Below are 72,089 nucleotides of genomic sequence, written 5' to 3' on the forward strand. Positions count from 1 at the left end.
GTTATTATTTTCTCCTTAGGGATAAATCGACTAAGGAGTCTATAAATTCGACATGAAAGTCTGAAATTTCGAGGTGTCGAATGATATAGAATGACACCACGCACCATTTTCAGCTTTAACAGGATCATAGTCAATGAGAGATTCTGCCACAGCATTGTACGGCGGTTGCAATGGGCGTGGACATATTGCCCTGCAAACCACTTATGTTGTATTCTCTCCGTTGGGGTAGGAAAATATAAATCCGCGAAATGGCGCGCGAGTCTTGCTCGGCTTGTTTGAGTTGAAGCGGAAGAGATGAGATGCTCGAAGGCAAATGCAATCATATCTTGAGACTGGGTGAGGTCGGGAATACCAGATAAATGTGGAACTTCCATCTATAAAAACAATTTCTTTGATTAAAATTTCTTCATTAAAGAAGCTTACGGGATGAAAATACATTATGAAAATGCTGTTTCTGAATTCTTATTACCAATTTCAGATAAGAATTTAATTATCTTTATTAGCTTTCAAAATCTGCTCTGATACCAACTGTGAGATCCCTGTTCCCACCGAGCAACAGATTCGGGATACTAGCAGCGGAAGTAGCACTTCTCGCGCGGGACAGGGGTCCCACACTCGGGGCTTCACCCACGGATATCCGGATAAGAGACTAATCCGTCGTTCGGTTGTTCCAAAACCGAACCCGGAAAAACTTCCTTTACCGGAAAGCACGTGCGATCCCACCAGGATAACTTTTTACTCTAACGTAGCCAAGATCATTTCTGATCGAGCTGATCCAATTACATCTATAAGATACTTGGTCAGATCAAGGGAGAAACTTGCACTTGGATCATTGGGATCAACGCTTTTTTCCCCATTCAAGAGGCACAGCCGTTGATTCCTATCCATAGAACAGTTACTGCCCGGGATTTATTTTATCTATCGTAAAAACAAAAGTTTGAGTCTCGATTTACGGATCCATCAGTCCAGCCTAACCCCATCCAATCCCATGGGTTAGCCAACCGCCCAACCACTGTAGTGATGGGATCCAATTTGGAATTTGGTTAGGCTTTGTCCCGGGTACCAAGGAAAAGAGTTCCAAGGCCCCCTAGCCGAAAGTTCATGCAAACATAAAACTAGCCACACCACTTACACACCCAATATGAAATTGCCTTTTCCTTAGCATCAGCTAACTTTAAAACAATCCTTTAATGAAACCATAGTACCACTAATCACAATCTTCCAATTTATCCAGTTGATTCATAATTTCCCATCATTCCTTCATCAGAGTATCTATGGCATCATTGGCAACTAGAACGCTCACCACCTGTCCACACAGGGGCCTTTTCAATAGTTCCTAGCCCATAATACTCGAAAATATAATCATTTATAAAAATCAAGATGGACTCTCGTTGAAGATCAGCAAGATCAACCAACACATCCATATAAAGAGCCATGGACTCATCCATTGAAGACCAGCAAGGTCAATCAACCAGATCCATGCCCGGTTTCACAAAACAACTCTTACTCCTTGTTCCAATATCTTCCACGACGCACGTGTGGGTATCTTCGGCGACCCAGAGCCCGAGTACCGTATGGTCAGCACCCTCTAGGATCCTTCGCAGGTGACCTAGCGCTTCACTCATAGGCCGCTTCCTTGGTCCCTCATCCACCGTACCGGAAGCTCACCATTTAAATCGAACCGAGGCTGGTCAAGACCTCGGTCGACCTTGCTACGCGAGACGTCCTCCATTGACTCTACGTCAGCAGTTGCAACTTTAACAGTTAGGTCTTCATGACCTTAATCCACAAGACGGTCAAAATGCTTCCCCAGCATTCTTGACATAAAACAGTCATTTACAAACAGTCACAAATACAGTTTCTATAACGAACTCTTGTCTTTCCATATTATCCACTCTCGGACCACATTACTTATTCCACATTCCATTCACTCGTTCTCATCCATTCACTCATATAGACTACATTATCTCACATACATCTTCATATTCATTATTCTATATACATATCCATGTTCGTACGTCCACATCATACATCCAATTTCACATTCATACATACGCATCTACATGCATACATCCACATCTACATTCATACATCCATACCTCCATTTCCACATCCACACATCCACATTCATATTCATACATCCACATTCACATGCATACATCCATTTTCACATCCTCATTCATACATCCACATTCACATATATACATCCACATCCGTATCTACATCCATACATTCACATCCACCTCTTCATTCACAATCACATCCATACATCCACATCTACATACATACATCCACATTTGTATCTACATCCATACATTCACATCCACCTCTTCATTCACAATCACATCCATACATCCACATCTACATACATACATCCATACATCCACATCTATATACATACGTCCATTTTTACATCCTCATTCATACATACACATCCACATACATACATACACATCCGTATCTACATCCATACATCCACATCCACATCAACATTCACATTCATACATATACATCTACATGTATACATCCACATCACATTCATACAACCATATTACATCCATTCTCGTCCTAACACATCCCATATACATCTTAACACATCCTAACTCATCTTTACACATTCTATCACATCTCATACACATCTTATCACATCTTTTTACATCTCATACACCTCTTATCACATCCTATCACTTTCCATACGCATCTTATCAAATCTTATCACATCTCATACACATCTTATCACATCTTTTTACATCTCATACACCTCTTATCACATCCTATCACTTTCCATACGCATCTTATCAATTCTTATCACATCTCATACACCTCTTATCACATCCTATCACTTTCCATACGCATCTTATCAATTCTTATCACATCTCATACACCTCTTATCACATCCTATCACTTTCCATACGCATCTTATCAATTCTTATCACATCTCATACACCTCTTATCACATCTTATCACATTTCATATCTTTTTTTTAAAAGAGAATTCTTATATTTGATATAAGATTTCTCTACACATTTATTTATACATAAATTCCATTTAAGGAGACTAACACTTTTGAAATTAAAATCAATCTTTTATGCATCTTCTTATGCATAATTTCAATTTGGTAGGGAATTATACTTTTAGAATAAAAGAATTTCTCTTATGCATCTAAGTTAAGCATAAAATCCATTTATGAGGAAAATCACACTTTTAGTATAAAAAGAATATCTTTTATGCATACCTATATGCATGAAATCCAATATGATAAAAGTAACACTTTTGGTATAAAATTTTTTCCTTTATGCATACTTCTATGCATGAAAATTAAAAATGATAAAAGTAACACTTTTGATATAAAATTTTTCTTTTATGCATACTTTTATGCATGAAAATTAAAAATGATAAAAGTAACACTTTTGATATAAAAAAAATTTCTTTTATGCATACTTCTATGCATGAAAATTAAAAATGATAAAAGTAACACTTTTGATATAAAAAATTTTCTTTTATGCATACTTCTATGCATGAAAATTAAAAATGATAAAAGTAACACTTTTGATATAAAAATTTTCTTTTATGCATACTTCTATGCATGAAAATTAAAAATGATAAAAGTAACACTTTTGATATAAAATTTTTTCCTTTATGCATACTTCTATGCATGAAAATTAAAAATGATAAAAGTAACACTTTTGATATAAAAATTTTTCCTTTATGCATACTTCTATGCATGAAAATTAAAAATAATAAAAGTAACACTTTTGATATAAAAAATTTTCCTTTATGCATACTTCTATGCATGAAAATTAAAAATGATAAAAATAACACTTTTGATATAAAAATTTATCCACTATGCATACTTCTATGCATGAAATAAAAATGGTAAAAATAACACTTTTGATATAAAAATTTATCCATTATGCATACTTCTATGCATGAAATAAAAATGGTAAAAATAACACTTTTGATATAAAAATTTATCCATTATGCATACTTCTATGCATGAAATAAAAATGGTAAAAATAACACTTTTGATATAAAAACTTATCCTTTATGCATGATATTAAAATTCAATTTCTCCATGATTGTAATGAAATTCTTTCAATTAATCTAGGATGATAATTCCTAGAATATGGTAGGAAGTCCTCTTTTTATGCTTTGAATGAAATTATTTTATGCATATTTTTTATAAAAATTTTACCATAGCTCCGCTGCTATGACTGATAAATCTCAATTTTTCTAAGGGATAATGCTTATCATTAAGGAAATAATTAAAATGATCTCTAATTGGTTCATTAATCCATAATGGATTGAATCATCAATATACATAAACTAAAAGCATAGAAAAAAGCCATTAATTTGGCCTCAAGCATAGCTTAATCTTGGGTTAAGGAAAAGCTTTATGAAAAGCTTCATTTGGATTGAGAATGGGTCATGAGTATGACCATTTCTTGAGTGAGAGAGAGAAATTACATAAAAACCATTAGAATTTAAACATAAATGGAAATTAACTTCAATAGCATTTATTAAATTATGTACTCTTCACTACTATTCATAGCATTTAGAAAATCATACCAATTAAGCTTCTCAAGCTTGAGAGGGGTTGAGAAGAGAGAAACATTGAGAAATCATAGAAAAGATCAATATTCACTAATTACCTTACAAATTGCTTGATTCTTTGTTCACGGTAGAGGCCCCCAACCAATCAATTGGTTAAGTATGTTGATGGAGCCACTAATGGGGATTGAAAAAAAGAGGGAAGCTCCAAAAACTAGTGAATTATTAAATGAATTCACAGTTCTTGGCTTAGGTGGAGTAGAGTAACGATGCATAAACACTATCTATTTTTCAACAAGGGGGAGGATTCTATTTATAGGAAAAATTGAGCTCCTAACCAAACAAACTGATTCTAGAATTTTCTAAATCAGTTTGGTCAATATTTGACCATTTTTAGGTCAGTTAAGCTAACTTTTTGGAACTAGACTTGAATGAGGAGAGAGGAGAGATGAAATATCTCAATTTTTATGAGTTTAAAACTCATTCAAGCATGTGAAATATGCACCTCCTTTAAAGAACTCCCCTTCCTTACATATGTGTCATAATGGAATCATTTTAATATTGCTCATAGTTTTTTTTACTAATAAACCTTGTACATTTTCAACTCTTCATCTTATGTGAAATATGCACCTCCTTTAAAGAATTCCCCTTCCTTACATATGTGTCATAATGGAATCATTTTAATATTGCTCATAGTTTTTTACTAATAAACCTTGTACATTTTCAACTCTTCATCTTATGTGAAATATGCACCTCCTTTAAAGAATTCCCCTTCCTTACATATGTGTCATAATGGAATCGTTTTAATATTGCTCATAGTTTTTTACTAATAAACCTTGTACATTTTCAACTCTTCATCTTATGTGAAATATGCACCTCCTTTAAAGAATTCCCCTTCCTTACATATGTGTCATAATGGAATCATTTTAATATTGCTCATAGTTTTTTAACTAATAAACCTTGTACATTTTCAACTCTTCACCTTATGTGAGCATTTACTCATTTTTGGGTATCTTCTTTTTACAAATTTGGATTTATCTCTTCCCTACACATGGATTGATGCTATTGGCCCATAGGAACCTTAATTGGACCATAGTCTAAAGATTTCTGAAAATCTAGACCCTTAGACTAAGGTTCTTTATACCTATTTCCAATTAATTCCAATTGCACATTGGAAAAATCTTTTTGAATTTCTGTTTCAGGGGAACTCATCTGAATTATAAGAGATATTTTTCTATCCAAAAATATTCAAAATCTGAATACTCTCTCTCTAGAATAATTTTCCTCTCTCTAGGCTAAAATAGTTAGCAACAGGGTCTTTATATTTCTGAAGAGGGTTGATTACAGGGGAAGATACTAGACATCAAAAAGGGGTTGGGGGAGGAATCTTACACCTTAGGTGTCCTGGCACTTCACTCAGGGACTGCTTCCTCGGCCCTCGTCCATCGTACCAGAAGCGCACCATTTTAACCATACCGAGGCTGGTCAAGACCTCGGCATGCTTTGCCGCGTGAGCTGTCCCTTGAACACTCCCCGCCACCTGTTGCAACCGAACTTCCCTTAGATAAACATATATGCCAAATGTTCCCTCCAGCATTCTGGCATAAGACAGTCTTTTAAGAAGGCAAGGTTTCTATGCAAGTTTAAAGTTTTGATTTTGTTTGAATACCCTGAGTATATCTTAATCCGTATCTCAATACTTCTAGATCCAGGTTTCAAATCCCCGAATTCTGTAAACTTGATCCTCAGATCAAAATCAAAAGTCAACTTAGTTTCAGATTCGATGGGTGATTTGAGTACATTTTCCCTGAACTGGGCACATCGTCATTGATTGAAACTGACGAAGGAATTAGGTTTTGGTTAATAGTCTGAATCAGAGTTTAGGTCTAGAAAGGTTCTTCCTAAAATTATCTTTCTCGAAAGGTACTATCTCGATTTCTCTTTTTCTAAATTTTTTTCGACGAGTACTACAAATTTCAAAAACATGGATTTTTTGAGGAGTATTCATTTACCTCGATCTCCGATAAAAAAATTATCTTTTATGGATACTTCTATGCATGAAAATCAAATATGATAAAAGTAACAGTTTTATAATAAAAATTATCTTTTATGCATACTTCTATGTATGAAAATTAATTATGATAAAAGTAACACTTTTATAATTAAAAATTTATCTTTTATGCATACTTCTATGCATGAAAATCAATTATGATAAAAGTAATACTTTTATAATAAAAATTTATCTTTTATGCATACTTCTATGCATGAAAATCAATTATGATAAAAGTAACACTTTTAAAATTAAAAAAATTATCTTTTATGCATACTTCTATGCATGAAAATCAATTATGATAAAAGTAATACTTTTATAATTAAAAAAATTTATCTTTTATGCATACTTCTATGCATGAAAATCAATTATGATAAAAGTAACACTTTTATAATAAAAAAATTATCTTTTATGCATACTTCTATGCATGAAATGATACTTTAGAATATAGAAACCATAAGGATTACTCTTTTAGAATAATAAAAGATGAATTTTATTTCACTAATTTCTAAAAATTTTGCCATAACCTGCTTTGTATAGCCGACCATTTTTTAAATTTTTAAGTCTTTAAAACTAATTAAAAGTGCACTAAGAGTATTGAAATTAACCTAGAGTAAATATTTTTCCATTTAATTAAGACAAACATTATGAAAACTCGACTTTAATCATTAACCATTCACCTAGGATAGAGAATGGTTGGTTTTGCTAGAGAAGAGAGGGGAATGCCTTTTGTAATGAGGCATAACATTATTTGCAACTTTAGAGAAGACATAAAGCATAAGAACCATTTAAATCCATAAAATAAGTGTAAAAAGATAAGAATCACCAACTTACTAGTGATTTTGAGAGCTTTCCTTTGGCTTGATGTGGTTTGAGGGTTCAACTCTTGTTTGTAACAAGAGTGGCCACTAATCTTTGGAAGAGGGAAATGTCAAAAACTAGTGAATTATTAATAAATTCACAGCTCTTGGCTTGGGAGGAGTAGAGTAACAGTGCATAAAACACTATTGAGTTTCAACAAAGAGGAAGGCTTCTATTTATAGGAAAAAGTGAGCTCCTAACTAAACAAACTGATTCTAGAATTTTCCAATTCAGTTTGGTTAATTTTTGACCATTTTTAGGTCAGTTGAGCTAACTTTTTGGAACTAGACTTGAATTAGGAGAGAGGAGAGATGAAATATCTCAATTTTTGAAGATTTAAAACTCAATTGCACATGTGAAGTAGGCGCCTCATTCATGAGGGAAAAATCCCCATGCAGAGGTGTCAAAAATGCATCATTACTTCTAAATATCTCCCCTTTTTAACTATTAGCCTTGTCCTTAGTCAACTCTTCATCTTATGTGAGTATTTACTCATTTTTGGGAAAATTTTTCTTTTATTTCTTCATTTATCTCTTCCTTACATTTGGATGAATCTTATTGGTCCATAGGAACCTTAATTTAAATTTTTGAAAAAATCTTCACCCTTAGGATAATGCCTCTTGAACAGATTATACTTAATTTCTAATGCACCTTCTGAAAATCTTTTTGAACTTCTGTTTCAGGGGAACTTATTTTAATAAGATGAGATATTTTTATCCAAAAATATTAAAAATCTGAATATTCTCTCTCTAGAATTTATTCTCTCTCTAGGTTAAAACAGTTAGAAACAAGATCTTTTATATTTTTGAAGAGGGATTTAATTATTGATGGCTGTTTTTGGTATATCTGGATCATTGATCTTGATCTGGTAATACCCGAATTTGAGATCTATTTTTGTGAAGATCTGGCTCCATTTAGCCTGTCCAAAAGCTCATCAATTCTTGGGATAGGATACTTATTCTTAACTGTCAGCTGATTTAGACCTCTGTAGTCCACGCAGAGTCTAAGCGTTCCATCTTTCTTTTTCTGAAAGAGAACTAGTGCACCCCAAGGTGAAACACTGGGTCTTACAAACCCTTGTTCTAACAGCTGCCTAAGCTGTTCCTTGAGTTCGATGGCTTCAAGAACTGGCATTTTATACGAGCGTAGGGCTACTGGTTGAGCTCCGGGGGTCAATTCAATCACATGATCTACTTCCCGAATTGGAGGCATTTTAGTTAGCTCTGCTGGGAATAGATCATCAAATTCACTTAACCATTCTGGTTCTTTAGCTTTAAGCTTTGAGTCTACTGGGTTCATTTTGACAACATAAATTTACTGCTTCTTCCTAAGTCCTTTCAGTAACCTAGAAGCTTTTACTAAACTGAAGGTCTGGAGATCCGAAAACTCCAGTTCCTTGGACTTTGTTCCCGTGAAGGTTATGGAAGGAAATGGTTCCATTGTGACAGTGTATGTCAGCTTGATTTTTGTGGAGCCAATCCATTCCAAGGATCCCGTCAAAAACTCCTAGAGGTAAGACTTTGAACTGACAGTCGGTTACATTACCATCTAGATTGAACTGGATAAGATCTGTCTCATGGTGAGTGAAAAGAGTCTTCCCACTGGCCAATTCAACTTGCATAGGTTTCCCTGATTTCTGTTCTAAGACTAGCTTACGCAAGCATCCAGGGGAAATGAATGAATGAGAACTGCCTGAATCAATCAAAAGCTTAAAAGGCTTACCCTGATATTCTGCTGGAGCATGGATGACAGAGAACTGCTGGTTAGGCCTTTGATTTTCAAGTGCAGCATAGATCTGCCCTTTTTCCTCTTCTACTACATCTGAAATTGTGACTGCTCTGGCTGCTGCAGTCTGAGGTGGAACTCTTTCTCTTTGGTTGCCCCAATTTTGGGAAGGAGTTCTGAGATTACTCTGGATAGAGGCAGATGGCTGAGCTGGAGTTCTTCTGGGGTTTCCCTAGCTTGGGTGAGACGGACCTTGATTAGATTGGTATGAAGGGGTTGGTCTCGGAATTCGGGGTCCTTGACTTCCCTGTCCTCTTGACATGGCAGGAGTCGGCGGGCAGTCTTTTAACTGGTGACCAAAACCCTGGCATCCAAAACATCGGTTTTCAGTTCTAATTTCATCCTTCTGATTTCTTGAAAGAGGTGGGGTTTCCTGAGAAAGTACTCTGGGGGAAGGGTCTTCCTTCACTTCTGAATCTTCCTGCATCCTGATTCTTGTTGAAAATACAAGTGAATAGGGTGTGTGTGGGAATAAGCTCTTGGATAGAGGCTGTAAAAGAGAAGATGTAATTGTGAAAGAACCTGTGAAAAGGTGAGAAGAATCTACTGGGAGAGAATAAAGGGTAGCATGAGAGAATTTAGGAGTGTGGAGATATTCTGGGAGATATTCAGGGAAAAGAGAAGAGGTAGAGAGAATCAGGCAAAAGGTGGAGATATTCTCGGAGTGAATCATGGAGAAATCAATGGGATTTGATGCTTGATGTAAACTCTATAAATTGAGGCATAGCCCTAATGAGAATTTGCTGGTTTTTGAGTATCCATGCCTACATTAATCTATTTGCTAATTATTCACTAATTACGTCTTAATCATTTGTTAATCACTTTGTTAATGATGTTGATTCTAGTGTTTGATCCACCATAGCTCATCATTTTGCTCAAATTTCAACATGGTATCAGAGCCATGCCTAGAATCAATTAGGTTTATGAGCCCATTAGTTAATTAATTAGGATTAGTAGAAAATTAGCAAAAAATCAAATTTTTAGTGAGTTTTTCACTTCCCCCTTCACCCCCAGCCAGTGGAGGATCTCTAGCACCTTGCACACATAAAATTAGGGCACAAACTTCTAACACAAGCTAGCCAACATCCTTGGCTACAAGCTCAGCAAGACGGCGTAGCAAACCGCCAAGTAACGAAGGAGATTTCGCGTTTTTCACCGGTGCCTTTTTTCTCTGTAGTTTTTGTCATTGCTACTTCATCAAGTCAAATCCTTCTAATTCCTCTTAGCCCAAGGGGTAATCAAGTATGCTCTACAAGCTGGTGAAGACAAAATTCAATTTCATCAAGTCTACAGTGAGATCCAAGCTCTTAATCAAATCTACAGGTGACTGGTGAAGACAGAATTCAATTTCATCAAGTCTACAGTGAGATCCAAGCTCTTAATCAAATCTACAGGTGACTGGTAAAACAGAGATTAAGCTTTCAATATTTGGTCAAATCTTGTGTTTCTTAGCTTAATCCTCTACTAGACTCATTGCTATTGATGCCTTTGAAAGCATTTGAGCTCATTTGAAGTGGAAGGCACCAGATCTGGACTCCTCACATACTCTATTTTTTGCACACAAACCAGAGCATTAATTTGCTAATCAGTGCTAATCACTGTATTTTGGTGCAATTGAGGGTTCAAATTAACCATTAGGTATTTGATACAGATCCCTAAAGCTTCAGATTGCAAATCGGAGTTGGTTTGATACTCCAACCATCCCGTACAAATTGGTTACCCTTAATTTAGTGTAATTTCTGGTGATTTTATGCTGATAAAATTGTTGTAATCTATTAAACACCAGATTGAGTTGAAAAAGGGTAAACACTACCCTTGAATCTTGAAATTGGATCAAGAGGTAAGAACCCCTTCACATCACCATGAGTTCAGCACAGGAAATAGCCAAATTTAATGGGGAACAGTTTTATACATGGCAGACAAAAACCATGTATTTGCTGATGAGGAAAAATCTGTGGGGATTAGTTGAAGGGAGAGATGAATGCCCAGAGAAAGGAGAAAATGAGTGGAAGAGTAGGAATGAAAAAGCATTGGGACTTATTGCACTCAGCTTAAATGATGAAATCATTCATCACATCACAGGGATACAGTGGGCAAAAGATGCATGGGATGAACTCAATAAATTATTTGGTACACAAGCAAGAAATTCAAAGATAAATCTGTAATGCAATTCTACAAATTGGACATGAAGGAAAGTGAACCTTTAATCACACACTTGAACAAATATAAAAGCATTAAGCAACAGCTGGTGGCAGCTATTGGCAAAAAGTTAGAAGATGATGAAGCATTAGCTGTACTTCTGAAGAGTGTGGACAAAGGAGATTATGAAAACATTGTAGCAACACTAAAGAATGTACCTGAATTGAAGATACACGAGATAGAAGCAGCTCTACTAGGGCAAGAGAGCAGAGGCAAAGAGAAGAAAGGGCTGGACTCAACAGCAGGAGAGGAAAAAGCATTCTTCACACGAGGAGGATTCTCTCGAGGACGAGGACGAGGACGAGGACGAGGAAGAGGCAGAGTAGGAGGGAGGACCTTCACTTGCAACAACTGTGGAAAGCCAGGACACATGGCAAGAGACTGCTACAGCAAACCCAGTGGAGAAGGAATGACATCAACAAACTTCATGGAGGCTCCAAAGGAAGTGGAGTCAGATCATCTTTTCTGAGAGAGAGAGAGAGAGAGAGAGAGAGAGAGAGAGAGAGACCCCACAACCCAATGTAACCTGCCCCAATAAAGTAAAACCACCTCTGAGCCACCGATGATGTAGGCCAAGTGGTAGATGTATGTGTGAGCACTTTAGTCAAGGTCGTGGGCACTTATAGTAGCCTTGGACACATAGAGAGAGAGAGTGTCAAGGACTATGGAGTTTAGGGACTTGAGGCACTGGTCGCGGGCTATCAAGTAAGAGGGAAACTTGATACAGGGTCCAGGTGTGCTAGGATTATTCACTTGAGGGGAGGTGTTGAAAATACAAGTGAATAGGGTGTGTGTGGGAACAAGCTCTTGGATAGAGGCTGTAAAAGAGAAGATGTAATTGTGAAAGAACCTGTGAAAAGGTGAGAAGAATCTACTGGGAGAGAATAAAGGGTAGCATGAGAGAATTTAGGAGTGTGGAGATATTCTGGGAGATATTCTGGGAAAAGAGAAGAGGTGGAGAGAATCAGGCAAAAGGTGGAGATATTCTGGGAGTGAATCATGGAGAAATCAATGGGATTTGATGCTTGATGTAAACTCTATAAATTGAGGCATAGCCCTAATGAGAATTTGCTGGTTTTTGAGTATCCATGCCTACATTAATCTATTTGCTAATTATTCACTAATTACATCTTAATCATTTACTAATCACTTTGTTAATGATGTTGATTCTAGTGTTTGATCCACCATAGCTCATCATTATGCTCAAATTTCAACAATTCTGATTCGGGCCTTGCTGCCTCTTTGGGGGTGGAAAGTTTGAAGTACTTCCCTGGGCTTGGAATCTTTTAAAGTTAGAGGGTGCAGGTTTTGGTGGGACCTTTACTACAAAGGCTTTGGCAAAATCTTTTGCCATTCTTACTGCTTCAGCCATGGACACTGGCTTGGCATTTTTGACCAGTGTGTCTAAGGGTTCGTTCATTCCCCGAATGAACCTGGCCATGAGTTGCTCTTCATCTAGAGGTGGTGAATATTTGAGTAGAAGAGCAAAGGCCTGGTGGTATTCCTCGATGGTTTTGCTCTCCTGCTTTAGCTCTAGGAATTCGTTCATTTTGGTTTCCAAAAATCCAGGAGGACAAAATCTCTTTCTTAGATAGTTTTTTAGATCACTCCAGGATTGAGTATTTCTGTCCAGACGGTTGGTGTCACAGTGGTTCCTCCATGCTACCCTGGCTGTTTCCACTATTTTCAGCCGAGCAAGAGCCATTTTGCTCCACTCATTGTAGCCTGTGACGTCAAAATACTCTTCCATGGCTTCTACCCATTTTTCCACAGCCTCGCCCAGGTTCTCCCCTTCTCCTTTGAAGGGTCCTGGCTGAGTCCTATGAAGGGCCTTGCGAACATCAGGATCAAGCTCGTCATCTTCAAAGACAGGGTCTGGCTGACGGCCACGGTTTCCTCGTCTCATGATTCTGCCAAAATTTTAAATATAATTAAATATTTATTTTGATATTATCCACGAGATCCTAAGACTTAAGAGGTTCGGAAAGCAATTTCTTAAACAAGACAATGATCTTATTGGAGATCTATGATATATATCCGATAACAGATTTTTCTTTATCAGATCGTTTATAAACAATCACTTATACGACAGGGAATTTTTCTCCAGAAAACATTTCTATATTTATATAAAAGTTACAATATGTACATAGAGCAGCTCGGCTCCAGAATTCAAAATCTCCTCGGGAGACGTATATGACGACGGTACTGGGTCATAGCCATGCCCTGATACAAACGTCCACTTACTAAGACAAGGGAGCTATTATCTTCCATTTAGGGATAAAACAACTAAGGAGTCTGTAGACTTGGCATGAAAGTCTGAAATTCCGAGGCGTCGAATGATATAGAATGACGCCATGCACCATTTTTAGCTTTAACAAGATCATGGCCAATGAGAGGTTCTGCCACAGCATTGCACGGCGGTCGCAAGAGGCGTGGACATATTGCCCTGTAAACCACTTATGTTGTATTCTCTCCGCTGGGTTAGGAAAATATAAATCCTCGAAATGGCGTGCAAGTCTTGCTCGGCTTGTTCGAGTTAAAGCGGAAGAGATGAGATGCTCGAAGGCAAACGCAATCATATCTTGAGACTGGGTGAGGTCGGGAATACCAGATAAATAGGGAACTTCCATCTATAAAAATAATTTCTTTGATTAAAATTTCTTCATTAAAGAAGCTTACGGAATGAAAATACATTATGAAAATGCTTTTTCTGAGTTCTTATTATCAATTTCCGATACGAATTTATTTATCCTTATTAGCTTTGAACCTGGCTCTGATACCAACTGTGAGATCCCTCTACCCCCTCCGCGCACCGACGAACTCCCGGTAGCTGGCAGCGGAAGCAACCCCCTCATGTGCGGGGTAGGGTTTCTCACTCGGGGCCTCGCCCACGAATGTCCGGGCACGAGACTAGGCTGGTGGTCACTCCAAAAACCGAAACCGGGAAAATTTCCATGCCCGGAAAGCGGGACGATTCCACCTTTTTGAATTTTCTTACAAATTTTTCTAAAGTGATCAATTCTAAGCTATCCTTCAACTGAATAAACCAGATAGAAGGAAACTGTCACTGATATAATTTGATCATTTTAGTAAATTCAATGCTTTTTTCCTGATCAAGATCAGGCACAGTCGTTGATCCACTTATTTGAAAAATTTATCAGGGAATTGACTAACTACTCGAATCTTAGCGTAATCCTAAGATTTTTCAGTTTGATTATTAAAACTCCATTGATTCCAGCCTAACCCCATCCGGCCCATGGGTTAGCCACCACCCTGCCACTAGAATCGGTAGATCCAAACAAGTACTCACTTACCCATAATTGAAATGCCATTCTTAACTTTAGCTTTAGAAACCAGAAACACACACACTCCTCTTTAAAACTTTAATCTATAAAACAATCCATTAACATTCAATTTACGGGTTACACATGTCATACTTCAAAATTTCTATTGAGTCTTTGTTTCTCACAAAACAGTATCACTCCGGACTCTAGTTGAGAGACTAGCGAGCCGACAACAAGATCCAGTGTGATAGATTATAATAAACATAGATCCATCATATAATATCTTCCTCGATATACGCATGGATGTCCTCGGCACCGCGAGCCCGTGCATCGCCTGGTCAAAACCCTCCAGGATCCTCCTTAGGTGTCCTGGCACTTCACTCAAGGACCGCTTCGTCGACCCTCGTCCATCGTACCGGAAGCACACCATTTTAACCATACCGAGGCTAATCAAGACCTCGGCAAGCTTTGCCGTGTGAGCTGTCCCTCGAACACTCCCCACCACCTATTGCAACCGAACTTTCCTTAGATAAACATATATGCCAAATGTTCCCTCCAGCATTCTGGCGTAAGACAGTCTTTTAAGAAGGCAAGGTTTCTATGCAAGTTTACAGTTTTGATTTTGTTTGAATACCCTGAGTATATCTTAATCCGTATCTCAATACTTCTAGATCGAGGTTTCAATTCCTCGAATTCTGTTAACTTGATCCTCAGATCAAAATCAAAAGTCTTAACTTAGTTTCAGATTCGATGGATGATTTGAGTACATTTTTCTTGAACTGGGCACATCATCATTGATTGAAACTGACGAAGGAATTAGGTCTTGGTCAATAGTCTGAATCAGAGTTTAGGTCTGGAAAGGTTCTTCCTAAAATTATCTTTCTCGAAAGGTACTATCTCAATTTCTCTTTTTCTAAATTTCTTTCGACGAATACTTGTTTACAAATTTCAAAAACATGGATTTCTTGTGAGGAGTATTCATTTACCTCGATCTCTGATTAAAAAAATTATCTTTTATACATACTTCTATGCATGAAAATCAAATATGATAAAAGTATCAATTTATAATAAAAATTATCTTTTATGCATACTTCTATGCATGAAAATTAATTATGATAAAAGTAACACTTTTATTAAAAAAAATTATCTTTTATGCATACTTCTATGCATGAAAATCAATTATGATAAAAGTAACACTTTTATAATAAAAATTTATCTTTTATGCATACTCCTATGCATGAAAATCAATTATGATAAAAGTAACACTTTTATAATTAAAAAAATTATCTTTTATGCATACTTCTATGCGTGAAAATCAATTATGATAAAAGTAACACTTTTATAATTAAAAAATTTATCTTTTATGCATACTTCTATGCATGAAAATTAATTATGATAAAAGTAACACTTTTATAATAAAAAAATTATCTTTTATGCATACTTCTATGCATGAAATGATACTTTCGAATATAGAAGCCATAAGGATTACTCTTTTAGAATAATAAAAGATGAATTTTATTTCACTAATTTCTAAAAATTTTGCCATAACCTCCTTTGTATGGCTGACCATTTTTCAAATTTTAAAGTCTTTAAAACTAATTAAAAGTGCACTAAGAGTATTGAAATTAACCGAAAGTAAATATTTTTCCACTTAATTAAGACAAACATTATAAAAACTTGACTTTAATCATTAAGCATTCACCTAGGATAGAGAATGGTTGGTTTTGCTAGAGAAGAGAGGGGAATGCCTTTTTGTAATGAGGCATAACATTATTTGCAACTTTAGAGAAGACATAAAGCATAAAAACCATTTAAACCCATAAAATAAGTGTAAAAAGAGAAGAATCACCAACTTACTAGTGATTTTGAGAGCTTTCCTTTGACTTGATGGTTTGAGGGTTCAACTCTTGTTTGTAACAAGAGTGGCTACCAATCTTTGGAAGAGGGAAATGTCAAAAACTAGTGAATTATTAATAAATTCACAGTTCTTGGCTTGGGAGGAGTAGAGTAACAGAACACTATTGAGTTTCAACAAAGGGGAAGGCTTCTATTTATAGGAAAAAGTGAGCTCCTAACCAAACAAACTGATTCTAGAATTTTCCAATTCAGTTTGGTCAATTTTTGACCATTTTTAGGTCAGTTGAGCTAACTTTTTGGAACTAGACTTGAATTAGGAGAGAGGAGAGATCAAATATCTCAATTTTTGAAGATTTAAAACTCAATTGCACATGTGAAGTAGGCGTCTCATTCATGAGGGAAAAATCCCCATGCAGAGGTGTCAAAATTACATCATTACTTCTAAATATCTCCCCTTTTAACTATTAGCCTTGTCCTTAGTCAACTCTTCATCTTATGTGAGTATTTACTCATTTTTGGGAGAATTTTTCTTTTATTTCTTCATTTATCTCTTCCTTACATTTGGATGAATCTTATTGGTCCATAGGAACCTTAATTTAAATTTTCGAAAAAATCTTCACCCTTAGGATAATGCCTCTTGAACAAATTATACTTAATTTCTAATGCACCTTCTGAAAATTTTTTGAACTTCTGTTTCAGGAAAACTTATTTTAATAAGATGAGATATTTTTTTATCCAAAAATATTAAAAATCTGAATATTCTCTCTCTAGAATTTTCTCTCTCTCTAGGTTAAAACAGTTAGAAACAAGATCTTTTATATTTCTAAAGAGGGATTTAATTATACGGGAAGATGCTAGACATCTTGAGAGGCTGGGGAGGAATCTTACACTAGCTTAGATGTAATTGGCTAAAACAAGCTGTTTGTGAAAATCAACCTCTGATCCTCCAACTTTCTTCTTCGGAGCATTTGAAACTTGATGCCAAACATCAAGTTTTGTGGTAAAGTTAATGTTTTGCATCACTTTTGATTAAAAACATAAAGTTGTGTGGAAAAGTTGATGTTTTGCATCAACTTTTAGCCTAAAAGTTGATGTTTTGCACGAGTTGATGCAAAACATAAACTTTTCCACAAAACTTGATGTTTTGCATCAAAGTTCATGCAAAACATCAAGTTTTATGGAAAAGTTGATGTTTTGTATCAAGGTGATGTAAAACATCAACTTTTCCATAAAATTTGATGTTTTGCATCAATGATGCAAAACATCATCTTTTGTGAGAAAGTTGATCTTTTGCATAGCGTTAATATATGCAAAACATCAAGTTTTGTAAAAAAGTTGGATCTTTTGCGTAAAAAGTTGATGTTTTGCATCAACTTGATGCAAAATATTAATTTTTCATAAAAGTTGATGTTTTGTATGTAAAACATCAACTCTTAGCTGAGAAGTTGTTACTCTACATTCAGTTGGCCGCAAAAGTGGTAGCTAAAAAATCCTTACCATGTGTAGTAACCAATAGGATTCGAACCCAAGTCCCTGCTTGATATTTTACAAAAAAAAGAATTTTGGAAAGTATAAACTTTTATTTCTTAAAGTGAGCTTTTTCATGCTTTCTAAACTCATTTAATAACTAAAATTACCATTTTATTCCCTTTTTGTCACATCAGGACACATCTTCTTTAAAATTGAGCGTGACTGTAATTGTTTTTCAAAATTAGATAGCTTTTAAATACCTTATTCATGATATTTTAAAATTCATCCATACGTAATGAACTCTTTTTAAAAAAGTATATATTATCAATTAAGAAATTGCGATACTCAAGAGCTTCAAAATGGATTTTAATACTACTCTCATCATCAAGAGCCAAAATAGGGTCTTATAATTAAGATAATAGCTATACAAGATAAGACTTTTTTAATATATTTATATAAATAGATAGTTTTTATAGTTGCACTCTATAGTACATCCTTAATCATGCTAACATGGTAGATGACCCAAGGAGTTGAAGCTTCAAGTGTACACACAGAAAAAAAATGTATTTGTGGAGTGAATAAGAGGATGCATAGTCTACCTTCTCAAGGAAAGGCACATCAACTAGTAATGGTGTTGGCATAGATAGCAATGATTATGAGGAACTATAACTATGTCAGTCATAAGCTATATATTTAGAAAATAGCTTCTTTTTACAATTGTATCAATTTTTTTCTGGATTGAAGATGGCAATAATAAACATTGTCTCTATTTTGGCATGTTTTTTAAAAACTTATTGTTAGACTTTCAATTATAATCTCAAAAAGTAAGCAAAACGAAGTCTTTTTTTTCATGTCAATTTTTGTAAGAAACGGGTAAAGTGCCCAAAATATTATCATTTTTTGGCAGTGTTGTACGCATGCGTAGACCACTTTTCAAAAAGAGGTAAAAAGTGAACCTTTTTTATGGAATCTTTGAAAGATGCCAAATGTTTTTCATTTTTAGGAAATATTACCTATTTGTCCACAACAGTGTTCATGCACAATGTGGTTGAAAGAATGGTCCTAGAGCCATTTTAAAGGACATCATAGATGGTAGAATGGACCTAGGTCCAATCTCTTAAGCATATTATGCATAGTATAATGGGCCTAGGGCCATTTTAAAGCACATTGTGGATGGTAGAATGGCCCTAGGGCCATTCTAAAGCACATCCTGGATGGTAAAATGGCCCTAGGGCCATTCTTTTAAGCACATTGTGTAGGTATAATGGCAATCAAACCATTCTATAATTCACCATCATTTGACATAAGGGAGTAGAGAATGGCCCTAGGGATTGGCATTCACATCTAGAGATTGGCCCAAGGACCATTCTAAAATTTACCAGTAGTTCACACAAAGGAGTGGAGAATAGAGATAGGACCATTCTTGCTAGTCTTTATATTTTAATATTTTATGCATGCACATGTAGAGATTGGCCCAAGGACCATTCTAAAATTTGCCAATAGTTGACACAAGGGAGTGGAGAATGTCCTAGGGCCATTCTAAAGCATATTGTGCTTGTAACAAGGGCCATTCTACCATGCATAATCTTGATATTTTATGTATGCATATGTAGAGATTGGCCTTAGGGCCATCCTAAAGTTTGCCTTCATGGATGGTAGAAAGGATCTAGGTCCAATCTTTCAAACGCATTATGCATGGTAGCATGGCCATAGGGCCATTCTCAAGCACATTGACAAGGTGTCAAAACTACCATTAGACATCCAGTTGTACTCGGATAGACTTGATTTTCATGTCATGAGCTTGGGTCATGTAGATATCATTTTAGGGATGGAATGGTTTCATCGAAAAAAAAAAGATTTTTATGTTGATTGGGTCAAACATTTGATGTCTTTCCATCACAATGGAAACCTTGTTACTCTTAAGGGAAACATTATTTTACCCAAGGAAACTTTTATTAATGAGCTTGAGTTAATGGAAAATCTTTTTAACTATGAACTTTTCCAATTGGTTATGGATCCAGTGTCTTCATGTGTTTATTTTGATGTAAACACTGTTTCTTTGGATATCTAAAAAAGTAAAGAGTGAATTTCAGGATGTATTTCCTGATGAGTTACCTCACGGATTACCTCATAAACAAGAGGTGGACCATAAAATTGAGCTAGTGCCGGGTGTAGAACCTGTTAGTATTTCTCCATATCGGCTTAGACAGACTGAGGAAGATGAGGTAGCAAACCAACTAGTTTAATACTTGAGGATGGGTCAAATTAGACCAAGTAAGTCTCCTTGGGGTGCACCAATTCTCTTGGTTAAGAAAAAAGATCAAGGTACCTGGCAGATGTGTATTGATTACAAATGTCTTAAGAAAAAAGATCAAGGTACCTGGTAGATGTGTATTGATTACAAACGTCTTAACAAGGTTACAATTAAGACAAACCTTGGGAATAGACAAGGGTTGAAGCAAACCTCCCAGCTTATGTGTTGGATCCTTGTTTAATTGACATGGCAAACACCTTGTGACATATGCGTGCATATCTTTCCACATATGCATGGCAAACACCTTGTGAAATATGCATGCACATCTCTCCACATCCCTTTCCAAAAGAAATTCTTCCTTATCTTGTCAAAGGTTTTGTAGAGACCCAAATGAACCCCCATAGGGGTTGCATGCATTTCCTCCATCAACTTGCTCTTGTATTATGAACTAGGTATAGTGCAAGAGGCCATTCTTGAGCTCATAAAATGAGGAAAATCTTTATGGGTACCTTTCTATAGTTTATGCACCACTTGTGACACTTCTTCATCCAAAAGATATTCCTCTTAAATGTCCATGACCCAATCTTATATGTAGCTCCGATATCGCATTCAATGAACAAGCCCACATACATGAAAGAGCATCGGCAACTACATTATCATTTCCCTTTATTCAATTGATCTCAAAGTCATTTGCAAAATAGCCAACCATCTTCTTTGCTTTGGAGATAGAGTCGATTGTGATAGAAAGTATTTGAGCACCCAATATGATCACTTATCACACAGAAATGATTCCCATAGAGATAATGGAGCCACTTCTCGATTGCATGTAAGATGGAAATCATCTCTTGATCATAGACATGTAATTCCATCTCCTTTGCATCCAATTTGTGGCTCTCATATGCAATTGCCTCTTCCAAATGCATCCGCTCTTATTGTTAATGGCTTTGAAAAGTTGGGACATACTAAAATAGGGTCTGATGTAAGCATTCTTTTGAGCTCTTCAAAACTCTCTTTTTTATTGCAACCTAAAAGAATAATTCCTTCTTGATCTTGTCCGTGCAGCTATGTGCACATACTTCTCAATGAATCTCCTATAGAATGAAGAGAGTCCCAAGAAACCCCTTAATTGTGTTGTATTGGTTGGAATATGCCACTTTTGCACACACTCCACCTTCTTGGAATCCACTTTTATGCCATCTTTGCCAACTATATGACCAAGGTACTCCACTTCACATCTCTGCTCACCAAAATCTGCTTTGTAGCCAAATTGTAGAGTCTATTCCCTTTGCTTTTTGAGATGAATTGAATTCCTAATAAAGACAACATCTCTACTCACCAAAATCTTCTTTGTGGTTGGATGGTAGAATCTATACCCTTTTCTTTCTATGTTATATCCCACAAAAACACATCTCTACTCACCAAAATCTACTTTTGTGGTTGGATGGTGGTTGGATGGTAGAGTCTATACCCTTTTCTTTCTATGTTATATCCCATAAAAATACATTTTACTGCCTTTTCATCTAGCTTATTTCAACATCTCCACTCACCAAAATCCGCTTTGTGGGTGGCTGGATGGTAGAGTCCATATCATTTGCTTTATAAGTTGTATCTGTTGGCCTTCTTGCCCTAACAGAGAAAACAACACAAAAGAAAGGGGAAAACACACAGAGAAAACCCAAAAAAAGTATAGCTCTTCCAAATCCATAATCATGGATGCTCATATACAACACACACACACACACACACACACACACACACACACAACCTCTCATAGTAGTGAATGATCCCAATTCCCAACCATATAAGGTAGGTGGGTACACCTAACTCTGGCACACCGGCTCTATAAGAAAGTGTGCCATTCCATTGGCTCTCTGACATCCAGTGACGCTGATCTGGCTGTGGCTGTCCGGCTGCGAACACTTGACACACCTGGTGGGTTGGATTCCCAGTCTGACGACTCAAACCCACAATCAAGGTCATGCTAGTGTCGTGCACATAATGAATCTAGTGCAAGTACAATGCAACCATTTCAAGGGCTGGGAACCCATCAGATACAAGGCCATCCAGCCATGATCATACAAAATGAAAATATAAAACCATGTTGTCACACAAGGGTGTCAACACTCCACTGGCACGGGGTAGGGCTGACACTGCCTATCAAAAGGATAGGTCGATGAAGCTCCAGCATCTGCTACATGCCAACATACCCCAATTGGCACAACACCTTGAGCTCGACTCGATGAACATGGCAGATTATCTCTAAAGAATTCTACTAAATAGCACAAGAGTGTGTGCATAAGTAACCAAGTAAGCACTCTATCCACATCATGCTTTGTAGCTCGTCACTCACAGGAACACTCAAACCATGCTCTACTGCATCCGGCATACAAGCAAAATCTACATGATTCACATCCTCTTCCAACAAGGTTTCAAACCAACCTGCATCAACCTCCAACAAGGTTTCAAACCAACCTGCATCAACCTCTGCAAGGCTATCACCATGGATAGGTACACCATCATCGGCAAGCAACATGTCAAACCAGTCTATGTCATCATCTTGATCGAAACTGGAAACCAGATTTTTCGGACTATCTGCACCATGAGGGAAACCTAATGCAAGGTTAGAGACATCCAAGGGCATCACCTGGCTCTTCCGGCCTTCATGCTCCTTCCATGATCTCTCAACCTTCAGCATAACCATCCCATCATCATGGCTAGAACTACCATCTGGAGGATCATCTGAATCTTCTTTGCTCTTCATCCAAGCATAAACTGCATACTTGTAGTCCACCTGCTTATCCATCCAAGGGATCTTGGTGTGTGAGGGCTTCTTCGGGCTTTTGCAGCCACTCTGCTCCTCCCCAACCTCACCCTTGTTCTGATGCATCAAAGCATCCTAGAGATTGTCCTCCATGCTCTCCGACATATGTGTCTAAGGAGTCTCGTCATGTGAGTGCATTTCGGGGCTCTCTCGGCCACACAGCTCCTCCATTGCCTCACCCTCTTGCTCATCCATGGGGGCATGCTACAACCTGCCCTGTTCATCCATCCAAGCATTCTCAAAGCAAACATTTAGCTCATTCTTGCAAGCATCCATCATGTATGTATCCTGATCTTTCATTTGAGCATGCATCCAGTAACCAAGCTACTCATCGTCGAGCTTCATCTTTGATGTCATGGGGTTGTCTAGACACCTTTGCTCATCTAGATCCTCATCATCTTTGAAATCAAAAAGATCTTCCTGATCCTCAACAAGTTTAAGATTACATACAAGCAATTCAGCCCTATCATGATGCGCCAAGGTAGCCATAGCATCTCGGAAATCTCCCTGCCGGTTGTCTTTGTCCATTGCTCTTCCTTCCGCCATCATGGCTCATTACTCTTGTTGCAAGCAATCCAATGCTTTCTTACTGAGCCATTTATCAACATATCTAGAGATCAAAGCATTCCGAGAGAATGCATCTTGGACTAACAGTGTATCAACAAACACCTCTTGTGCTTTTGCAAAAGAAACCCACATTTGATGAGAACCTTCTCATCACTCTTGGAACTAGATCATCTTGATCCACTACAGCAGCCCGAACATGAGAATGTGAGGGTTAAAGGCAATGCACATTCAAGGAAGTGGCATGGACATCTCCGTCCTCCCCCTTCCATGTATCTAATGACCATGACTATGGAATGCATATCACATAGAGCTTGCCACTTGGCAAGGATATAGGCAAGATCCCTAACATATCCACCAAGATCCCTAACATATCCACCAAGATTCTGAGCAACTTGCACTACATATTCAGATTTTGATCGACTCTTGTGGGTAACCTCTACTGATTCCGCTTCGTTGTGGCATCATTATCATACGGCGTCCGATGGTGGTGAAACTTTCAGAGTGGGTTTGTGGGCTGCTACCCCACCACTCGCAAAGTTTCATCACCATCGGACGTCGGATGGGCGGGACAATGTGTTGCCATCCGCTATTTTTCACATAGTGCCCAAAGGGTCCCCTATGTGAAAAATAGCGGTTTTGGTGGGGTATCATTATTATATGGTGTGTCCGATGCTGGTGAAACTTTGCAAGCAGGTCCACGGGGCTGCTACCCCACCACTCGCAAAGTTTCATCATCACCATCGGATGCCGGATGCACGGGATGGTGTGTTGCCATCCACTATTTTTTAACATTATGCCCAAAGGGTCCCCTATGCAAAAAATAGCATGGCACCTTACATGTAAAAAATTTATAGAAATTAAAAGTCACAAAAGACATAGTCCAATATATAAAACTTTATAGAAATACAAAATCACAAAAGACATAGTCCAATATATAAATCAAAATGGGATACAACTCGTGGATGTCATACATAGAAACATGAGGTCATAAATACAAATGGCATGTAGACTGGTCAATACAAAAGCATGATGTGATATACATGTACATGATGTCTAATCCTCATCTGAGAGGACGTAATAAGCTCCAAGATGACGTGCCTCCTCCTCGGCTGCTGCTATACAACCTGCTCTCCAATGGTCCTCTGGGTAAGATGCTCCTCTGCCATGGCTGAGGACTCACCACCACGTGTAGCAGTAGCAACATCACTAAGATTCTCATCAATCACCTGGCCTCTATGCTCATGTCTCATCTCCCATAAGTGGAGGTGAGCATACACGTGAGTAGCAAAACGACCACGTGTAGATTGCTCCACCGACCTAATATGTGCATTGAGATGCCGGTCCACCAAACTCCCTGATCCAATTGGGGTGCGTAAAGCAACATGCCGAGCCTATAAGATGAACTCATTAATGCGGGTCCATCGTACTCTCTATGCCTCCTCCTCCTCTGGTGATAAATCCCTCTCTACAGGAATCTCAAAATCCTCAAGCATATCCTCAGGAACATATCCATCATCTGCCATGATGTCTAGGATAGCTTGCCAATGATCATCAGTGCTACCAATCGGCCTCCGTGAGACAAGATCCACTGTCACTCTCCTGACCCTGGGTACAAGTCGTCTATCCCCCAAAGGAGATATAGGCCAAACTTGACACTGTATTATCGGCAAGTTAGACACCTAGCAGTCATCGCCAATGAGCGGACAAGGTAATAAAGATAAAACTAGTGGTGGCACCCTGATGTGTACCCAAGTGTCAAACTCGCCGAGGCAAACTCCACAAACTACAGTGCTGGTGTCCGCATGTGGTCTTGTAACCAAAGAGTCTGGTGGAAGGGGATAGATAGCAATGCTTGGCATCACACGATGGTGAGTTGCATCTCTACCAAGTCTCATCCACTCCCTCATGTAGTGCTCTGCGCAATAGTATGCGATCCGTCTCTCGATGTCCACCTCACGAACTAACTATCTCTAGCACTCAATCTCTTGGTGGTGTGACTCATGTAACTCCAGAGTGAGTTGTGACACCTATCACAATGAAGCTCAGCTAGCTCGGTATCTTGAAAAGTGAAAGTGATCAATATTAACACAAATACAACAAAGCATACTTGAGTAATGGGAAAATAATTTAAACAATGTTCTTACATGGCTAGGGGGTGCTGGTAAAGGTGATGCTGTCCCAACTCTCTGTCTGCGAAGCTAAGTGCATGAAGCCTCTAAGAGTGTGACCATCTCGAGGATGGTCTCTTGACATGACTCCTCACGAGCCATGATAAAAAGTGCATGATGCCACGTAACCGAAAGGTCCTCTCTCTCTCTCTCTCTCTCTCTCTCTCTCTCTCTCTCTCTCTCTCTCTCTCTCTCTCTCTCTCTCTCTCATCCTCAATATTATTGTATCACCCAAGTGAGATGACTAATTGCTATGTAAGCATTGTTTAGGGTATCTATGGGCTCTTTTATGTGCCTCAAAGGAAAAATAGGCCTCTTGGGGGCCACATGTAGGCTTGAACCAATTTTAGAAATGCTATTGTGGGTCATTCTAGTCTACATGGGGCAAGAGGGTCTTTTGTTAATTATGTACAAAATAACCTCTTTGCTTTAGGATCAATGATAGGTTGTAGGGTCGGTGATACATGCATATGTGCCAAGGGGTGTGAGTGGTTGGTTGGACACTTCGCTAGTATTATAACATGTAAGGTTATTAGGGGAGTACTACAGAGTTATTAATGATGAGAATACTAGCTTAGGGGGAGCATAATATGTCCCCGAAATGTTGTTTTCATCATTAATTAATTAAACAAAGATGGTGAAAACACACAAAGACTGAGGCATCTAGGTCACCACCCAACCATAAAGCCATTCAGGCTCACCCCCAAGCACAGGGGGATAGTAAAATTATGGCAAGTGGGAGACGTGGTGAACATAAGGCCTTATGCTTAAGCCTTTATACATAAGGCCTTATGCATAAAGCCTCTATCCATAAGCCTTAAGCATAAAGCCTGCACCGCTTAAGCATAAAGCCTCTATGCATAAAGCCCTATGATTAAGTCTTTATGCATAAAGGCCTTATGCTTAAGCCTTCATGCATATGGCCTCTATGCATAAAGATTTGAAGCTTAATCATAAAGCCTCTATGCATAAAGGCTTCATGCATGAAGCCATAATGCATCTTGCGCAGGCTTCATGCAATAAGCCCTTATGCATAAAGGCTTCATACATGAAGCCATAGTTCATGTTGCATAGGGCTTCATGCATTAAGACCTTATGCATAGAGGCTTCATGCATGTGAGATGGTTAATTGAGAAAAGGAGATGGTCAATTGAGAAAAGGAGATGCATGTGCTCTATCATAGGACAACGCATCAAATATACATGTGCTCTATTAGAGGACAACTATAAAGGCATCAGATGTATACATCATAATGCATGGGACATGTGTATATTTCAAACACCTAAAACCTGTAAAAACTAATGTAGCTTCGTGCAATAATTTGCTAAATGGATTTGGATGGGTTTTGAGACATGGTTTTACATCCATAACTACCAAAATCTGAGGAGCTTCTATGTTTTGATCATTTAATCAAACTGCTTATGGTTTCGTTAATTACTGCTGCAGACCCTATTTTGATCATTTAATTAAACTGCTTAATGGTAAGGTTAATTACTGGTGCAAACCCTGGTTTTGAATGTAGAGCTTTCGTTAATTACAGTTTTCTCACGCATAAATTAATGCAGAACCGCCCATAGACGAATGCATGCTAGTTTTCTTAATTATGCTTTGTAATAATCAATTTACATTAATTAAGGTGTTAATGAAAATGAATTGCTCAAAGCTTTAAAAAATAAATACTCAATAAACTAGGACGCCTACCTGGGCAAAACTTTGGGTTCGACGGCAGAGATGTGGGGCAGCTCGGGTGAGATCGACAGTGACGAGATCCAGCAACGGTGATAGACGATGACAAGTGCTCCCGCGACGGCGACAGCGACAGCGATAGGTGCTCGTGAAAAGCTCCAAAAAAACAAAGAAAAGGACGGCAGATAATGAAAAGCAAGAAAAGTTTGGGGATTTTTAGGGTACACATATCTCAGGGGCGAGATACGTGTGGCACTGACCATTCGTTTTTGATATCTCGCCCGAGATATCATAAATATACAAATTAATAACTCGATTTACTTATCTCACCCGAGATAAGATAGATATATAATTTGATTTACGTATCTCACCCGAGATACGATAAATATATAATTTATTCGATTTAAGTCTCTTGCCCGAGATACGATAAATATATAATTTGTTCGATTTATGTATCTCGCCAAAGAAACGATAAATATATAATTTATTCAATTTATGTCTCTCGCTTGAGATACGATAAATATATAATTTATTCAATTTACGTATCTTGCCTGAGAAATGATAAATATATAATTATCTGGCCCGAGAAACCTTTTATTAATTTTCATATCTCACCCGATATATAAATATACATATTCATATCTCGCCCGAGATATAAATATACATGCTACATTGGCACGCCACCATGACTGTGCAATCTAGTTAGCATCTTCAACTATCTCGACTGAGATACGTTGGGATGATGACTAGATTGCCTGGTCATGTTGCCATGTATCTTGCTCGAGATAATGCATGGCTACCTTTACCAAACCTACGTGGGCGACACATATCTCGACCGAGATACGTGACAGAAGCAACTGATTGGTCATTCCGAACTCGCCCGAGATACCCCGGACACGGATTCAGGAGACTCAAAAATGTCCCACTTCTTGCCAAACTGCTGTAAAGCAGCCATATTATCATGCTACCGCCCTAATGTCTCTCACTCATCCTTCTTTACATTTATTTTCTCTATTCTTTAACTCACTTTTTTATTTTTTTTAAAAAAAATTAGTTCACATATACGGGAGCCTAAATCTTTTCAAAAATCGTTTTTCATACATGTGAGCTCTTACAACCTCATTTATTCAAAGGTCTAATGTTCTAAGGCCTCCAAAAGATTTATTACAAGCTGCTCCTCCAAAGCATAAAAACACCACATTAGATAATATGAAAAAATCTCGCATTTTGGGAATTTCAAAATTGAGAGGTTTCATATAATTTGGGAATTTCCCACTTAATGTGGGAAAACATACATAGGTATAGAGATTCATATTTGCAAGGTGATTGATAAATCATGTAGGAAGGTGTGTGTTGAAAAACACCGTAACAAGGAAGTGATATTTGTCTCTTGCATAGACCTGCATCAATTAGATTTAACATTGAAAAAAGTTAAACTTACAAATTTAAAAGGAAACTTTATAGACAATGGCACAAATTTTATGAAACAATCTAATAAATATTAACACTGCCAAGACAAAAGAACATCATAGGCACAAAAGATGGTTTGTATTGAGTGCAAAGAAAGATACAAAAAGCATAACTACAACACCACAAAATTGAGTCAAGATTCTACTACTGCTCAATGGGGGAACCATCAAGTTCATCCCCATTTGGTTCATGCACGCTAGTGAGGTGGAAGCCTTCTTATGCTTTTTTGACTTCCCTAACTGGTATCTTGATTCTTGTATATAGCCCTAGTTTTTCGGGTCTCCATGACCAAACAATTACATCATCCATTTCCCACACTCGTGGATCTTCTCCATCCAAAACCCCTTTCAACAATCAGTGCAAAGGCCTCTACATTTGTCATACCATTCTTCCTTGCACAAGGTCCCCAATAATGTATTAAAAGCTTCTTGTAGTTTGGTGATGTTCTCTCCATATCAATCTCTAGATCAACCATAGCAAGCCAAATGGGATATATGTCTCTATTATCTAGGTGCACAACAATATAAAGTCCCCTTGCTGAACATCATGCATTGGGTTGAATTCTTCCCTTGGTTTTTTCCATTGAGGCCCATACTAATAATCATAGTGCTCTTTGTAACCTAAGAATATTTTAGCATCCACATTATCTAGATGTTGAGAAGATTTTGGCCAAAACTTTGTGTACAATCTAGCCTCTGATGCTATTGGTTTCTCAAGCTCTTGGATTACATTATTCCAATAATCTATCTCACATGCCTATAATTTCTTGGCACACATGAACCATTTCTAAGATTTTTCCAAAATTTTATGTAAGATTTTATTCCTGATATCACATCTTCGTGCCCCTTTACATACTCTTCCATTGGCAATAGAGGTTAAGTCCCCAGTGGTAGCATTGGTTTACCTTCACTGTCTTTCTTCTCCATAGTGGGTACCTCCATCACTAGGTCTCCAATCAACTGTCTCTAGATGCACTTTATATTGCATTACTAGCGTGCCCCCCTTCATGAGGAACTAAAATTGAAGCGGTTTCAAGTGACCTATAAGTGCTTCTTGTCCATCACAAAGGTATCCATCGCAATATCTCTTGAAGTCAAGGACTTCAATAAAAGCAAGAAGGGCACTGGAAAGGAAGTTGAGCTAGTCCTTAAGGTATCCATCAAATGTGGTAAAGTGAAGGTCTGGTCAACTCTCAATTTCTCCAAAAACCTACTAAACATCGTATCTATGTCCTCGTGTGTGCCAAACCATTAAAAATCCCAATTGGACAACCTTGAAAACACCCCTAGCAACAAGAAGAGACAAAATTTATGCAAACAAGTACCGATTTTTGTTTTCACCCACATAGTTATCTAGCCATAAGAGCAAGTTCTCTAGTAACTTATGGAATGATGAAGCCCCACTAGCACCCTCATTTGCAGATGGTTGGTCATCTAGAACAAGCATTGCATCCGAAAACAGATGGGCAAACGGAGAGAGTCAATAAGTGGGTGGAGACCTATTTGAGACACTTTTGCCATGATACTCAACATCCATGGGATGAGTGGTTACATTTGGTAGAATTTACTTATGATAGCACAAATCATGTAAGCATTGGCATGCCACCTTTTGAGGCTACTTATGGTGGATACAAAGTGAATGTGCCAATGGTGATCAATAAAGAGGAGATTTCATATCAAAATGTAAAGGATGAGGTAGAAAGAATGCAAACCCTCATACAACAATGCAAGGATAATTTGAAGAATGATCAAAGGAGTATGAAGCAATATGCTGATGCCCATAGGAGATTTGTGGAATTCAATGTGGGTGATTGGGTGCTTTTACGCATACCAAAATCTAGATATACATCTCTCAAGGGCTCTTAATCTTGTGTGAACCATAGTACTGGCAACCACGCACATACATGATGTGTTTCATGTCTCTCAATTTTGAAAGCATATATGGGACCTATAATGGAAGCATTGACCAAATCCCAAAATTACATCTTTCAAAAAGGGTCTACAAAAATTTATACATTCAGGTCAGAGTATAAAATATCTATTTAGACCATACATAGTGGATTGATGCAATGTTGATGGTTGAATAAAATACTCCAATAGCAATCCATTCAAATCCAACACCACAATCAACATTGATTTCTTAGACATGTCTTGTATTGTACAACTCTTATTAACACCTGTGAAACTGACTCCTCCTCCACAACTTCAATAGCATTTTCATTTGTAAGAATATCGTTGAAGCTTCTTAGCAATCATATTTCATCGCGTGAATATTAGATGTTCCTATTCAATTCAAATCTTTAAAATGTTCATATACCACCAGTGATACTTCATTATCATAAAACAAGTCTAAACGCCACATAAAACATCAAGATGAATGATCCCAGGGCCATTCTCTATATGAGCATGCATAAAACATTAAGAATGTGCATGATAGAATGGCCCTAGGGCCATTATACCATGCACAATGTGCTTGAAAGAATGGTCCTAAGGCCACCCTACCATCTATGATGTTCTTTAGAATGGCCTTAGGTTCAGGGAAATCTCCCTGTCGGTTGTCTTTGTCCATTGCCCTTCCTTCCGCCATCATGGCACATTACTCTTGTTGCAAGCAATCCAATGCTTTCTTACTGAGCCATTTATCAATATATCTAGAGATCAAAGCATTCCGAGAGAATGCATCTCGGACTAACAATGTATCAAACACCTCTTGTGCTTTTGCAAAAGAAACCCACATTTGATGAGAACCTTCTCATCACTTGGAACTAGATCATCTTGATCCACTACAGCTCGAACATGAGAATGTGAGGGTTAAAGGCAATGCACATTCAAGGAAGCGGCATGGACATCTCCGTCCTTCTCCCCCTTCCATGTATCTAATGACCATGACTATGGAATGCATATCACATAGAGCTTTCCACTTGGCAAGGATGTAGGCAAGATCCCTAACATATCCACCAGGATTCTAAGCAACTTGCACTACATATTCAGATTTTGATCGGCTCTTGCACGGTAACCTCTACTGATTCCGCTTCGTTGTGTCTAGGCACCACATCTTCTGTATGAACCATCAGGTCAGCAAAATCACCATGAACTGCATCATGAGCATTTCGCACTTCTACTTGCAATCGGGGCATCTCCGTGTGGGCTACCAATGACTTCAGGATATCATCAACCAAATTGAAAATATCCCAGGTCAAGCCTTTCCCATATACATCATATGCAGCAAAAGCCTCCTCTTCCGGATCATCCAGGAATTCTGTCATCAACTGTACATATGATGGAGACTCATCAAAAGTTGGCTTAACCGGATTGTTGGGCAGAGGATGGGCATCCTCATTTACATGATTGTCCTCCGACACATTGGAACATTTCCCATCCAGCCACACTTGGCCAAAACCCAATCCGGATTGATCATGAGGATGTTGATATGTAGGAGGTACAAAACTGGAATTTGGAAACATTTCAACCCAAGTGTTCATGACCTCTATTGCCCCGCTTGGCGAGAATATGTGCCATACATCTGGTTCATCATGGGTATGGGCTACTTTCGGAACTGATATACGACATCATCCTCATCAGGAAGAGAGACAGGCTGCTCATTCAGCTTATGCCATGCACCATCACTCACATGGGGGATATAATCAATGTGCCGTTGATCACCACCATGCTCTTCAAGGACATTCCGGGCAGTCAAAAGCTCCTCATTTGGATGGTCAATCGTCGCAGCCATATCCGCTCCATTATCATGGTAACCATTGTCAACATCCGGATTAGCATCAGAAGCTTCAGAGTCATTCTTCGGACTGCTGTCCAAACTACTATCCTCATCCTCAAGGTTTGCAATTGCATGCTTGACATTATAGACAAGAAGTTTCAGGTTGCAATTGCTATCCACACCATATTCTGCAACAACAAGGAGTCTCCGCTTCAAGGGTGTTGAGAATGCCATTCCAGAGCTGAGGAAACATCTTTGAGAAACTACTTTAGCTCCTTTTTACTCTTCAAAAGGCGGTCAATATCGCGGGCATTCTTCCGCTTGAGCCATCCTGTCAAACTGCTCCAACAATGCATTTGGGCACACCCAAGAGCTGTGACCCTAGAATCCACATTAGCCACATACATGGTACAAGCAATCATTGTTCTATGGCCATGTTGACCACACTGCCTCTGCAGGTCACACAGTCACTAGACCGATGCTTCTGACTGTCACAGTGCTTGCATGCTCTCCGGCCCATTACTGCAGGCTATTCGGCTTTACAGCACATACTTGCATCCGGATCTGGTTGAATTCGGTTGTCCACTTTGTGTTGTAGTGTAGCCAATCTGGACTGCTTCGGTCCGCTATATGGGATGGCAACTTACATTCCCATGGCGGAGGACTCGGCTGGGTCTGGACACCAGCATGATGAAGTGTTATCCGCCTGGCTGATTTAGCAGACGGACGACCTGATCTTCCTCCGAGTCAAGCGGACTACCTGATCGGCTTCCCATTTAAGCAAACAGACTTTTTGATCCGCTTCTGGATTGAGCAAGCGGATAACTTATCCACTTTCTGGATTAGGAAGCGAATGGCTGCCGGAGATTGAGTTGGGTGACTCCCGGATTTAACACGCCGGATGGTCGTTCGCGCTATTTGTTTCTTGCTACACGGCTATGACAGTCAAGCCGGAAAGTCACACCTCTGAATCATTGGGCTCGCAACAACTGCAGCTTAGCAACGGAGTCCCCTCCTACCCTGATGATCATCATCAAGAGAAGAGTGATCTTCATCCCCCTTGGCTATGCAGGAGTGACAACAGCAGCAGGAAGAAGAAGTTGCGCGTTCTTTGCTTGGACTGCTTCCGCAGTAGGCCTGCTACTACGAGGGCTGTTAATAAGCTGGGCAACACAGATCTCATGCCATAGCTGCCGATTGATTCGCTCTCGCAAAGAGCTAAAGAGGACTGCCAACTCCAACTCCCCAGGCACTGCACTGCTAAACGTGCTGGATTCCGCACCACACTCTGCAGACTTCCGCTCCATTGACACCAGGCTTCCGCAATCCGCATCCGCCACCCTGACTCCGGAAGTCACACGGATTTGATTCCGCATTCCGCATTCCCAGATTCCGCACTCCGCATGCTTCCTTAATTGAAGGCTAATCCAGTGTACTCAGTGAAGATTATGTTCTATGGCAACCACTCGCAGTAGGACAAGGATAGATCTCAAGCTCCCATGCTTGTCTTATTCTAATTTGGAGGGCCTCACTATTTTCAACCCTCATTTTCCAGTTAGTCAAACCCCTTTTCTAACACTGGATTATGTTCTCTCTCTCACACACTCTTACACATTCTCTCTCTAACACACACACACACATAGTACGCACTACTACATATTCTCTCTCTAATACACACACACTATTTTACATTCTCTCTCTAACACAGACACACACACACATACACACTATAACACATGAACACACCCTTGTGGGCAACAAAAAAATCGCAAATGCATTGGTAGGATTTGAACTATGTACCTCGTGCTTTAAACTCATAAACGTTTCCATTACACTACACCAATTGATATGATAGACATTGCAAGAAAACATAATATAATATTATTTAAAAACCTAATTGCATAAAAATGGGCGCCAGAACCCACCGAGGCCCAAAAAGTGACTGGGCTGACGGGCCCCACGCCCTTTTCACCGTGTCAATACAACAACGGGGGGGAGCTTGAGATCTATCCTCAGCTTGGCCAATAAACCTCTTCGCCCTTTGCGCCCACTAGCTGCTCATAGTGAATGATCCCAATGTCTAACCATATAAGGTAAGTGAGTACACCTAACTTTGGTATGCCGGCTCTATAATAAAGTGCACCGTTCCGCCGGCTCTGACAACCAACGGCGCTGATCCGACTATGGCTATTCGGCCACCACCAACAGTATCCCATAAAAATACATTTTACTACCTTATCATCCATCATTGCATTGTTGCTCAAGCACAAGCGCATAAGCAAGATAACCAAAAATACACAAATGAGCCACAAAGGACTTCCTACCATTCCAAGCTTCATAAGGGATAATTAAGTCCAGCAAGGCCTTGGTGGGGCATCTGTTTAGCACATAAGTAGCATATATAAGTGCCTCAAACCAAAAAATCCTGGCTTTTAACCATGCAACATGCCATCTCCATGGAGAGATTTGTTCTTTCTCTCTTATTGGAAGGGGCGGCTACAAGGCTTCAAGCATACTAAGAAGGAAGGAGTGGTTGCCATAGTGCAACATGTGTATACCCTTGGAGACCTGTACATTCAAGGCCAACGACCAAGGTTTTCTTCAAATTGTTAGTGTAACATAAACACAGCTTTAACAACATGCTAATATTAGATTTTTTTATTCAAATTTTCTTATAATCCTCCATTTTCTTATGTCTCTCTGCAGATATTTTTCCCTCTAATTATATTGAGGAACAACCACTCCAAAGCCTCACTAGAGTTTTCTATGCTATGCATGCATCCATTGGAGAGGCAATGTTTGTATCTCAAAGCCCAAGTGATCTTGTACAGAACAATATTTTTTTCTTTTCTCACTCATATTTTGTAGATAAAAAACCACGTTTATTTGGCAAGCTAGAAGAGATCCCCAACCCCTCTCTTAACAATCCCGAATGGCCCAAACCATATGCTTGGACCATCTTATGCTTAAAGTTTAAGATGGTAAGTGATATCAAGACATCACTCGAGTTTTCAAAGGCATCTAGGTCAATAGGGCTGAATTAGTTTTGTCCTTTACATGTTTTTGTGCACATGTTCAATTCCATGCCAATGCACCAAACAAAAACAATGTATATTTGTAAGGAGGTATGGTCTGACCTCATTCAAGGATTACTAGGAGAGGGTTGAGAGGTTAATGAGGGGTCACATCAAGGTGATGTGTACAAGTGCAATGTAGTAGATTCTACAGTGTCTTTCAAGTTCTTGAATGCACGCTCTATTTTGTACATGCATCTGCACTACCATGGGACATGGATCCCACTTCAAGCCTCAGAAGAAGAAATGTTGAAAGTACCTCTAGACCTTTTTTTAAAAAAAAACCAACAAGCGCAAGAATTAATTAAGAGAGACAAAATTACAAAAACTGGCTGGAAAACAGCACTGGGATCCAGAGATCACAAACATAGCATTTACATATCTCAATAATCATTAGCATAGAGCTTCAATTCTAGTTTGCAGCAAAGCCACACAACGGTTGGACTCATCAGCCTTCCTTTGGAGCTCTTACTGCTGATTCTGGGTGAAGTGAACCAAGTTGCTTGGTTGAATTGGAGATTCTCGAAGTATTCCAGCTTGCGTGGTGTACAGTCTCATCTGCACCATGTGGAGGTCATAAATCTACACATGAAAATCAACAAAAAGCCTTTTCAGATTTGGAATCTAGTAAGCAATCTCTTCCTTGGCAGATATGGTAATCCTCTTTGCATGTATTGCAAGGAGGTTGGTGTCTTCAAAAATCCCAACAAGGTAAGCCTCGGAGGCTTCTTGCAATGCTTCAAGGGCAATCCCCTGCACACAGAACTCTGTTCTATATCATTGGAGAATCTCCTTCAATCACTGTGCGAGCGAAAGGGGCTCTTCTATCAGCAACTCAATGTTCCTCTGATAAAACTTGATTTCTTGATTTATTGTGATGCTTGCAATTGAGATTGGAGAATATGGGTTTGCCAAGCTCCACGTGTAGTCAATCTTCTGCAATATCCTAACAAGCCAAGCTCTCCTTCACCAACAAATTGCATAAAAGATGATAAATTGCGGAAAGGAGGGTTTGCTCTTAATGGAGGGTCAATTGGATAGAGATGCCCATCAACCCAAAGATCTACATTTTTCTCCTTAGCTATCCTACGAGCTTGGCAGATTGTGCATCAGTAGGATGGGTTTTTTTAGAGCTACCATACTCTTCAGGAATACGAATGTGTAAATCAACCTTCCGTTTTCTAGCTTCACAAGGGGCTACACACACAGCTTGCAAAGGCTCCATAGCTAAGCAGAGGAAGAAGCTAAAGCAGAGATATCCTCAGAGGGAGAGAGAGAGAGAGAGAGAGAGAGAGAGAGAGAGAGAGAGAGTGTGTGAGTGAGTGAGAGAGAGTGAGTGAGAGAGATTGTTAAAACTTTGTTGTTGGAAGTTTAACACTAATCTATTTTTTTAAGTAGAAAATGATATTTTTGATATACAAATATACTAACATTCATCAATAAATTATATTTATGAGAAAAATTAAAAAATATTAATTTTTGGGGTCCCACAATTTTGGGATCTCATGGATGTAGTGGTTCCGGATAGTTAGTTATGTTTATGGGGTTGTGGGGTCCTGACAGTTAGTTATGGATGTACTGGCTCCTTACAAGCTTCTGATGTGACCCTTGAATTATAAGCTTTTTGGAGAAAAATATTTATTTTCATCATACATAATGGTTGGGTGGTGTTTTTTCCACCTCAAAATGTAAAAAAAATAAAAAATAAAAAATATTCATTTTTTGGGGCCCACCTAAATACGAGAATGTTTTGCTAATGTGGGAGGGAGATATGGTAGGAGTTAATGAGAAAGGAGATTTCAAACTGACAAGAAAGATTCAATTTGTAGAGAGTGAAGATAAAAAATTTATACATATTGGTTGGGTGGTGTTTTTTCCACCTCAAAATGTAAAAAAATAAAAAAAAAATAAAAAATTTTCACTTTTTGGGACCCACCTAAATACGAGAATGTTTTGCTGATGTGGAAGGGAGATATAGTGGGAGTTAATGAGAAAGGAGATTTCAAACTGACAAGAAAGATTCAATTTGTAGAGAGTGAAGATAAAAAAATCAAAAAGTAAGAGAGAGTATGAGAAAAGTCAAAAAGTAAGAGAGAGAGAGTATGAGAATATTCCCTTTAAAAAGTAAAACTAGGGGGTATGGCTGATGTGGCAAGGCAAAAAAATAGGGGTCATCATAGCCTTTGTCTCCCTCAAGCCTAGCTTTTTAAGCTCTAATCCCTTAAAATTAGGAATCCTTAGGAGGCCCTTTTTGGGTCCAAAAAAATCCTAATGACTAATCCATCTTTTGATAAAAATGATGCCCGTTGCATCTTGTCCAAAATTCACCCCTCGCATACATGTTTGATGGGGACCTTAATCTTTAGTAACTTTAACACCATGTCTTTCCTTTTAAGGTGCAATAAACTAACAAAATTTAAGTGACCAAAGCAAGAATGCCATAGCTCTACATCAATCATCATAGCATGTGTGGTAGTATAATTGAACAAGAATCGTGTACTAATATCTCATACGTGTCTAACATGTAAAGCCCATGGCTTAGAGTACCAGATACCATAGTGATGTCTTCATCACTTTGGTCATATATTGTATACCTATCATCAACAAATCCGACCACTAGGCTTGGCCTAGCAATAGCAAAAATTGACAACAAGTCCTTTTTATGCATGGCTAGCACAAACAAGACTTCTGAGAGAGAGATTGTCCCACCATTTATAGCGCGGTGATAAAAGCCTTACCAACTCCTTTAATTAGAAATGAGGAGTTTTTTGCACATGTGATTGCTTCTCCATAAGGATCAAACTCAAGTGAGGAAAATAAATCATGTTGAGAAGTAACATGCTTGCTAGCACCATTATCAAATTATAAAATGTGTTGATCTTCTATAATTGACACACATACATCATGGATAGAAGGATCATAACTGTAGTGCACAATGAATGCCCAATTATCCTATACATAGTTCGCTGACTCCTTCTTTTCAGCACTTGGTGTTGATGCATCACCACAACCATGTTGCCTGACTCTTTCTTCTTCTCCTTCTCCAGTCTTTTTCTACATTCATTGATGTAATGATAGTAGTTGAATTTACCTTTCTTTTTAGGCTTATCACCCCCCTTCCCGATATCCTTTCTAGAAGACTAGACTAATTATGCCTTCGGTTTATAGCCATCCTGAGAAAAGGCTTTACCTTTACCTTTTTAACTGGTAGCAAAAATATATGATCACCCATATGCATACTAGTTTGGTTTTGTCAACATTGCTCTTCTTGCAAGAGCAATGTAACTGAATCATCAAAATCGAGTATGAATCCGGTAGAGCTATGAGAATAGTAGATACCAAAGAACTGTCTGGATAGGCCTCATCAATACATGCCAATTTCTCCCTCAGATCTTTAATCTCGTGAGGAACTCGTCCCATTAAATCTCCCTCATTCATCATAATCTTGGGCACTAACAACTTGCGTTCGTTTATGAACATGGTAAAGCACATAAGCACATCCCAAGCATGTTTCATAGCTTTACATGAGCGAATATGAGGAATAATGCTCCTTTTCACTGAAAGTGCCATTAATGCATGTGCTTATGCATCCCTACCATCCCACCTGGCTTGTTCTTCTATGGGAGGTGTGGAGGTGGATGCCATAGTTACATTATAACTCATATCACCATCCAAAGTACATATACTATGTTGTTGTGTGAACAAGATAGGGCATGCCTCAATGCCAAAAACAACATTCTAAAGCCCTTTGTGGCACATTATTAAGGACCACACAATAGGTAGTTAGTCTCGTCAATCTTATCCTCAATGAAGCATCCCAAATACATCATTATCTGCCATCTAGCTTGCAAATGACTAATCTCTGCAAACACATAATGCAAATATACCAAGTACTTATAGGTACTATTAATGCCCACTAAATGTAACCGAAATGGTTGCCATTAGATCACCGATGACAATGGAAACCTGCAAAGTGTATGAAAAATTACAAAGTGTAGATTGTGGGAATGATACTTAGCAGGAATCCAAAGTGTAGAGTGTGGGAATGATACTTAGCAGGAATCCAGAGTGTAGAGTGTGGGAATGATACTTAGCAAGAATCTAGAGTGTAGAGTGTGGGAATGATACTTAGTAGGAATGTAAAATTTGATGATAATGTTGACGATGTTGTTGAAGTAGTTGAAGAGGAGCTCGAAGATGTGGTGTCGAAGATGACGACGTCACTTTCTACACACTAAATGTTATTGTTGTTGTTGTGAAAAAAACCCAAAATTGGAAGGAAAAAAAACAATTTGAATTGACACTTCCTTGATATGCCTCTTTAGAAACCTTACAGCATATAAACGAGCCTCGAAATGTGCCCGAAATGCTTTGAAACACGAAAAATGTTGTTAACATAGTTAACAACTCACTGTATGGTATACCTTCTCCAGCTAAGAGGATAGCTCAATTTGAGACAATCAAAAGAACGAATCAAGAAGAAGATAACAAGGGGGTGAGAGCCAAGAGAACCTACTATAATACCAATTATTAAAGTGGACATCAATGTAGCAACACACACATAGATGCAGTAAGCAAGGAGAGATAGATAGAAGTATAACACTTAAAAGTAGATTAATTAGAATGAGTGAAGTGTTGAGAAATATGGTTCCATGGAGCACAAGGAAGTTAGGGAATGAATGAAAGAGCAAGCTAGAGTTATCCCACATGAGCTAGCAAAGTTAAGATATAAAGGGGGTCACTTTCAAACAATCAAATCAAGCAAGCTCTCAAGTCTTTCTATGAGTACAAGTCTCAATCTTGTAACCTAACTAAACTTGAGTCTAAAGCTTAATTAGTTTAGCTTCTCATCATTATGTGTGTACTTAAGAAGCATCTACCTTAGTTTAGAGTTTTACATCACCTCTTTAGTTCACAAGCTTCCATAGCCATAGCTTGATGTGCCCTGTTTTTCCAACATGGAATCAGAGCTCTCCCTTTATCCTTTGAGCTTCTCGAAAGCCCTCATAGCTTTGCTCTTAGATCTCATTATATAAATCTCAATCATATTATCACTAATCTCATCATTAAATTCACTAATCCCAGCTCCATTCACACTCTCAAAACTTGTCATTGCTTGATTCCCTCATCATTGCATCATCTAAGGATTTTAATTACAAGTCTACTTCACTTCTCAACTAACATTGCATTAATCTCTCTCAGCTCATTAGTCACTAATCATTCACTTAACCCCAACCTTATCATTCCACCCAAGAGAGAGGGTGAGATTCAAAGGGTTGATTCTCTCAACTTGCTTAACCATTGTCCAAGCCTTTTTAGGAGAATATTCTCCACTTTAAGGCATAGCTCTACAGCCAAGGATGCCATCAGATTTTCATGATTTGTGCCAATTTATGCTCTACAGCGAGGGGGGGGTTAAAATCTGCAAAACACTAGTCGCCCATAGTCTAAAAGATTTATGCTAATTGGAAGAGTTTAAGCTTGAATTGTTTTACTTGGGCCATTTCTCCTCACCAAGGTCAACATTTCTATGCAAAAATCCCCATCAATCTCCACTTATATGAGCTTAACTTGATGCTCCAATCTCTAGTCCTATTAATCACCATAATTAAGGTATACTCAATTAATTAATAATAAATTAACATTAATTAAAGAAAAGTGGGCTTATCACTCACTCATTTGGGTTGGTTTACAATTGGGGACCCATCATTTACACTTCAAATCACACAAAACTCTTGCATTGTACACATCTCATTTATACTGCGCCAAGCCTTGCAAGAGGGATAGACACTGCCACCAAGAGTAGTACTTCAGTAAGACCACATCAAAATGGCAACAAACATAACAAGTCATGTTGACAATCTCACTAGGGAAGGATTCACACTTGGGACACACAAATGAAATATCTTTTAATGCAAAAAAAGCTATGGAAAATGGTTAAGGAAAATGCACCTATTAACAAAACTGATGAGTGAGTAGAGAAAGATGAGCAAGCATTGTCACGTATTGGGTTACATCTGGGGGCATAATATCATTCACCACATTGATCACATGCCAAAGATGCATGGGAAGAGTTAAACTAGGTGTTTGGTGCTAAAGCTAAAAATCAAGAAATTCATCTAAAATTTGAATTCTATGGGCTAGAAATGACTTTCAGTGAGACTTACAAGCACAATTTGTTAGCTAGATGAAAAGCAGAATGAAACAACTATATGGCATAGATGCCAAGATAAGAGATAAAGAGGCATTAGCCATTCTTTTAAAAAGCATATTAAAAGAGTACAATGCATTGGTCACTACACAAAAAATTTACCAAAACCAACCTTTGAGGGATGTGTCTCCTCTCTTCTTGAAGAAGAAAAAGAGTTAAAGCAAGGTAGCACAATTGTGCAACAAAAAACAGAGAAATTATTTCACTATGGAAGGATGGGAAATTACCAAAGCAAATGCACACTCAAGCACAAGCCAAAGTGTGACCATTGCAAGAAGCTAGGATGACACAAAGAAGAGGAATGCAAATTCAAGAACTAAGAAGCCAACTACATGGAAGCTTCATCGAGTAAAGAGGAGATTCCCACCAACGATAGACTCTTTAAGAGATACAACAATAAACCTCACTACCCAAGTCTCCATATGAGTAAACACCCATCTCATCTCCATATGAGTAAACACCCATCTCATCTCATTTCTGTTGTTTTCACCACACCTTACCACCTTAAGTAGCTATGTTGGCACTAGGGGGGGCAGATGATGGCATGTTTTATCCAAGTCGTAACACCTAAGAGTCGCAATCATGAAGCCAAGGGGGGTATTGGAGTTATAATCCTCACATCCAACCACCTTGCAGTAGGCTAAGAAATGGCACTAAGGGGGTTGAGAAATATGGTGCCATGGAGCACAAGGAAGGTAGGGAGTGAGTAAAAAGAAGCCTTGTGGTTTTTGTGGTAAAGGTAACCATCTATTATAGCATTGCTTTCTAAAGAAGAAAGTACAATATCTCCTAGTAGAGAAAAAGGATGAACTAGAGGAGCAGCTTGAAGAGGCCTTCGATGAGGCCAACTACATCAAAGATGATTGATTTTCTAAGTACAAAGATATTGGCCCTCACTGTTGGCTACCCCATAGTGTGGGACTTCACTTTGTTTGTTATGTACTATGAGGAAACATACTACTTTCATTCCTATGATGATGTGGAACTTGGGGTAACTGACCACTAAGCATAGGGCCATTTGTTAAGGGAGGATTAGTCCAACATTAAGCATTATTCCAACCTATAAGAGGCATCATTAGATGCTTAATAAACTAAATGTGTGTGTTCATCTCTCTCTCTAATCAATTTGGGGTGCATTGAGCTCTCTCTCTCTCTCTCTCTCTCTCTCTCTCTCTCTCTCTCTCTCTCTCTCTCTCTCTCTCTCTCTCTCTCTCACCTACTCCAACAGTCACGAAGTCCTTTAATCCTCCTTATCTGCATTGCATAACCCTAATACCATCATCAGATATTAGAGATGAATGGTGATGTGGTATTCCAAGAACAACTATGTCAAATGTAGGAGGAGATTCCTTCTTCTTCATCATTCTTCTTCATCATGTAACAAGGAAATCACCAAATCAACACAATCTCCACATGCACTTGCATTCTCATGGAGGGCATCCCATACCATTTCTATGGATTTTAAAGATGAAGAACAAGAGCATGATGTGCCACAAAAAGGTAACCCGTTCCCTAAGTGGTACATGTAAAATTTGGATGGAGGAGAACCTTTGGTCATTTGAGGATGTGCCTTTCAGGTCCAAAAGGTTAGAGGAGCAAAACAAGGCTTGGGAGAATCTTGTGAATTTTGCTCTCATGATAGAGATACTCAAGGTTCATAAAGTGATCTAAAAGTAGATGGAAGCCATGCTGAAAAACAATGCTTGGGACCTTGTAGATCATCTTCCAAGATGCAAGGTAATCAGCATGAAGTGGATTTACAAAGAAAAATATAGATTTGATGGTACTTTGGAAAAGTACAAGGCACTTTAGGAGACTTTTTCTCCTACAGCCACCACAATTTGCATCGCTCCTGCATTGAGCTCAAGGAGATGGCATGTTCTCCAAATGGATGTAAAATCTACTTTCCTCAATGGGAACCTCAAGGAGGAGGTATATGTGAACATGCACCTGGGTTTGTGGTTCCCAATTTTGAAAGCAAAGTTTATAGGGGCACTCTATGAGAGTTGAAAAATAGGCCCCATGAGCATGGTACTAGAGGATTGATGCTTACTTTATGAGTATTGGTCTCTTACATAGCCCTTTAGATGCAAGTTTGTATTTTGTAAAAGTATTGGTCTCTTACGTAGCCCTTTAGATGCAAGTTTGTATTTTGTAAGTATTAGTCTCTTATACAGCCTTCAGATGCAAATTTGTATGTGTTTTATGAGTATTAGTTACCAAAATCATTCTACAAGCTGAAAAATAGGACCCATGATCATGGTATCATAGGATTAATACTTACTTTGTGAATATTGGTCTCTTACATAGCCCTTAAGATGAAAATTTGTATCTCTTTTGTGAGTACTGGTCTCTTATACAGCCTTCAGCTTTTACAGGTACAAAACAGGCACTCTATGAGCTCAAAAATTGGCCCCATAAGCATGGTACTAAAGAATTAATGCTTAGTTTATGAGTATTGGTCTCTTACATATCCCTTCAGATGTCTTTGGGTCAGTGAAATGCTTTTGTTGAAGCTCTTATTGTTGTTGGAGAATTGGTTCTTTGAGTAGAAAGATTATTAATTGTTATGGGTTTGGGTGGAGCTATTGTGCTCCATCTTTCTTTTGTATTCTTCAAACAAGGTTGCTTCTACACTATCCAAACTTGGATCTAGGAGGTTTTTTAAGGTGGTGACAAGATGACCATAGTCTTCACCGAGCATACTCTTTAGGAGTATTGCTATGGGGCATCACCATCATTGGACATGCTAATTGAGCCATAAGGCTCTTCATATTTTTCAAGTGCTCTGGAAAGGTGTCAATAGGCTTCATTTTGAGTTCAAAGAATTGAATTTTAGGCTTATTTTTTAGTGTTTACCTTTTTCCCCATAGATTTTATCGAGTGCAACTGCACTCTTTACTTCAATGATGTCATGAATATATGTGCCACTCAACCCAAGTGCAATAATAGCAAAAGCAAAAAAAATCATTGTATGCAACCCATGGTGCCTCATTCTCTCTTGTGTTTAGTTTCTTCTCCTTGCCATTGGCAATGGTCCACAATCCCTTTTTCATTAACACAAATTTAATTTTGGTATGTTATGTGTGAAACCCCATGGCATTAAACTTATCATTGTTTTGATTGCCCATGATGACAAGAGGGTAAGTCTTACCACTTGGCTTGCGGCTCAGGGGCAATGTCTAAACCCAAATACAAGAAATTATCAGATTCCTTCACCATACATGTGCATTTGAATGCTCAAAATTTTTTAATATCCCATAGCTTAAGCATACACATAATGATCTAGTTTAGGCTTAGCTTTGAGATGGGTTTAATCTTGGGTTTAACATTAGCTTTAGAGCTAGGAGAGGCATTGTAAAAATACTTTCCAACTAGCATAGATTCCTACCTTGCTCATTATATTATTGGTCCCAAAAAAAAAAATCCTACCTTGCTCATTATAGGGCCCATGAGCAGCCTCTTAACCCTTTAACACAACCAAGGGATAGCCCAACCAAAAAGAAAAGGAAAATGGTGTAGCCTTAGCTGAGAAAAAACATTAACAAGCTTACGGGGGTAGCAAGAGTAGCAGACACATCATCGTCTGCAGCAAACAAGCTTATGGTAGGAGTAGCAGACGTCATTTCTGTAGCCAAGCCGTCCCTCATGCTTTGCAGCCTATGTCAGTTTATGCCTCCTTCCTTTTGTAAAAACCCAAGAATCCATCAGACATGAATTCTCCTCCTCAATTTGTTATGAAATGCTTCAATTTTGTTCATGTCTTACTGTCAATCAATGCAAGCCCATTCCTTAAAGTTTCCAAAAGCCTTAGCACCCAAATTATGTTTGCAGGTTGAAAAAAGCATTATATGTGTTGGAGTGTTGGATATCAATGCGCCACACTCATATTGTAATCATGTTTGTACGACCCCCATTATGAGCAGTAGTCCAACTGCCCGACATCTCGGTATTCACATGAGAAGGTGGCCTAGGAGGCCATATGGTTTAGAGACAACTTGGATTAGATTTGGATGCTCATAACCTAGCCGCTAGGTCTATGTACCATATATAAACTGTTCCTTGTAATCCATCCTCTAGATGTCACCAAAGTAATCATGCATCTCACTATATTGACATCTTGACAATAGGACTAAATGTTTCCTCATAGTCAAACCCATATGTTTGTGCAAACCCTTTTACAACCAACCGTACTTTTTATCTACTTATAAAACTATCTAGATTGTTAACGCAAAGCATGACACATCACGATGCCATCATCAGGCTTGATGTGTCCGAGTGCATATAGGACTTCAATGTTTTGCTTACAATAATGAGAGAAGGCTCCTGTGTCTTAAACTTTCAACGGATCAAAATTTCTAGGAAAATAGAATTAAAAGAATCTTGCAAGAATTTGATTTAAACTAAATAACTCATCAAATACCACATGTTCAACATATTCAATATTTGAGTGAAAAACCAAATAATACTTAGCTCACAAAGCACGACTCCAAGATTGGGTGCAATCATCCCCCCCCTTCCCATGTGTGTGGCATCTCCCCACACATAAGTATTTATGAGATACTTTAATTCCAAATTAGGCCATAGCCTCCAAAAATATAGAAAGGTGCTTTTCTTGTGCACAACACTCTCTTATGCTCGAAATAGAATGCCCATAAATTAAGGCTAGGGTTTAAAGTATATCATGCTTTAACAAAATATTGAAGATCAAGTCTATGCTTGAGAAACTAAGGCTTTCCAAATAAATCAAATGTGCACAAGCTAGCACATGTATATACAAAGCTTGTTTATAAAAATGGTGTGCTAAGTAATAAACATGTGTGAATTCTCCTCAATCTTCGGAATCCTCTTCCACCACCAATAATAAATTGGTGAAACCCACATACATGTTTGCTAGATGTAAAGTAACCAAGGAATCACCCTTCCATACAAACCAGTTGAAACAAACATTAGAGGCCCCAAACATACATCAATATCCACCAAACATAGTAATATTTATAATGGCATCACCCATGATATTGACATGATTTGGCTTGACGTAAAGATAATCCAAATGTCCCTAAATTATCTAAGAAGGTCGAATAATATTTTTAAGAGGGCTTAAAATATATTCCCATAACATTCCCTCTTGCTTGAGTTTGCAATTGCCCTCAATTGCCGATTTATTGAAAAGAACAGAGGATCTCAGGGAAAGCACAAAAATATTTCTCAAGCACCCATCTTGCATCTTCACGAGGATTATTTTAGAAAGTCACTAAATATTTGCTATATTGATTTCCAGTTCTAGTTGATGTAATGTGATGATTAATGATAGTTTCTGGAAGTAAAACTTCTTCCTCACCTTCAATAAGAGGTGGTTCTTCATATACTGGATGAGTGGGAAGTGATCCCTTGAAATTTTTTAATAAACTAACATTAAATGAGATAAATCTGCCAATGAGAAGGTAATTCAAGTTTATATGCAACATCATTAATTTTGTGAATCACCTTAAAAGGTCCATACAATCTTGGGGCAAGCTTTTAACAGCTAGGAATTTTTCAACACTCTTAAGTCGACGCTTTTCAATTCTCAAAAGTACATAATCTCTAATTTCCAAAGATACCGCTTTACCTTTACAGTTTGCTTTCTTTGTTGGGATCAAGGTCTTGCTTGTATGTGTGTGTGTGAACACATCCCTAAAAAGGTGTGAACACTTTGTGTGTAGTTGTGTGTGAACTTAGATGGAGTGGATAATTATGCATTCAATGCTGGTCTATGAGGTAGATAGACCTCTAGTCCTATACATTAGGGAAAAAGGGAGCTCATTTTGGGGCCCTGTAAGAAATTCACTATTTTTTGATTTATTTCTCTCCTAAAAGACCTCAAAAATAATAAAATATGGAAACTTGGCTCAGAACTGTCAGTAAGGACTACAGAACTGTCAGTTCAAAAAAGAATAAGATAATCTTTTGTCTAACTAACACGATTTTGCATTAAATATCTCCTTAGTTTTTTTTTGGTTTCCCGAAGATTCTGCATCTCTTTTGACGACGTGTGCAGGCCTCTCATAAAGAATCCATCACTGAACTTAATGATTGTATGGATACCGCCACACTTCCACGATTCATGTTACAAAAAGACTATGAGATTGACAAGCAAACTTTGCAACCTCAGAAGCACAAAAAATGGCCGATACTAGTGAGTCACAATCTCAGAAGAAGCGATTACACCATCTTCACATTGACTTAGAAGAACAATATGCTCCAGCACAAAAAAGACGAAAGGATACGGTGCTGAATGCTCAACAACGGGAAAATATGAGAAGAGAAGGGCTCCAACATATTGACTTATGGTGTGAGGAAGCATATATCCAAAATGTCTAGTAAAAAACTCTACACCTCCATTTGTCAATCCAACCACACTACTGAGGTTTGCGGGCGATGGACAAAATGGACTTCTTGGTTATATTTCAGCACAGTCTGCATTTGCAGAAACATATAAAACAATGTACCTACAAGAAAAGGGGCCCAAGATTCAAGAGATAGCTATTCGTGCAAAATTGGAGCAGCAGTTGCAGAATGAAATTGAGGAGCATTCAAAGAGTAAAAAAGAGTTGACAAGATCAAGAAGGAAGAGAACCGTGCTTGGAGACAGACAACGAAGTAGGAAGATTAAAAACATTGCAAATTTGAAGGTTGGGACTGGTGGATGCAAGCGAAGAATTCAGGAAGCAAGGCTAGTTTGTAATTTTTCATTTTTTATACTAAAAAATGCACTCAAATGACTATATCTATTTTGTCCATTAACGCAAAACAGGATTGGAAGTGTTGAATAATATAAGCATATTGTGTTGTTACTATAGAAAACTATTGGAGCCTGCAAAAGAAAATATGGATCCCAACCTTCTTCCAGTTAAACAAATGAAAGGATTGCTTTCTTGTGGTGTAGCAAAAGGTTTGATTAAAGAAAAAAAATACAAAACAATCAAACGCAATGTTGTAGAGGACTTTATATCCAAGAATCAAGTTGATGGTACTATAATCCAAGAGGCTCTTGATGTTAGTGGAGTTAGCAGGAAGGGATATAGTTCGATTTTCCATGCGATATCCTCAACTTTGAGAGATCAAAGGATTAAACGAGTTTTACTGCCAAATCCAGCAATCGTGTGGAAGATAAGAGGTCATTTGAATGAAAGTATAGATGAGTTTATTGGACAATATATCCATATTGAAGAAATATTTCATGGTGGTAAAGGAACCACTGTGTATGACCCTTGGAACAATATATTTGTAGATCTACAACAACTTCAAAGAAGAATGGTCAAGTTTTATGGAATAACATTTGAAGAGTGCAAAGGCATTTTGAAATTTGTTATCAAACTGGATGAGTGTGAGGTTGTAAAGGAAAAGAAAATGGAAAGGATTACTATTACATTGATGAATGGAGCACTTGATACATCATTGACTGAAGCAAGTTCGAAGTATTTTAGTGTGCAGTCGTAGAAACACATATGGTGGTTAGGCTCGTTCCAGGTATAATCATTTTTTGTTTCATACTTGATTTTAGTCAATGTTTTCAAATCTTTTATAGTAAGACTTTTGTTTTGTATAATCACAGGTGAAGACAGAAGACCATGAGACACTAGATTGGGTGTTTCACCACACGAAAATACCAAGAATAATTAAAAGACAAGTGCAAGGAGAGAATCTCCATGTTGCAAGAAAAGGTGATTTTCAAGTAGAGTGGCACATGGCGGGGGATCTTAAAACACTTAAGTGCATGTATAACATTAGTAAAGGAGGTAACTCAAAGTCTCCTTGTCTTTACTGCAAAGAATCAGCTCAAGTAATGGATTCCAAATGGTGGAAGAGAGTGTTGAGATATCGAGCTCGTCTAGTGAGGCGGTGGCCCCCACTGACGACCCGCCTAGGGGATAGCCCCCACACTTACACCACTGGCATGGTTGGTGAGATCTTGGGTGATATGCGGCCAGTGGGATGACAGGCTGTGTGACAGCCATTCTAGAGACTGGTATAGTTATAGCACCAGCTCATTTAGTCGGGTTCACATTATAGAGAGCCCGTGTATGTATTTGGTTGAGTACCTTTCATATTATTGTGTACTCTTATCTTGTATATGTAGTGTTGAGTGTTGAGTAGAGAAGAAGAAGATTTCAGCCTCTCACCTTGTGTGTTCTCTATTAGGGTTTTGTGAGTGTGTGTGTGCTTGCAAGAGCTCAAGCTCTCTTCCCCCCTGCATCTTTTCATGGTATCAGAGCCTGGTTCGTGCTAAGGGCTGAGCTGCAAGCAAGAGAACCACAAGAAGCGGTACGAGGGTAAGAGCTTCAACTACTCTTCCCTATTGTGTTGGTGACTACACCCTTGTCGGGAGCTCTATGGGAGGCACCGCCAACGATCTCTGATTGAGGAGCTTTCTTCGCGGGAGTAAAGCTATAGGGCAACTATATTGTCCTATTGGACATCATTTTCTGGGCCGAAAATGCGTTTCGGGCGCGTCTGGACCTCTGTTTTTCAGAAAGCAAGCGATTTCGAGCACTGCGGGTAAGTCATCGATTCTCTGCAGAACTCTGTTTTAAGTACTGCAGGAAGACAGATTGACTGTGCAGACATTGTGGGTGCTGCAAAGAGGTCTACAGTTGCCATTGGGTGTATGTATGCACATTGAGGTCACTGGTTGTGACATTTGAGTGGACTGCAGTACCGTTGTGCAAAAAATACAGCAATTGTGCAGGAAAAACCAGAGTGCAGTTTTTGGTAAAATTGTGTGTTTGGCAAGATGTCTAATGATGACATAACACAGATTGTGGCTGAGAAGCTGGATAAGAATAACTTCCATGCTTGGAGGTTCAGGTTGACGAATTTCTTGATGGGAAAAGGCTATTGGGACTACATAGAAGGTGAGCATGAAGAGGCACCAGAGATACTGGACATAAATCTGACTGCTCTGCAGATGTGAAAGAGTTTAAAGACTGGAACCAAGGAGCCAGGAAGGTTATGTATTGGCTATCCATTAGTATACAGGACACCATGATTGGGCACATTCAGGATGCCAAGTCCCCCAAGGAGGCGTGGGACACCTTGGTAAAGCTCTATGAAACAAATACTAAGGTGCGTAAGATACAGTTGAAGAATGAACTTCATACTGTGGAGAAAAAGAGCATGTCTGTGAATGACTATGCATTGAAGATAAAGGGTATTGTGGAATCCCTTGCATCTATTGGTGTGTCAGTAGATGATGATGACAAGGTGGAAGTCTGTCTACGTGGTCTTGGGCCACAATACAAGGCGTTCAAGACGTCTATTCAAACTCGGGAAAACATTCCCAACTTTACAGATTTGGTGTCTATGCTGATTATCGAAGAGAAGAACTTGGGTGAAGACCAACAGTCTTCACAAAGCAAAAACAGTTCAAAGCAACAGGCCGTCTACACGAGTTCAGAAAGAGGACGAGGTAGAGGAGGCCATGGACGCGGTCAAGGAGGTGGCCGAACAGGTAATCAGAATTATGGTCAGCAGCAGCAACAACAACAGTCTCAGAATCAACAACAACAACAACAACAACACGCAGGTGGAAGAGGAAAATTCAGAGGCAGGGGGAGTCAAAGAGGCCGTGGAAATTGGCAAAGGCAATATAATGATACACGTGAATGCTATTATTGTGGTAAGCCTGGACATGTGCAGTCAGAATGTTATAAGAAGCAGGTTGACATGCAAAATGGGAAAGTGCAGCAAAACAACTATACATCCTCAAGCAGAAATAATGAGGATAATGAAAGGTTGTTTGTTATGCAGCATGTTGTGAATGCCATGTCTGAAAATGTTGATGCAGCACAAAAAGATAATGTATGGTATGTGGATTCAGGCGCTTCGAACCACATGACGAGTCATGGGGAGTGGTTCAAGGAGACGAAAAACCCTAAAAGACCAGGTTTTGTGGAAACAGGGGATGACACTGCTCATCCAATTGCCCATGTTGGAGATGTGCCATTGTCTATGCAGGATGGCAAAGTGAAGTACCTTGCAGATGTACTTCATGTACCAAACATAACAAAGAATCTGGTTTCAGTTGGCCAGATGACTGAGCATGGTTTGTAGGTTCGGTTTAACCCTGATGGGTGTTATGTTGAAGATTTTAAAGACAAGTGCAGGTTGGTTGCAAAAGGCAACAGAGTGGGCAGAATGTTTACATTGAATGTAGACATGCCTGAAATGAGTGCTGCGATGTTTGCAAATGGTTCAGGAGTTGTTGCAGACACAGACATATGGCATAAAAGAATTGGACATGTAAATGTGCAAAGATTGAAGTCTATGCAAACAAAAGGAATTGTGACAGGGCTACCAAAATTTAAAGTGGAAGGTATGCAGAAAATATGTGAAGCATGCCAATTTGGGAAGCAAACAAAGCATGTGTTTCCACGTAACAGATATGTGAGCAGAAATGCACTAGATGTTGTGCATTCAGATGTATGGGGTCCTACGAAGATCATATCTATGGGAGGCTGCAAGTATTATGTGACTTTCATTGATGACTACACAAGGAAAGTGTGGGTATATTTCATGAAAGAGAAGAGTGAGGTGTTCACTCACTTTCAGAATTTCAGAGTTTTGGTTGAAAAGCAAACAGGGAAATATGTAAAGTGCCTAAGGTCAGATGGAGGGGGAGAGTACTTCTCCAATGAGTTCTCTGAATTTTTGAAGAAGAATGGTATTCGGAGACAGTTTACATGCAGATACACTCCGCAGCAAAATGGAGTTGCTGAGTGAAAAAACAGGCACATTGCTGAGATTGCGCGAGCATTGATGGAAGAGAAGAATATGCCGCATTGCTATTGGGCTGAGGCTGTTTCTACAGCAGTATACATCATGAATAGGACTCCAACTGCAGCCATACATGATGTAACTCCAGAGGAGAGGTTTACTGGCAGAAAACCAGATTTGTCTCATCTGAAAGTCTTTGGATGCATTGCATATGTGCATGTGCCAGATGAGCTGAGAACTAAGCTGGATCCAAAAGTTGAAAAATGTGTGTTTATTGGATACTCCCTTGAGCAAAAGGGATACAGGTGTTATAACCCTGCTACACGGGGTAAGCAGGGATGTTGTCTTTGATGAGATGAGCAGCTAGTATGCTGCTGAAAAAGAAGCTGTTGGGGCTGATGTGAGTGGAAGTGTGGTTGCACAGAATGCAGGTCAGCAATCACAGTCTTTGAGTGGACCAGGAGAGTCCTCATCTAGTGGAAGTGTGGTTGCACAGAATGCAGGTCAGCAATCACAGTCTTTGAGTGGACCAGGAGAATCCTCATCTAGTGGGTCTATTGATAGACCATGGAGTGGCAGGCTGCGTCATAATAACAGTCCTGTAAATGTGATTACTACATCACGTAAAGGAAAAGAGAAAGTGGTTGAGCCCCTTGGTATGCCTGACATTTCTGCAGATGTTGATGGAGAGTCGTGGTTCAGATATGAGCCTTGATGAGGAGCTTGGGATTCCAGCTATGAGAACACCTGGTGTAAAGAAGGCTATGGAAGCCATGAATGAAAAGCTGTGAAGATCAGGGAGAGTGAAGAACCCTGTGCAGAGATTTACATATGATGGTTATGTGGCACATCACTATGCATATATGGCAAAGGTTGTGCAGGTTGTAGAGCCCACATGCATTGATGAGGCTGTTGGAAATGTGTGTTGGGAGAAAGCTATGGATGAGGAGATGGATGCACTATATGGAAATGAAACTTGGGATTTAGTGCAATTGCCTGAAGGCAAGAAAGCCATTGGATGCAAGTGGGTGTACAAAGTTAAACATAACAGTGATGGAAGCATAAACAGGTACAAGGCTAGATTGGTAGCCAAAGGATATGCACAGACATATGGGATTGATTATGAGGAAACTTTCAGCCCAGTTGCCAAGATGGCAACGGTGAGAGTTGTGATAGTAGTGGCTGCTTCAAAGCAATGGTCTTTACATCAGATGGATGTAAAGAATGCATTCTTGCATGGGGATTTGCAAGAAGAGGTGTATATGTTGCAGCCACCTGGTTATGAGGATGTGGGTCACCCCGAGCATGTTTGCAGGTTGAAGAAAGCCTTGTATGGCTTAAAGCAAGCACCAAGAGCATGGTCTGACAAGATTTCTGAATATCTTGTCACTATTGGCTTTCATGTAGCCAATGCAGATTTCTCATTGTATGTGAGACATGGTGATAGAGGGGTTGTGCTTGTTGTCATCTATGTAGATGACTTGATCATTACGGGGGACCATGATGCAGAGATCTTTGATGTAAAGATCTTGCTTAGACAGAAGTTCGAGATGAAGGATCTGGGGGAGCTCAGATATTTCTTGGGCATTGAGGTGATTAGGTCACCACATGGTATTGGATTACTGCAGAGACAGTATGGCTTGGACATGTTGTCCAAGTATGGTATGACAGGCTGTAAGCCTATTTCTGTGCCATTGGATCAGAATGGCAAGTTGAGTGCAGATTTAGGAGAGATCTTGGAGGATCCTACTATGTACAGGAGCATAGTAGGAAGTTTGATCTACATGACGATCACCAGACCAGATTTGAGCTATGCTGTTGGGTTGGTGAGTCAGTTTATGCAGGTTCCACGGAAACCGCATTTGGTGAGACACATACTGAGGTATGTGAAGTCTACTTTGCATTGTGGACTATTCTATGAGACTGGGACAGAGATATGTGTACATGGGTACACAGATGCTGATTGGACTGGTAGTATCTCAGACAGAAGATCTACCAGTGGCTTTATGTTTTCTTTGGGGAGTGCTGCTGTGACTTGGAGCAGCAAGAAGTAGCCTACGGTTGCTCTATCGTTTATAGAGGCCGAGTACAGAGGAGCTGCTATGGCAGCATGTGAGGTAGCTTGGTTGAGAAAGCTACTTGCAAATTTGGGTCTATCAGTGGATAGACAAGTTGTCATTTTTTGTGACAACATTAGCAGTATACAGTTGACCAAGAACCCAATATTTCATGCTCGTACGAAGCATATAGAGGTCCACTACCACTTCATCAGAGAGAAGGTCTTGGCAGGAGACCTTGACCTTGTTTATGTCAGCACAGAGGATCAGGTAGCTGACATCTTCACCAAAGCATTGGGTACAGAGAAGCTCCGCAGATTCAGGGCTTTGCTTGGTGTACATGAGATGGAGTTGAGTTCGAGGGGGAGTGTTGAGATATCGAGCTCATCTAGTGAGGCGGTGGCCACTGATGACCCGCCTGGGGGATAGGCCCCACACTTACACCACTGGCATGGTTGGTGAGATCTTAGGTGATATGCAGCCAGTGGGATGACAAGCTGTGTGACAGCCATTCTAGAGACTGGTATAGTTATAGCACCAGCTCATTTAGTCGGGTTCACATTATAGAGAGCCCATGTATGTATTTGGTTGAGTACCTTTCATATTATTTACTCTTATCTTGTATATGTAGTATTGAGTGTTGAGTAGAGAAGAAGAAGATTTCAGCCTCTCACCTTGTGTGTTCTCTATTAGGGTTTTGTGAGTGTGTGTGTGTGTGCTTGCAAGAGCTCAAGCTCTCTTCCCCCCTGCATCTTTTCAGAGAGCACCTAATAGAGATAAAGTTGACCCTGACTTCAAGGCCATTCTTGACATTCCACTATGTAATGTTCACATATGCACATGCATGCTCTATGTCGAATTATTGAGAAATTGGTATTTTTGTATATTGGATTTTCTTGGAAACTCCGTCCCGAAAGAAATAGAAAGGATGCTCTTCATGCATTGGAAAAAGTGTTATCCGATATAGGTCTGCATGGAGGTGATGTTCATATCACAAAGGATTTTAAAAAGTCTACCAATGGCAAGGAGGTACCAATCAAGCCCTCTATTGGTGGTGTTAAGGCAAGAAGATTCTTGTCTCGATAAAGGTAGAACAGTTTCAAGGATTAGTTATGGATTGTGGAAGCAAGTCCATAATGCCGTGAAAGATCATGAGACAGATGGGGAAGCACGAAATGTGAAGGCAGAGGTGTGGAGGTCTCTTGATCAACTCTTCATGTTCTGTGACAATGTAACATGGACAAAGAGTGATTACAAGAACTTTGAAGAGGCAATTAAACATTTTGGGAAAGACGCGTGGACATCCTGCAATATAATTCACTACATGGTAAAGTGATGTCTTCTTCTTTTACTTAAGTGTGATCCTCTTTTCTTTTATAACTTACTATGCATTCTTATGTCTCTGTGAAAACAGCATATCATCTACAACCACCTTCCCTATTTTGTCAAAAAGTATGGATGCCCAGCAATTTGGTCTACCCAAGGCATGGAGAAGTCTCAGTAAATGGCACGTAATGCATTTTTCAAACACACACAACACTATGGAGGGAGTCAAAAGGCAAATAGTCTGAAGGAAGTCTTCCAATGGTTTTACCGAGGCATTCTACAAAGGCTGCATGCTAAAAGAAAAGTTGCTAGTTCCAAAGTCAAGCTTGCTTTTATTCTAGCCCAAAAGCAAAGACGAAGACAAACTTTGGACAATTCAATGGCAGCAGAGAGACATAGACAATGGAGGGATTTGAAGATATTTAGAAACCCATAAATGGACAAGTAAACATGAATAGCAGTTTGTAACTTATTGGTGTTATGTCCACATGTTTTCAAACTCAATCAATAGAATTTTATTCTGTGAAACAAGTGACTCTTGTTGGTGTTATGCCTATATGTTTTGAGACTCCATCAAAAGTATTTCTTTTGTGAAACATGTGATCTATATTAACAAGCATCAATACATCCATGAGCTACACACAAAAAATTCAATCAATACTACTTAATTATGCTAGACATACTATTGATCCTTACCAATAAGGTACTGAGTGTCAAACGCTTTTAGAAGCTACTGAGTGTGGGAAGAGTACTGAAGTTCATACGGTGATAGGACAAATGCAAAAGGGTACTGATCGTCCGTACGGACAAGGAACTGATGAGGATCAAAGACTTTGTACAAATCAGTTCAACTTCAACATAATGTTTGTGCTATATTTGATGACTAAATCCTATTACTCCTAAGGCCTGCCAGTCGGAACTCTCTTTTTGAACTTGATTGGACTCTTTTTCTTTCTTGTTGGCTTGATGTCAACTGTCTGTTTATCAATGCTTGCCTCTATTGCTTGTTTGAGATCTTGTCTTCAGCTATCTCCACGTGTTCTTCTTCTTGGATTGTGTGGCCTGATGCAATCATGGGTGGCTCTCGAAACCTTATGAGCTTGTGTTTTCCATAGCCCTCCAGACATTTGGGCTCCTTAACACCACATGCTGATGCATAAGAAGTGTAAGACAAAAAGTAAGAGGCCTGCTTATTCACATAATCCCCAAATATATCTATGGCGGACAACCTCTCTATTAAAATGATCTTTTCCTTTTGCCATGGAAGATCATGTCCACCTAAAACCCTAGACAAACATTTAAAGAAGTAAACAATGGCTTCTCCATTGTTGCTCAACTGCCTATGGTAAATCAAGATCTTAGCACTGCCTAGATCATGAATATAATGAGCTAGGCTTGACATTTTGCCAAACCCAGCCGGCCTGCTTCCACTTGTTCTCTGGAGGAATGTGTCATCTTCAATTTGTAGCTGCCATGTATCAAAAGATTGGAGTGAGACAATAATACATAACTACAAAACATTTAAACACAAGATAAAGTATTTGATTTGAAGTAATAAGATCATACCTTCTCATTTTCATCAGCAACAAGAAGTTCATCTTTCCAAAGATTTATTCCTCTCCCCTCCAGTCCAGCCTCTTCTTTAAGCTTTTCCTTATGAAGTGCTGAGAGATTCATAGCTTCCTGGGTGAGCTGGAAGGAAGCTTCATCTGGCTCTTGGAAATTTTCAGCCTCTTTGAAACAAATAGTAAGGGCCTCTGCAGGATCAAAAGTTGTTTCCAAAGCCAATAGTGAATGGTCATCCTCTATGCCAACCTCCTTGTCAAGCCTTGAAGCCTGGGCAATAAGAGAAATGGCATAGTCCTCCCTCAAATTGAACATACACTCTATATGATGAAGGAAAACATAATCTTTACCACCAATCAAGACACCTGGAAGCATGGGCACTGCATAGTTGCTGCTCTGAACATCAAAATCTTCAACTGGCTGTGCTGCCCTAAGAGATTCAGTCCTCAGTCGAACAAGGTCAAGAGCAGCCACTTACAGCCCCTCATCCTCGAGGTTGATATCTTCTTCCTGCTCTGCCATATCTGTTGCCACAGGAATATCCTCTTTTACCTCCGCTACAGATATATCTTCTTCTTCAACCTCCTGCCCTTGCTCTTCTAGAGATTGCTGATGGAAGACAATGTACATAAGGAATGCCATGGTTTCCTCAAGCACTCTACACTTTATGGTGTGCAAGTTATAGCTGAATTTATATTCCTCAGGCAGGCTGTCAAATCTTCTATTCACATGGTACCTCAGCCTGTCAATGGAGACAATATGATTTATATGCACAAAAACCTTTTCACCTTCCACAATTCTTCCTGCCTCTGTCTCAGTTGTTTGAAGGTATCCCAATAGTCTGAAAGAAAATCTCTGTGATGCTCCAAAACAGAGCTCATAGTGAACTCCCTATTGAAAATACTGTGGTATATGTGGAAGTTCCTCTGAGCCTTGCACTTGTGAAGAAAGTCAAATAGGAGCAAATCTGGAGATTTGTCCTCTTCTGGTTCCCTTTGTTTTGAAAGGGAAGACTAACCTTTCTGCTCCAGTCTCTTGCTTTTGCCTGAACAAAAATTTATATATCATGAATTCTATATGCTGACATATGCAATCAGGGAATGTATAGGATATCACCAAACAACTCTCTTCATGAGCACACATGAATCACCTGGTGATTGCTGTGGTCTGAGTATAGCAGCAGAAAAGTCTAGCTTCCTCTTGAAAGGAGGGGCCTAAGAATCAACTGTTCCAAAGCAAAAACTTTTCTCATCATCAAGAAAGAAATCCCCAGGGACATAGAAAGCAAAACAATGAGGAAGAAGTGAAAACCAAAAGGGACACAAGAATTTGCAAGAAAATGCGATGCAGGGCCATTTGGAAAATGTCAAGTACTCTCCTCGCATTTTGTTGCAAATTCTCCATTTCTATTGACATCCATCTCCAATCAAATGCTAGGAACATCTTACAATGTTCTGGACAGTAAATGATACTAGGTAGATTCCCCAGGGCAAAAGAGAGCAAAACAAAGAGGAAGAAATGAAAACTAAAACTAATATAAGAATTTGTAGGAAAACGCGATTTGGCCCATTTGGAAAATGTAAAGCACTCTCCTCGCATTTTGTTGCAAACTTCTAAGTCCTATTCATATCCATCTCTAATCAAATCCTAGGGTGATGTACCAGATTCCTAGGCAGTAAGATTCCTAGGCAGTAAGATTCAAGAATTCTATAGATGAAAGAAATATATATCAGAAAACATTGAAAAGAATATAGATCTTTGACCTTTCTTTTCCTCTTCCATACTGTTGGAGTTTCCCTGGTGATTCTCTTGCTCTCTTCCAAACTTGAGCTGCAGCCTAGGTAACTTGGAGATCTGGCAGTGGTAGTAGTCTTCAGACAGGTTGCAGAGTGGATGGAGTGTGTTGGGTAGGAAGTGATCAGAGGGGAAAGGAAAAGGAGGGTGCTGGCAGGAATGGAAGACGGGGAGGGAAGAGTGTTAATGGATCTAATTATGAAATCATGATTGGCACAATTTCCAAGGCAAAAAGTGACTTTCACATGTGTCAAATTTCAAATTCCAAAAGATCTGGATGGGACCCACACGTGTAAAAAAATGACTACATTCCACACGTGTGGTATTTATTAGCTACTTTATTTGTATTTTGCAATAATCTATTCACTCCTGTTTAATCTCTCCTAACTCAGCTCTCTTGCCTCTCTACCTCCCTACTCTACACCATCAGCATCCTGACCAGCAGCACAGGTTCATCCCCAGCACAGGATACTCATCACTAGCACAGCACACCTACAGATAGCTTCCAGGTCAATAAGACACTCTATTTTCTTTTCTTCTTGTTTAATAGTATATTAGGGTAAAGTACTGATTGATGTGATGTAGCTTAGATATTATGATAAATTTTATATGCATTCCTTAGCTTTTTCCACTGCGAGGAGAAGCAAGAAGACTTTTGAATTGGGCTTGTTGAGTGAGAGCTTAATCACTTCTTGCCTTCTATAGACTCAATCCATCTTGCACCAAGTTGTAAACACACTGAAATGACTGAAGGCATGCTCTAGCATGCTGCCTCAAGAATTTGCAGTAAAACGCGAGGAGGGGGCTTTAGGAATCTCAAACAGCCCAAATTGCATTTTGTTGCAAATTTGAAACTGCTACTTCATCCACCCCTATCATTGTGATTTTGTGTCTTTCTAGGCTATTCAAGGCTGTATACTCCTTGCATAAACTCAATCCATATTGTTTGTAGTTGTAAAGACAGAGAATTCACTGTAGGAATGTAATAGCATGTTGTTTCAAGTATTTGCAGGAAAACGCGATGGTGAGCTGTTAGGAATTTCAAATTATCAAAATTGCGTTTTGTTACAAATTATTAAATGTTACTTTAGCCACCTTGTCATTGCCTTCTTGTATCATTCCATGTTCTCCATGGTTGTAATCTTTTTCCATTGCTTTGTATGCAGCTTTTCAGAGTGATGGCAAGAACCAAGGCCACTGCTGCAAGGAGGGCTGGCAAGGGGCCAGGGCTTGCAGCAGCAGAAGCAGCTAGGGCAGATATCAAGGAACCTAGTGTGCCTCCAAAGGGAAGAGTTGCACATGGCAGGAAGGGGAAGCCAATGGTCATGCTCCAGCAAAAGTCCAAGAGATTAAAACATTCTATAGGTGTGTTAAAGGAGATTAGGACAGCAACAAAAAGCTATAGGCTTTGCAATCCCCAAGGCACCTTTATGCCAAATATATACTTTCAAGCTATTTTGCGATAGGACAGCCAGAGCTTGTAAGAAAAAATAATTTTCATTTAGCTTCAAAAAATTTGATATTGGTACAAAGTGTTCTAAATCATCATATCTCATTGCAGATGAGAGAAGATAGCTTCAGCTCGAACTATGTATATAGTTTCAGAGCTGATATAATTTGGAAGTTTTTGAAGTATGCCTCCCCCAAACCTATTGTACCAGCTACTGTCGAGTTGGGTGAGAGCTCTAAAGTCCGAGAAGGTGTCATACACCTTGATGACACAGATGATGCGGATGTGGTGCCACAGGAACAAGGACCTAGTGCTGATGAGGAGAAGCCACAAGAACAAGGACTTGCTGCGGTGCTGATGTTATTGAGGAGATGATGGAGCAGCAGCAAACAGATGCTCCAGGGGCAGTAGAGGAGACAATGGAGTAGCACCAAGAGACTGTACACGACAGGATGGAGCAGCAGAAAATAGATTCTCCAAATAAAGATGATACGGTGAGCTTGGACCATGTAGAGCAGCCTCTAGATCAGCATGTAGATAAATAGAAAGTTGTTGTCAAGAATATGTTCTACATATATAATTAAACACTTCTGTACAGAATTTTACTTTATTGAATATAATACCTTTGTTTATGGAGTCTGTGTTATCTCAATTTGTAAATTTTCAATGTCTTTGCATTTTATTGAACTCTCTCTTCTTTTGAGCACCTGCAAAAAAGCAATATGAAACAATTGATAGGGTAAAGTAAACTAATAGCAGTGCTTAATGAGACTAGGATAAGTCACATGGTATACCTTCTTATTGTTGTAGATAAATAAAAAGTCCTTTGAAATAGAACCTTCTATCTCAAATAGAATGTCATTGCGCAATTGAGCTAGGGAGCAACATTGTCTTAATGAGATATTGACTAGCACATCACCATTCTCAACAACATCAATATCAAGAAGTTTATTTTCTGCACCAAAATAATCTTCATCTTGATCCATTGGGACTAGTTTTGTACCTAGCATTCGACTGCGCTTATAATAAAAAGAAAAAATGAAATTTTGTGATGCAACCATGTACTTCAGTTGCATAGAAGGTTGGACAATCTCACAAAACACTGAACTACATGTCTTCTTATCCCAACCTTTATCCAAAAATTGTGGCATGCATGACAAACTTGTTGCTTTAACTGTGAACATTGTTTTTGAAACCTTCACTGGAATTAAACAAGTCTACAAAAACTGTGAGAGGCATGCATAAAGAAATTTTTATTATCCTTGTGGCAATATTGGGCCTCAGAGCTTTCTGTACTTCTTTGAAAAGCTTGGCCCTATATGCCTCTGTAACACTAAAATGTGGGAGAGGCCAATCCACTGAATTCCATGCCGGAAGGTCTTGTTTTCTTAACACACCATGTGTGTTTGCATTGTCCAGCAACTGATAAAAATGATCAGTAAAAAATATACCGGATTGAGCTAGCTCTGTTACACATCGACCTTGGTATTGTTGTTCTCCTATCGATCCATGCAAAACATCTATAAATCCCAAAATATAATCGATGTTTTGCCATGTCTCATACGATGAAGGGTATAAATCTGAAATAAAATAACACAAGAATGTTAATAAGCAAAGAAAGAAAGCTTTATCTTAAAAATCCATACACCTCATAAAGAATAAAACCACAATAGAAAAATATACAATTAGGCCTGTGTTGCGGAAGATCATTTGGATAGTCTCGCAAGACAAGTTCTTTATGCATGTACACATGCTGAATCAAAACTTCTTTCATCGATATCTTCCCTCTGGTGATTTTAAAATCTCGTACTCTTTCCTTCTATGGTGCCAAGAAAATGTTTTTTTGTTTGGGGTCTCTTTCTTTTACTAGGTTGCATGAGCACCCATGCTCCTTTCGAAACACTAAACCTTTCCCAAGTTCCTTCCGTTTTGACTGTACTTGAATTCTCTACTGAAGAAATAGAAGAAGCAGGTCGACGGGGTAAGGATGTGTGGTATAATTCTGCCTTCATAGCATTATCATCCACAAAGCGTCTTCCACAAGAACGGCCATAGTTTTTATTCACCATGGAGACCTTGTGAATCTGTAACCACAGCAAAGTAATGTAAACAAGATAACAAAGTGAAGTTTCAAGAAAGAGAAAGTGGGCATACAGACAGTTGACAAGAAACATCTTACTCTAAGCCAAACAGGAGCAGTTTTGGAAAAGAAAAGGCTAGTTCTCTCTCTTGTTCTTCTTCTATAGATGTGCATCTCTCTATCAGTACAAAGGCTACACAATCACTAACCTTGACTAAACGACTTCGCACTAGAGCTGGCACTAGCTATGGCCAACTACAACAGCCTCTGAAATGATTCTGTCTGCTCATGCCCGCCAATACCCGCATATCTAGTTACCGTCTCCCGCTGCCCGTTAAGAGTCGTCTTCATCAATGGACTAAGAGTGCTACAATCATAATCGCAAAGCCCCAACACTATCGTGGCTCTAGCGCCTACTAACTAAAATCAGCGCCCATTGCCAATCACACCATCGACTTGACTTGCTACTCTCTTCCGCCTGCATCTGCAACCAACTATCGCTAGCGCTAGGCGTTGACAACCAGACAAGACGCGGAATAGAGATAAGGTTTTTTTTTATAATTAAAAAAAAAGAAAAAAAAAGAAAAAGAAAAAGCAAGAGGCTATTCAAACATGGGTAACCATTGGAATACTTTCTTTTGGGTTTCCAAACTAGCATCTATACAAGCATAAGCATCTACACCAACACTGACTCCGACATTGCCGTTCATGATATTTTTTGTGTGTGGATCCCAACATGGATTGCCTTGGACATGCCACCGAAAGAAGGTCTTCAATGACACATGTTTCATGGGAACATAAATCTTCCAAATAAAGTCATTTTTTGTTGTTATGTGTGTGGGTTCTCTGCTCTGGATATATCCCAAAAATGAACAAAATAATCTTGTGTGTTTTTTTTGTTTTGTAAATCACCTCTATGTGATATGTGGTTTATGATTTGTATGTGTTGTTGGTCCTTCTTCCTTGTTTGTCCCTACTCATGTAGAACCAACCACTCATCAGCATGAGAAAAAATCATGACACAGGTGAGGTGTGATATCTCTTGAGGGGATTCCTACCCAAGGTGCACCATTGCGAGCATGAGAAACTGGACCATGAGTCCAAGATTTATCCTTGACACACAGCAGGAGAGATATCCCTTGAGGGGGGTTTGTTAGAAGCAAGGCCTATACTCTATGTATCCATGTATGTGTGTGTTGTTTGTGTGACCTATTCCGTGTGTGTTTCTACCCCAAGTGGAACCTAGCTAGCATGTGAAACTAGAAGCTAGATTTATCCATGACACAGTAAAAAACTGGCCATGTAAAACTAGTGTTCTAGATTTATCCATGACACAGTAAAAAACTGGCCATGTAAAACTAGTGTTCTAGATTTATCCTTGACATAGTATGAGGCAATCCCTTGAGGGGGGGTTTTTTGGGATCAAGGTCTTGCTTGTATGTGTGTGTGTGAAAACATCCCTAAAAAGGTGTAAAGACTTTATGTGTGTAGTTGTGTGTGAACTTAGATGGAGTGGATAAGTATACATTCAATGCTGGTCTATGAGGTAGATAGATCTCTAGTCCTATATATTGTACCCATTATAATCTAAGTAAAGACATCATTGAGTCGTGTTAATTCTCTCTCTTGTTCATCTTCTAGATGTGCCTCTCTCTATCAGTATTGATTACTCTAACACAATAGCGATGGCTTTTCTCTTTGAGCCTCCTTAGGCTATGCTAGCTGTAACCCTAATCCACGCTAGGGCTCATTCTTAACATATTTTTCTTGAGCATGAGCAATAGAATGTTTTACATCATTCAAAATGCTACTAAAATCGATAGTGAATTGATCCAACAGCTTCAATTTTGTGGAAAAGTCTAGTTGCCAGAATAGGCAAAGGTTTTCCATACACAATTTCGAAAGGTACTTGAGCTGTAGCCGAATGAGGAGTATGTACTTATCCCATGAATTAGGTTGTTGGAAAAACAAGCTTTGAGTAGATCCAAGATAGTACTATTGGTAACCTCAGTTTGTCCGTTCTTTTCGGATGGAAAGTTGTGGAAAAATCTACTTTAGTACCTAAGTTGGAGAATAGAGTGATCCAAAAGTTACTACAAAATCTTGAGTCTCTGTCAGAAACAATGATTTTTGGCAATCCGTGATGTACAAAGATTTATTTGATAAATATATTCGGGGCTTGCTGAGAAGTCAAAGTTTTCTTACAAGGTAAGAACTATGCTTGCTTACTTAAACGGTCAACTATAGTCCAAATCATATCATTATGACTCGATGTAGTAGGCAAACCTATAATGAAGTCCATAGATATTTGTTCCCAAGTATCATTAGGGATTGGTAGAGGAGTAAGAAGTCCTTGGGTCTTACCTTTGTAACTTTTAATTTTCTAACAAACAAAACATTTGGCCACAAATTTTGCTACATCTTGTTTAAGATAAGGCCAAAATAATTCCCTAAAGATTAATTGTAGAGTAGCTGAAACTCCAAGATGATCCATATCTCGTGGTTGATGCATTTCCTCCAATATGAATTGTTTGAAAGTTGTGTAATACACAATCTCTTTTGGAAGAAAAGATAACCATCCTGGCATGAATAATCACCAATAGGGTTCCAATTATTGTCTCTCTCTTAGTTTAATCTATACGTCAGTGAAATTTGGGTCGTTATCATAGGATTCTCTCATAGGACTCAATGGTTCACTTTGAATAACAGAAATGTTGAGAACACTAGGACATCTACTTAAAGCATCTACCACAACATTTTCTTTCCTAGTTGATATTGAATCATGGGTTGAAAACTCTAGATAAATGAAGCCCATTTGATATGTCGATTCAAGATCAATGGTTGGGTCAATAAATGATGAATGCTTTGCTGGTCTGTCTTGATTAAGAATTCATATCCCATTAAATAATGTTTCCAAAGTATTAAAGCATACAGAATAACAGCTAATTCTTTGTCATATGTACTATAATTTCTTTCTATTTGTTTAAGCTTACAACTTTCATTAGCAATTTTGGTTACATAGGTGGCCAGAGAGTCATCGTCTTGTTTGACAGCCGCAACACAGAGAATGTAGTAATGGAACAAGCTGCTCGCGGTGACCCCGGTTCCTACTGACTTTGGTAGACAAGAAGGTTGAGGGATTCAACACAAGCATGACGATGAGCATCAAGTTTGAAGCTAAAGGGTTGCCTCTCTAGTAGAAGCAAACAGTTTTTGTGAGACTTTATTGTTGCCCCTCTAGTAGAAGCAGACATAATTTTGGGAATTCAAGGGTTTCACAAGTTCTAGCCAAACATTGATTGGGACACTCACACTTTTCGAATTACCCAAAATGTGTCCAAAGCTCCAATGACCATTAAGTGTAAGCCAGGGATCCCAAACTTTCCTTTCATAAGCCACTTTACAGGCTAAACGCGAAATGCGGAAAGGCACACAATGTGCAATGATATATATCCAGATTGCCCAAATAGTGGCCAGTGCTTCCGAGAAGTACCACACTCTCCATGACAAGTTCCAAAAGATTTTTCTTCAGGACAATCTCCCTCCCCAACTCCCCCCGTCTAGACCAGAGGACCACAAGATAGACCTCCTCCCAAGCTCAGATCCCTTGACCAAGTTTCCATACCGCCTATTATGGTCGTTGAAAGTCTGGTAGTGTAAGAACTAGTGCATGGGTCAATGCTTTCTTAAGTTTAGAGAAGGAATGATCCTGTTCTCTAAGAATATCTTGCATAAGATGATTGAATGTCACCGGGGCATTAGTCAATCCAAACGGCATGACTGTGAACTCATAATGCCCATCCGGATTTGAGATCGATCTTTGTAAACATTTGGGTACCACTTAACCGATCCAGAAGTTCATCAATCCTAGGAATAGGATACATATTCTTAATTGTTAATTGATTCAGTTCTCTGTAAAAATCAATATAGAGTCTTAACGTTCTATCTTTTTTCTTTTGAAAGAGAATGGGAGCACCCCAAGGTGAGACACTGGGTCTGATGAATCCCTGCACGCTGGGCTACCGGCTGAGCTTCAGGGGTTCTCATGATCTACTTCACAAGACGGAGGCATCTCAGTCAGCTCTTTAGGAAATACATCTGCATACTCACTTAACCACTCTGGTTCCATAGCCTTGCATTTTATGTCTACCGAATTCATTTTAACAACATACACAGCTTGCCTTTTTTTGAGCCCTTTTAATAATTTGGAAGCCTTGACTAATTGCAACACTGGGGATCCAGAAATTCCAATTCCTTGAACTTTATTCCCGTGAAGGTCTAGGAAAGAGATGGTTCCTTTGTGACAATGAATGTCAGCGTGATTCTTTTGGAGCCAGTTAATTCTAAGGATTCCGTCATATATTCCCAGGGGTAGGACTCTCAACTGGCACTCTGTTACGTTCCCATCTAAGCTAAACTGAATAAGGCCAGTTAATTCCAAGGATTCCGTCATATATTCCCAGGGGTAGGACTCTCAACTGGCACTCTGTTACGTTCCCATCTAAGCTAAACTGAATAAGGTCAGTCTTAAGGTGAGTGAAAAGAATCTTCCCACTGGCTAATTCCACTTGCATAGGTTCCTTGATTTTTGATTTAGGACTAATTTACGCAGACATCGTGGGAAAATAAAAGAATGAGTACTGCCTAAATCAATCAAAAGCTTGAATTTCTTACCCTGGTACTCTGATGGAGTTTGGAGGACTGAGAATTGATGGTTATTCCCCTGATGCTCAATTGCTGCATAGATCTGTCCTTTCTCTTCCTCCACTTCCTCAGCTATGGCGATTGCTCTGGCTATTGCAGTCTAAGGTGGAACTCTCTCTCTTTGGTTATTCCAATTCTGGGAGGGAGTTTGGAGACTACTTTGCATGGAGGCTATAGGCTGAGCCGGCACTCTTTTGGGGTTACCCTCATTTTGGCACTGGGGACCCTGATTGGACTGATATGAAGGAGTCTGTCTCGGAACTCTGGGACCCTGGCTTCCTTGGCCCACAGAAGGAGTGTTACCATATTATAGTAGTGATGTGTGTGAACACACTTAGGACCGCCGGGGCACTTTTTCCCTCACTAGGAGGTTTTTTTCCCCCGTGCATTGTATATACGCCCATTATCTTCTAGGGCTTGTTATCTTTCATTTTTGGCACTCATAATACACTACTGTGTTGTGCTCAAGCTTCCTCATCTTCTTGAAGTTGTGTGTGCATTCCTGCAACCCTAATTCCAACAATTGGTATCAGAGCAGGCTTCCTCCTCCCGGGCAGCATCACCGGCACCTGCCGCTTCATCTCCTCCGATTGCGACGAGGTTTCACGAGCGTCTGTAGGTTAGTTTCAGAATTTTGATCTGAAGTCATTTCGCCCTCCGTTTTTGCATTCCAAGTACTGCGCAGGCAAAATCGTCCTACTGTGCAGATTTTCTGTCAAGATTAAAATCTGCAGGACAGGTGCCCATTCGTCTGTTTTGGGCTGTGCTACATAGCACAGGTCGATTTTATACAGGTTTACCTCTTACAGACAGCATTTACATCTAGTAGTACAGTCATTGGCCATGGCTGACAACAATGATGTATTCCGCATGTTGGCTGCTGAGGATAAGTTGGATGGCACCAACTATCCATTGTGGGCATATATGATGTGACATGTATTGGTAGCAAAAGGGTTATGGAACATTGTGCAGGGTATTGATGCACGTCCTATTGTGGCTGGGAATGCTGCAAATACATCAGAAACAGGTACTGTTGATGATGGTGCAGGCACAAGTGCTGTAGCAGCTGTTCGAGAACCACCACTTTCAGCAGAGCAGATTCGTTGGGATGGTAGAGATGCGCAGGCTCATGCCTTGATTTCGCTGTCTGTCAAACGTACCATTATCCCACATATTCGCTCCTGCAGGACTTCTAAGGATGCTTGGGATGTACTTGCCACATTGTATCAGGCAAGAAATGAGGCTCGTGTTGCTTATCTCCGAAAACAGTTGGAGAGTGAGCATATGAACGAAGGTGATTCTATGGATAGCTTTTTGACAAAGATCAAGGATTTCAAAGAGCAGCTCATTTCTGCAGATGAAATCCTGTCAGACAATTCACTTGTGCAGACTGTTTTGAATGGTCTACCAGATTCTTATCAGGGTTTTGCTTCCACTCTTCGCTTGATGATGAAAGGCAATCCCAATGCCTTATCATTTGAGGAGTTAGTTTCTGTTTTGCTGCAAGAAGACCAGTCAAGGCAAAACAGGAATATTATGCGTGTCGCAGATCAAGCTTTCGTTGCTAGTCAGAGAAGCGGGAAAGGTAAAGCTGGCTTTTCTTCTAGTAAGCAGAAATCTGCAAATGCTGCGCAACCAAAGAAGGAAGACAAAGATGAGAAGAAGGGTGACAAACAGAAGACATTTTGCAAGTACTGTAAGGGAAATGATCATGTCATCAAAGCGTGTCCTAAGCTGGCTGCGAAAGAGGCTAAGAAGAAAGAGGCTGGTATGGCTGTTGCAGATGCCTCTCCTTCTAACAATGAATCTGCTAATGTTGTGCTAGATACAGAATGGGCATTCAATGCGCAGTGCAGTTATGACCCATCTTTGCATGACACATGTATGTCTGCAGTAGATTCAGATGTATGGTACTTTGACAGTGGTGCCACTAAGCATATCACCTCGCAGCGCAGTTTATTCACTTTCCTTGAGTCTGCTCCCACAGGGAATACTGTCACTTGTGCCAATAACTCCTCTTATCCCATTAAAGGAGTTGGACAGATTGTGCTGAATGTTGCAAATTGCAACACCTTTACACTTTTTGATGCATTGTATGTGCCAGGGATCAAAAAGAATCTGCTGTCAGTCTCCGCATTTGCCAAAACAGGTTTGGTTATAAAATTTGTGGATGACAGATGTACTGTTCATGATCTCTCTTGTGGTGACATCATTGTAGCATCTGGTTCACTATGTCGAGGGCTGTATAAGCTCAATATGGATGGCAAATGTGTAGAGGATTCAGCATGTGCTATTATGGATACGCAGGCTATTTCAGATGCAAAACTGTGGCATGCACGTTTTGGTCATCTGAATTTTGCAAGTTTGCTGCGCCTGCAGAAATCTGAAATGGTGTCTTCTTTGCCTAAGCTTGAGGCACCTGTCAAGCATGTTTGTGAGGGCTGCATATTGGGTAAAATGCAGCGTGCTTCCTTTCCCAAAGATGGATCAGTGAGAGCTGAACGCAGATTGCAGCTTGTTCACAGTGATGTTTGTGGTCCCATGCAAACTCCATCATTTGGAAACTACCTTTACTTCGTGACTTTCATTGATGATTTTACCAGGCATGCATGGGTATATCCTTTGAAGGCAAAGTCCGAAGTGTTTTTGTGCTTCAAACAGTTTTTGGTTATGGCTGAAAATGTGTCAGAAAGTAAGATGGGCACCCTCCGTTCAGATCGAGGGGGGGAGTATATGTCTTCAGAATTTAATGCATTTCTGGCTGAGCGTGGGATAAAACACCAATGTACAGTGCCGTATACACCACAGCAAAATGGTGTGGCTGAGAGAAAAAACAGGTCTCTCATGGAAATGGCAAGATGTATGGTTAAGAGTCAAAGTCTACCACATGGTTTTTGGCTTGAGGCTGTCATGTGTGCCACTTATGTACTAAACAGGTGTCCCACCAAAGCATTACAGGTTGTCACTCCATATGAGGCTTGGCATAGCCGCAAGCCATCTGTTGGCCATTTACGTGTTTTTGGTTGCCTGGCATATGCATTAGTGCCTGTGCAACATCGCAGAAAATTGGATGACAAAGCTGTCAAATGTATTTTTGTTGGATATAGTGCTGAGAGCAAAGGCTATCGTTTGTATCATCCACAGACAAAGCGCATTTTGGTTAGCCGTGATGTTGTATTTGTGGAAGATGCAGTTCAGCCCTTGGTTTCATGTACTAAGGAGACAGATATCAGCTCACGTGATGTCTATGATACATTGTTGCCTCTTTTCAGTGGTGCACAGTCAAGTGCAATACCTCATGAGGCAGTTTTTCAGCCTATGCAGGTTTTAAATGATGGCACAGATCAGCCTATATCTGATGCAGATGTGCATGATGCACTTGAGGATGAGAGACAAGAGATTGAGGGCTCTAGGAATATGCCTAGATGGCTGGTGCAGACTTTGCGTGACAGCAAGTTGGATGCCCCTTTGTCTAGTCGCACTCGTTCTGGCTCTCATGGTGCCTCTTATGCGTCAGATTGTTATGCATTGGCTGTTTCTAGTATGTGCGATGAAAGTGAGCCTGTTTCATTTGATGAGGCACAAAGTTCAGAAAATTGGATGGCTGCTATGCAAGCAGAATACGATGCTATTATGAAGAATGGTACATGGTCTTTATGTGACTTGCCCCCTGGCAAGAAGGCCATTGGCACTAAGTGGGTTTACAAATTGAAGCGTAAGCCTGATGGCACAGTGGATCGCCATAAGGCTAGGCTTGTTGCAAAAGGTTATGCTCAAGAGAAGGGCATTGATTTTGATGAGACTTTTGCTCCCACATGTCGTATGACCACTGTTCGTAGCATCTGTGCATTAGCAGCTCATAATGGTTGGAATGTACATCAGCTGGACATAAAGACTGCGTTCTTAAATGGAGATTTGCATGAGGAGGTGTATGTATCGCAGCCTCGTGGTTTTGTTCAAAGAGGGCAGGAAAACAAAGTGTGCAGGTTAAAAAAGGCTTTATATGGTTTAAAGCAAGCTCCACGAGCTTGGTATGAAAAAATACATGCATATTTGACTGCACATGGGTTTCAGAATAGTCCAACAGAAAGCACTTTGTATGTTAAACGTGTGGATGGTGTACATCTAATCATTGCTCTCTATGTCGATGACATGCTGCTCACAGGACCAAATGAGAGTCATATTGCTGATTTTAAGGCTGATTTGAATGCCTCTTTTGAGATGTCAGATTTGGGGCATTTGCATCATTATTTGGGGATACAATTTAAGCAGTGTGATGGAGGTATTGCTTTGTGTCAGACAAAGTATATTGAAACATTGTTGCGGAGA

This window comes from Cibotium barometz, chromosome 18 (genome assembly GCF_041138505.1).
Source record: "Cibotium barometz isolate CiBa-2024 chromosome 18, ASM4113850v1, whole genome shotgun sequence".
Taxonomy (NCBI): Eukaryota; Viridiplantae; Streptophyta; class Polypodiopsida; order Cyatheales; family Cibotiaceae; genus Cibotium; species Cibotium barometz.